Source organism: Triticum urartu, chromosome 5A, assembly GCF_056163025.1.
Source record: "Triticum urartu cultivar PI428250 chromosome 5A, HENAU_Tu73, whole genome shotgun sequence".
Taxonomy (NCBI): domain Eukaryota; kingdom Viridiplantae; phylum Streptophyta; class Magnoliopsida; order Poales; family Poaceae; genus Triticum; species Triticum urartu.
Genome location: NC_141877.1, coordinates 460171495 through 460241442, shown reverse-complemented (window position 1 = coordinate 460241442; position 69948 = coordinate 460171495). Strand labels below are relative to the sequence as shown.

General features: G+C 46.0%; 4 protein-coding genes, 3 long non-coding RNA genes and 4 pseudogenes across 25 annotated transcripts; 3 read left to right on the top strand and 8 right to left on the bottom strand.

The window, feature by feature from the left end:
* Positions 1 to 12541: 12541 nt before the first annotated feature.
* On the bottom strand, positions 12542 to 13842 carry LOC125507130 (putative L-type lectin-domain containing receptor kinase S.5 pseudogene; annotated as a pseudogene).
* Positions 13843 to 16996: 3154 nt separating this feature from the next.
* LOC147971925 (uncharacterized) lies at positions 16997 to 18647 on the bottom strand. The gene is made up of 2 exons (XR_015603353.1): positions 18570 to 18647; positions 16997 to 17271 (listed from the first exon to the last, which is right to left on the bottom strand). It is a non-coding gene; the product is annotated as an uncharacterized LOC147971925 (long non-coding RNA).
* Positions 18648 to 26577: 7930 nt separating this feature from the next.
* On the bottom strand, positions 26578 to 28228 carry LOC147971924 (uncharacterized). The gene is made up of 2 exons (XR_015603352.1): positions 28151 to 28228; positions 26578 to 26852 (listed from the first exon to the last, which is right to left on the bottom strand). It is a non-coding gene; the product is annotated as an uncharacterized LOC147971924 (long non-coding RNA).
* A 4295-nt stretch (positions 28229 to 32523) lies between these two features.
* Positions 32524 to 35706, bottom strand: LOC125509744 (uncharacterized). Its single transcript, XM_048674765.2, has 4 exons — positions 35406 to 35706; positions 34947 to 35318; positions 34539 to 34762; positions 32524 to 33290 (listed from the first exon to the last, which is right to left on the bottom strand). The coding sequence occupies exons 1-4, from the start codon at positions 35701 to 35703 to the stop codon at positions 32637 to 32639; spliced, it is 1548 nt and encodes a 515-aa protein (XP_048530722.2). The 5' UTR covers positions 35704 to 35706; the 3' UTR covers positions 32524 to 32636.
* Positions 35707 to 38830: 3124 nt separating this feature from the next.
* On the top strand, positions 38831 to 41343 carry LOC125509745 (senescence/dehydration-associated protein At4g35985, chloroplastic-like). 3 transcript variants are annotated; one of them, XM_087526432.1, is made up of 3 exons: positions 38836 to 39860; positions 40615 to 40784; positions 41025 to 41343. In XM_087526432.1, exons 1-3 carry the CDS (start codon positions 39124 to 39126, stop codon positions 41084 to 41086), a joined length of 969 nt encoding a protein of 322 aa, XP_087382558.1. In that variant the 5' UTR covers positions 38836 to 39123; the 3' UTR covers positions 41087 to 41343. The 3 variants fall into 3 exon arrangements, with proteins under 3 accessions (XP_087382559.1, XP_087382558.1, XP_048530723.2); XM_048674766.2 differs by having other exon boundaries at positions 38874 to 39860; positions 40618 to 40784; XM_087526433.1 differs by lacking the exon at positions 41025 to 41343 and having other exon boundaries at positions 38831 to 39828; positions 40618 to 40736.
* A 262-nt stretch (positions 41344 to 41605) lies between these two features.
* LOC125509746 (uncharacterized) lies at positions 41606 to 46574 on the bottom strand. Of its 17 annotated transcripts, none has more exons than XR_015604914.1 (10): positions 46052 to 46574; positions 45795 to 45848; positions 45524 to 45691; positions 45191 to 45422; positions 44329 to 44408; positions 43934 to 44188; positions 43671 to 43802; positions 42780 to 42792; positions 42302 to 42339; positions 41606 to 41930 (listed from the first exon to the last, which is right to left on the bottom strand). XR_015604914.1 is itself a non-coding variant. In XM_087526440.1 (10 exons), the coding sequence occupies exons 4-7, from the start codon at positions 45675 to 45677 to the stop codon at positions 43763 to 43765; spliced, it is 390 nt and encodes a 129-aa protein (XP_087382566.1). In that variant the 5' UTR covers positions 45678 to 45691; positions 45795 to 45848; positions 46052 to 46103; positions 46322 to 46574; the 3' UTR covers positions 41606 to 41930; positions 42302 to 42339; positions 42780 to 42792; positions 43671 to 43762. The 17 variants fall into 17 exon arrangements, 7 of the variants coding, with proteins under 7 accessions (XP_087382566.1, XP_087382567.1, XP_087382563.1 ...); XR_015604915.1 differs by having other exon boundaries at positions 43934 to 44184; XR_015604918.1 differs by having other exon boundaries at positions 43934 to 44049.
* Positions 42807 to 43646, top strand: LOC147971923 (uncharacterized). The gene is made up of 3 exons (XR_015604921.1): positions 42807 to 42894; positions 43098 to 43151; positions 43255 to 43646. It is a non-coding gene; the product is annotated as an uncharacterized LOC147971923 (long non-coding RNA).
* A 1120-nt stretch (positions 46575 to 47694) lies between the features above and the next one.
* Positions 47695 to 52546, bottom strand: LOC147971921 (uncharacterized; annotated as a pseudogene).
* LOC147971922 (pentatricopeptide repeat-containing protein At3g26782, mitochondrial-like) lies at positions 48544 to 49465 on the top strand. The gene is made up of 2 exons (XM_087522411.1): positions 48544 to 49276; positions 49392 to 49465. Exons 1-2 carry the CDS (start codon positions 48544 to 48546, stop codon positions 49463 to 49465), a joined length of 807 nt encoding a protein of 268 aa, XP_087378537.1.
* On the bottom strand, positions 51251 to 51715 carry LOC125556239 (uncharacterized; annotated as a pseudogene).
* Positions 52547 to 52550: 4 nt separating the features above from the next.
* Positions 52551 to 53154, bottom strand: LOC125509733 (auxin-responsive protein SAUR36 pseudogene; annotated as a pseudogene).
* Positions 53155 to 69948: the final 16794 nt, after the last annotated feature.

Here is a 69948-nt window from a genome sequence, read left to right as displayed (position 1 = left end):
CTTGATGCTTGCGAACCATGCCTTATGGGCAAGATGACTAAAATGTCGTTCTCCGGAACAATGAAGCAAGCAACAGATTTGTTGGAAATCATACATACTGATGTATGTGGTCCGATGAATATTAAGGCTTGCAGCAGGTATCATTATTTTCTGACCTTCACAGATGATTTGAGCAGATATGGGGATATCTACTTGATGAAACATAAGTCTGAAACATTTGAACAAGTTCAAAGAATTTCAGGGTGAAGTGGAAAATCATCGTGACAAGAAAATAAAAGTTTCTACGATATGATCGCAGAGGTAAAATATTTGAGTTACGAGTTTGGCCTTCAATTAAAACAATGTGAAATAGTTTCATTACTCACGCCACCTGGAACACCATAGTGTAATGGTGTGTCCGAACGTCATAACCGTACTTTATTAGATATAGTGCGATCTATGATGTCTCTTACCGATCTACTACTATCATTTTTGGGGTTATGCATTAGAGACAGCTGCATTCACGTTAAATAGGGCACCATCTAAATCCGTTGAGATGACACCGTGTGAACTATGGTTTGGCAAGAAACCTAAGCTGTCGTTTCTTAAAGTTTGAGGTTGCAATGCTTATGTGAAAAAGTTTCAACCTGATAAGCTCAAACCCAAATCGGAGAAGTGCGTCTTCATAGGATACCCAAAAAGGAGACTGTTGGGTACACCTTCTGTCACAAATCCGAAGGCAAGAATTTTGTTGCTAAATTCGGAGTTTTTCTAGAGAAGGAGTTTCTCTCGAAAGAAGTGAGTGGGAGGAAAGTAGAACTTGATGAGGTAACTGTACCTGCTCCCTTATTAGAAAGTAGTTCATCACAGAAATCTGTTCCTGTGACTACTACACCAATTAGTGAGGAAGCTAATGATGATGATCATGTAACTTCAGATCAAGTTACTACCAAATCTCGTAGGTAAAACAGAGTGAGATCCGCACCAGAGTGGTACGGTAATCCTGTTCTGGAAGTCATGTTACTAGACCATGACGAACTTGCGAACTATGAGGAAGCGATGATGAGCCCAGATTCCGTGAAATGGTTTGAGGCCATGAAATCTGAGATATGATCCATGTATGAGAACAAAGTTTGGACTTTGGTTGACTTGCCCGATGATCGGCAAGCCATAGAAAATAAATGGATCTTCAAGAGGAAGACGGACGCTGATAGTAGTGTTACTATCTACAAAGCTAGAATTGTCGCAAAAAGGGTTTTCGACAAGTTCAAGGTGTTGACTACGATGAGAGTTTCTCACTCGTATCTATGCTAGAGTCTGTCAGAATCATGTTAGTAATTGCCGCATTTTATGAAATCTGGCAAATGGATAAACAAAACTGCATTCCTTAATGGATTTATTAAAGAAGAGTTGTATATGATGCAATCAGAAGGTTTTGTCAATCCGAAAGGTGCTAACAAAATGTGCAAGCTCCAGCGATCCATCTATGGACTGGTGCAAGAATCTCAGAGTTGGAATATACGCTTTGATAAGTTGATCAAAGCATATAGTTTTATACAGACTTGCGGTGAAGCCTGTATTTACAAGAAAGTGAGTGGGAGCACTACATCATTTCTGATAAGTATATGTGTATGACATATTGTTGATCGGAAATAATGTAGAATTATTCTGCAAAGCATAAAGGAGTGTTTGAAAGGAGTTTTTCAAAGAAAGACCTCGGTAAAGCTGCTTACATATTGAGTATCAAGATCTATAGAGATAGATCAAGACGCTTGATAAGTTTTTCAATGAGTACATACCTTGACAAGATTTTGAAGTAGTTCAAAATGGAACAGTCAAAGAAAAAGTTTCTTGCCTGTGTTACAAGGTGTGAAGTTGAGTAAGACTCAAAGCCCGACCACGGCAGAAGATAGAAAGAGAATGAAAGTCATTCCCTATGCCTCAGTCATAGGTTCTATAAAGTATGTCATGTTGTGTACCAGATCTATTGTATACCCTACACTTTGTTAAGCAAGGGAATACAATAGTGATCTAAGAGTAGATCACTGGACAGCGGTCAAAATTATCCTTAGTGGAATAAGGAAATATTTCTCAATTATGGAGGTGACAAAAAGGTTTGTCGTAAAAAGTTACGTCGATGCAAGTTTTGACACAGATCTGGATGACTCTAAGTCTCGATCTAGATACATATTGAAAGTGGGAGCAATAAGCTAGAGTAGCTCCGTGCAGAGCATTGTTGACATAGAAATTCGCAAAATACTTACGGATCTGAATGTGACAGACCCGTTGACTAAAATTATCTCACAAGCAAAACATGATCACACCTTAGTACTCTTTGGGTGTTAATCACATAGCGATGTGAACTAGATTACTGACTCTAGTAAACCCTTTGGGTGTTGATCACATATCGATGTGAACTATGGGTGTTAATCACATGGTGATGTGAACTATTGCTGTTAAATCACATGGCGATGTGAACTAGATTATTGACTCTAGTGCAAGTGGGAGACTGAAGGAAATATGCCCTAGAGGCAATAATAAAGTTATTATTTATTTCCTTATATCATGATAAATGTTTATTATTCATGCTAGAATTGTATTAACCGGAAACATAATACATGTGTGAATACATAGACAAACAAAGTGTCACTAGTATGCCTCTACTTGACTAGCTCGTTAATCAAAGATGGTTATGTTTCCTAACCATGAACAATGAGTTGTTATTTGATTAACAAGGTCACATCATTAGTTGAATGATCTGATTGACATGACCCATTCCATTAGCTTAGCACCCGATCGTTTAGTATGTTGCTATTGCTTTCTTCATGACTTATACATGTTCCTATAACTATGAGATTATGCAACTCCCGTTTACCGGAGGAACACTTTGGGTACTACCAAACGTCACAACGTAACTGGGTGATTATAAAGGAGTACTACAGGTGTCTCCAATGGTACATGTTGGGTTGGCGTATTTCGAGATTAGGTTTTGTCACTCCGATTGTCGGAGAGGTATCTCTGGGCCCTCTCGGTAATGCACATCACATAAGCCTTGCAAGCATTACAACTAATATGTTAGTTGTGAGATGATGTATTACGGAACGAGTAAAGAGACTTGCCGGTAACGAGATTGAACTAGGTATTGGATACCGACGATCGAATCTCGGGCAAGTAACATACCGATGACAAAGGGAACAACGTATGTTGTTATGCGGTCTGACCGATAAAGATCTTCGTAGAATATGTAGGAGCCAATATGGGCATCCAGGTCCCGCTATTGGTTATTGACCGGAGACGTGTCTCGGTCATGTCTACATTGTTCTCGAACCCATAGGGTCCGCACGCTTAAGGTTACGATGACAGTTATATTATGAGTTTATACATTTTGATGTACCGAAGGTTGTTCGGAGTCCCGGATGTGATCATGGACATGACGAGGAGTCTCGAAATGGTCGAGACGTAAAGATTGATATATTGGAAGCCTATGTTTGGATATCGGAAGTGTTCCGGGTGAAATCGGGATTTTACCGGAATACCGGGAGGGTTACCGGAACCCCCCGGGAGCTATATGGGCCATAATGGGCCTTAGTGGAAAAGAGAAGGGGCTGCCCTAGATGGGCTGCGCTCCTCCCCCTTCCCCTAGTCCTATTAGGACTAGGAGAGGTGGCCGGCCCCCTCCTCCTCTTTTCCCCCTCCGAGGAATCCTAGTTGGACTAGGATTGGGGGGGGGGGGGGGAATCCTACTCCCAGAGGGAGTAGGACTCTCCTGCGCACTCCTCCTTGGCCGGCCAGCCCTCCCCCTTGGCTCCTTTATATACGGAGGCAGGGGACACCTCTAGACACACAAGTTGATCCACGTGATCTATTCCTTAGCCGTGTGCGGTGCCCCCTGCCACCATATTCCTCGATAATACTGTAGCGGAGTTTAGGCGAAGCCCTGCTGCGGTAGTTCATCAAGATCGTCACCACGCCGTCGTGCTGGCGGAACTCTTCCCCGACACTTTGCTGGATCGGAGTCCGGGGATCGTCATCGAGCTGAACATGTGCTCGAACTCGGAGGTGCCGTAGTTTCGGTGCTTGATCGGTTGGATCGCGAAGACGTACGACTACTTCCTCTACGTCGTGTCAGCGCTTCCGCAGTCGGTCTGCGTTGGGTACGTAGACAACACTCTCCCGTCTCGTTGCTATGCATCACATGATCTTGCGTGTGCATAGGAAATTTTTGAAATTACTACGTTTCCCAACACAAATGCGTAGTACTGTGTCTTTTGATAGTGTAGAAATCTAGACTTAATAGAAATATATTTGCAAGAGTATGTGCGAGGCTATTTATTAATTGATATGTTTTTCTTATTCAGAAATTGCCAAAGAACCTATCTGTGAGTTGTGGTATCGAGCCTGATGAAGAAGGCTCAGCTGGACTACGCCTTACCGCAAGGGGCTCCGTCACCACCTGTACTTACCGCATGGACACAGACGATCGCACACACTTAAACTCGGTTGGGTGAAAGAGATTCCTCGTTGGCAAGAATCTTCGTGTTGGACACTCCATCATAATTACTATCAGGAACATCCACCGCCCAGACTTGAGGATGATGATCGTCGTCGATATCATCTAGAACTACATATGTGTGTGTGGCTATATCATCTAGAACTACATATGATGATCGTCGTCAATATCATGTAGAACTACATATGATGATCGTCGTCGATATTATCTAGAACTACATATAATGATCGTCGTCGATATCACCTCGTACTGCTTGAGGATGCATGTTGAGTATATATGAAATTATTATCTAGTAGTCCCTCCGTTTCAAATTACTCGTCATGGTTTTAGTTCAAATTTGAACTAAAACCACGACGAGTAATTTGGAACCGAGGGAGTACTACCTAGTACCTATAATGCTTTATGAAATTGATAGCTAGTAGTACCTAGTATCTGGAAATTGTTGTTTATTGAAGCTGAAACGGGGTAGGAAGCCGGGGGGAATGATGAAAGATATAGCAGTAGCGCGGGGCCAGAAAATCACTACAGCTAATTAATATTAGTGCGTTCCGGAAACGCGCTGCTGATACAGTCCATAGTAGTAGCGCGGGTACAGACCGCGCTACTACTAACAGTTAGCCGTAGCGCCTTATTGGTAGCGCGGCTGCCCGCGCTGCTGATAGCCTCAAAACTCCCTAATAGTGCATGCACCACATGCTAGAACAAATCTCTGCTCATCCGGAATCATGTTGGAAATAACCTTCATGGTATGTTGGGTCCATTTTGAAATAGTCCTTAGAGATGTCGTATGTCAGTGATCATGTCCCGGAGGACAACTCTGCTGCTCTCTATCGAACCCTTTAAGTTCATAACATGCTTTTGTAGTCGCCTTCTTTATTTTGTGAATCAAATATGATAAGTCTTTCTATGTATAGGGTTGACTTTTTTTATTGAATATGTTGCAAGTGAAATGGATTTTAATTGTTTTTTCGTCTATGTTACTAGCTATCTTTTCTATCCAGATAAAATTTGACATGCAACTAGCACAAAATTTTAAAATCCTGTGGCAACGCACGGGCAGTCTACTAGTTTAGATTTTTTTTGAGCAATTTTTTTAGGGAGTTTGGACTGTGCAACAAATGAGAGATGCCCTGTTGGGCTGGGTATTTTTTTTGGAAAAGCTTACCTTCAGCCGACCGATCGCGTGCGAGCGTCTGCCGCCTCGGTGTCCGTCGGATTGACTCTTCATCATACAGTGGGGAGCAAGCCCCTTTGTGTCCACGTTTTCTGCAACTGGGCCTTTGTTTCAGAAAAGAGAGTTTGTAGTGGCGGAGACTCATGCGGCTAGGAGGGAGACGACGGCGAGGATTCCAGTCGGATCTCGTTGGATCCGACGAGGATGGCGTGCAGGGACGTCCGGAAGCGGCGGAGGCCGAGACCCATGACGCTGGGAGGGTGATGGCGACGAGAAACCAAGTCGTATCTTGCCGGATCCAACGAGGATGGCGCGCGAGCAGGAGTCGAGGATGCCCGTGAGCGGCGGGGGCTCGCCTTAGTGAGGTCCGGCGGAGTTGGAGGCGAGCTTCATAGTAAGGACCGCGATGGCAACGGCGCACGATGCTCGTGCGGCGAGAGACGGAGGAAGACCGAAAAACAGAATGAACAGGAGGATGGCAGCAAGGCGGCCTGGTCGGAGGTATGGAGCTCGCCGGCGGAAGCATGAAGGTGGGGACGGGCGCCGATCATCCTCCGTCACCACCGTCTAGCAGAGCTCACGGCGAACACAGTGGCGCTCTTTTTTTGCAACTTACTCTGTTGCAAGATTTTTTATAACATCAATCATACTCCAAAACATTTCTTCCAGAACATCATACGAGGGTGAAGACAAAAAACTGCAACATTATCATTATTGCAAAGTTTTTCTGCAACAAGACCTTCATTGCAAAAGTTTTCTACAACAAGATATGAGTTGCAAAGATTTCTGCAACGAGACTGTTGCAGTGATGAAAGAAGCCGCTCTGCCGCAAGATTGCGTCACACCAGATGGCTCGCGAGGCGGCAAATTTTTTAAAAGATCCATTTGCCGACGCGTAGCACGGCCCTATTTTTTTTTTGTCAAAGAGTCACGTCGGCCAGGGAAGAGCGGACATGGGCTGGACGCTTATCTTTATTTGTTTGGTCACCTAATAAACGGACAAAACAAAAACTAAACGGACAAAAAAAAAACCCGGATAAGTCTTCTCTCCGTTTGGGTCACGAGTTGGAGTTGCCCTCATCGCGTTTCAGGAGGTGTCGTGCAGCCTAGCACGCCTCTTCCCACCACTCAACTCAACCATGCTCCCCACGATCGTTCATGCTTGATACTGCAGTTGTCCTTGGAAAGCTCGACAATAACACCAAGGCCACATTCCGCTCGGATGCGGGTTTGAACTTCTCCCTTTCCCTGAAGGTCACCAGTCCACCGGCCTGCTCTCATGTATACCTCGACTGCCCAGGGGCCGTGAAGAGCCCGGCTTCTACGGGGATTCCTCCATCGTCGCTGCCGATGGAGAGCTCCTGCTTGTTTGCATTGTGGTGCCTGTGAAAGAGGAGTACGGCGGCTACAGCTACCCTGACGAGTATTTCATTTACCATGCCAACCCGTCAGGCCCCTCAATTAGGCGCCTACCTTTTTTTGACTGGGCGCGACGGCCTGGGGTTGTTCTTGGTATCATCCATGGCCGGGGACAGTTCTTTACTGTCGTGACCTTCAGAAAACTGTTAGTTTTCGGGGATACGTCTGAAGACACTGACAAGGAGCTGGTTGAACTCGGTAGGTTCTCCGAAAAGGACTCGCTGTGGCGCGTGCAGGAAGTAGAGTTGCCGTACCTTGAGAACGGGCTGGAGCCATTCCAGTGGCACACCGCCTTCTCCTTCTCCTATGAAAACAAAGTGTGCTTTGTTGATTAAACTGGACTTATGTTCTATGATATTTGTGAATGTTCTCGTGAGCTCCAGTTCGTCAAATTCCCTGTACCGGTGATAAAAGTTAACTTGAGTTATGATAATGCGGAAGAAGTCGGCGCGCCGATTGAATCACACAGGACTGTTGGTGTCTGTGATGGAAAAATCAAGTTCGTTAAAGTTGATAGTTTCTGCATCAAGACATGGACGCTGTGCATCCCGGATATGAGGTGGGTGGAAGAAGACAGCCTCATTGTAAGCGAACTATTGGTTGCCTTGGAAGCTTCCCACCTACCTCTGTGTGTTCCGCGGCTCCCTGTTGTGGATGCACAAGACCCAGGTATACTACACTTCCGATTGTGGGGGGCGGATTATCATGATGATAGTGTATGGTTAGTCAGTATCGAAATGAAGGCGCGGATGCTGATATCCTGGAAAAAGTACAGTAAAGCCGAGCAGCATGACGATTACAAAGGGGTGTTTATGTACAAACCCTTCATATGCGGTGTACTATCCAAAGACCATGCATCAGGTGATTAAAGAGTTTTATGCTTTATCATGTTCCATATTTGTTGATTCTTGTAGTACATACTAACTTCTGCTTCATTTCAGGATATATTAAATTGTGGAAACTACAGGCCAATTTTCTTATATTGTCTTTGTTATATGTGTTATTGGTCATGTCTATAAGTCTGTCTTTCTTAGAGCATCTACAGCCGGGCTTGTCAAATCCGGCCCGTCAAACGTCCGCGGACGCGTCCGGGCGCGTCCGCGGGCACTGACCCGGCACTCCTCAAAAAATACAATCCACATCCGGACACCTCAATTACAATATCTCAAATCCATACAACTCATGCAATTACGTCGACGGACACGCATCGTCCGGCTACTCCATCACACTACACTAAACATGCCACTGGACTACCAAAATTTGACATGTGTGGCTACGGTGGAGTTCATCCACGACTGCCCTTGCCCTTTCCGGCGCCCTTGCCATCCTTCTCACGGAAGTACCGGTTAAAGATTGTCCTCGATGTCGTTGTCTTGCTTCTTCTCCTTCAGTGGCAGTCCGGCCATAGCACGGACCGCCTGATTCCGCTCTCGGGTGAGGACGCGCGTGTTCCTCCGCTGCCGTTCCTTCACAATGCGGGCGCGGATGGCTTCCGCCTCTGTGGCCGCCGCATCAGCCGCCTCCGCCGCTGCCATTTCCGCCTCGATACGGGCCTCGGTGGCCCTTATCCTCTCCTTCCCACGGCGGGCCGCCCGTTCCCGGTGGGACTCATACTCTGCCCAACAGGTGACGGGGAAGGAGAGGTGTTCCAGCCGGGACCACGAGGATCCAGCACCAGAGGACCCGAGCGCCCGGTGAGCCGACGCTATGGCGGCGTGGCGGACGGATCCGTCTGTCGGCCGGGCGTTGTCCTCCCGGGAGCGGCGGAGTGCAATGCGGACTGCCATTGCCTCCTCCAACCCGCACAGGATGACACCCCAGTCGATGGATCCGGACTGGTCGAAGTCTGATCCGCTGCCTGCCATGGCGAAGAAGGCCGGAAACCGCCGGAGGTGAGCTCGGGTGGCGAAGGGGAGTGGAGTGAAGTGGCTAGGGTTTGCTCTGATGAGTGGATGGGGACGAATATAAGTGGAGTCGGGTGGGCCAGCATGGTCCGGGTCCGACGTGGCGGGCGTGTCCGGACGCCCCCATATCTGCCCCATACTTGGGCTGGATATGGGAGATGCCAGTCAACCCCGATGTTTGAGGCCCATTTGAGACGTCCGTCTGAGTCGAAAAAACTTGACTGGTCTGTGAGCGGACGGCTCGCCCGAACGTATGAAACGAGTTTGAGAGGTCCGTGTTTGGATGCTCTTAGAAACCAGACTCTGTTGGATGCACAATTGCACCATCTTTTTAGATCTTCTAGGGCATCCCAAGTCTTATTGGCTGACGTATGGCCAGGCGATGACATCAGACAATGCCTTCGGTGGTTGAATGATCTTGAAGCTGAGCCAAATTCCTGTTAGAGCTGTTAATACGTCCAGCCTAGGATAAGTAGCATCGCAGTGGACAAGTCTATGCCGATGTGGCATCATAATCAGTATGGCGTTTCCAATCCCACATGTCATACGTAGTACGTATTTACTAATTCTCATTAACTACTTGTCACATAAGTAAAAAAAAATTAGAATATGCTATATTACTAGCTAAGTTATTCCCACTATGACTAGCCTTATCGGCAACAGGAGCTATCGGGCAACACACAGCCAATGCAATTCTGCCACATGGTGTGTATCCCGATACAGTTGCACGTATTTGATATCTTTCCCTGGCTTTAAGCGTTAGTATTACTCTCTTGTGGGTTCCACCATTAGCAGATAAAGGTAGCATGCATTCGAAAGTGCCTTTCTGCTCCCGAGCTCATTTGAGCTTAGTGAACAGTAAAATCGAAAAAAATTCAAACAAAATTCAAAAAATTCTAATTTTTTTTGGAAGAAACATTGACAAAAGTTCTAAGTGCTTGCAAAAATTCATCACGGAATCACATTCCTGTAAAGCGTGGGAAAAAAACAAATTCAGTGCTCCAAAATGCTTTTGAAAGTAGCTTTTTCAGAGTACTGATTTTGTTTTTTTTTGCCACGCCTTCTAGAAATGTGATTTCATGGCAAATTTTTGCAAGCACTTAGAACTTTTGTCAGTGTTTCTCCCAAAAAAAAATTGGATTTTTTTTAAAAAAATTGATTTAGTTTTGATTTTACTGTTCACCCGAGCTCAGCTCGGGTGCAGAAACTCCGCGTCCGCATGCATTGTCCTATACTTCTTTTTTTCTGACATGGGTACAGGTTATGACACATTCACTCTCTCCTCTCCCACCAACAAACCCATCATTTTATTCACCCCATGAAATTTTTAATCATTCACATCTTTTAACTTATAATTTTCTTTATGAAATAATTTATATATTTGAATTAATTGCGCCAAGACCTTTAGAACAAGAGCAATCTTGGATATATTTGAAACAAGTTTAATTTTCAACGTTTCAATTAACATATTTCACTCAATATATTTTGTGTGGAACTGCGTATTTTAATGTTTGATACTGATATTTGTGATCAGTGAAATACGTTTCCATTTGTGATCATTATAGAATTTTTTTTATAGATTCAAATTCCTTGCAACGTGATCTTCAGAACAAGATCAATCTTGAATATTTTTAAATTAGATTTCGAAATAACATGTTTCATAGTCTTCAAAAAATATCTCGTTTCATAGATTTCACTTAGTTCAAAAAATAAATTTAACTAAGTTCATAGATATAAATTATTCCAAAGAATTGAAACATACATTCTGTAACGAGTGAAATCACTTTTTACAAACAAGTGAAATATAGTATTTCAATTGAATGAGTGTAATATATTTTCTGGAACTAGTGAGATGAGTGAAATCTATCTTTTGTAACAAGTGAAATCACTTTTTTGAAACAAGTGAAATGTAGTATTTCAATTGAATGAGTGTAATATGTTTTCTGAAACTAGTGAAATGAGTGAAATCTATCTTTTGTAATGAGCGAAAGCACTTGTAAAGAGATTGTTTTTGTAAAGAGTGAATCAGTTTTCCAAATCATAGAATTGTGTTTTTTCAAACTTGTGAAATACTCATTTCGGAATGAGTGGGACTATATTCTTTCAAATGAGTGAAATAGTAAAAGTACTTTTTGAGATATATTTTGTAATGAGTGAAAACAGATCTCCAATTCAGCGAAATGCTTTTCTTCAAATATTCTTTGAGATATATCTTGTAATGAGATATATTTTGTAATCGGTTTTCTGAAACAAGTGAAATATAGTTTTTCAGTTGAGCTAGGCTAATGCGTTTTCTGAAATAAGTGAAATAAGTTGTTTGAAATAAGTGAAATATATCTTTTTGGTGTGAAACGGCCTTTTTTTCATTTTTGTCATTTCACTCAATTTTAAGCTCGTTTAAATTATAGCATTGCAGTCCGCGTAGTTCACTCAATTTTTTTAGTATGTTTGCCAAGATGGTTATTCCACTCTGGCAACATGAGTGGAAGCAGTTTTATAAAATGAGTGAAAATTATTTTTTAATTGAGTGAAATATGTTTTATGAAATCGGTAAAAATAAAACTAGTTCAAATGCATCCATAATTGATCTTGTTCTGACGATCTTCTCGCTACGAATTCAAATATAAAAAAAGTTTCAAAAACGGAGATTTAGTTCAAAATATATCGATCATTCAAAATATAACTACAAAATAAAATACCCACCTTTTGCATGGAGAGAGAGAATGCATGCAATTGTCCTTCTAGCCACTCTCTGGCTCTCTCTAACTACAATTGCATGCAAAAGGGAGGGAGCGCTCGTCGTCGGTCAGGGAGGCGCGCGCGACCTCGACCTCCTCGACGAAGTACGTTGGCTTCGCCGCGGCGTCGGGTAACGGGGGAACGGGCACTCTCCCGTCGCTGAGCCGCCACCCCGTCGGCCCGGTGCGCATGTCCGGTGGCGCCGGGATGTTCGCTTGGAACAGGAGCCAGGACTCCTGTTCGCGGAGCGAACGCCGGCCGAAGCCGTTCGCCGCCGCCTCGTCTCCGGGGAAGCGCTCTGCCATGGCGACGGGCTCGGCGGTGGTAGAGAGGGAGAGAGAGGGGCTGCCGGTGGCGCTCGGGAGAGGAAGACGGAGACGGAGAGAGAGGGGCTGGGTGGCGGCGAGGGGCGAGTCTGGTCTGGGCACCAGCGAGAACCGTCGGCTTTTATAGCCGCTCCGCGCCGTGTGTACGCGCGTGAGGGAGGGGAGGCGTCAGCGCGCCGTCCCGAGACGCACCGCCCGTGAGGAATCAATGGCAAGGCTAACCGGCGGCAGCCTTGTCATTGATTCCCCGCGGGAACAGAGGCAGTTGGGGGGAAGACGAGCTGCCGTGTCCCTGACGCGGCTGGCCCACGGCTTTTTCGCGCCAAAACAGTTCGCCCCGGCGCCCCCCAGCGCGTCGGGTTCGGCCTGGATCCGCCGGCGCTGTTTTCGGCTCAGGCCGGCGAAAATCAAGCTCCTGGGGGGGCGACTGGGCCGTTTTTTCGGCGCCGATGCAAAAAGAACGTCTAAGGAAGCCTTCGTGGGGCGCGGCTGGAGATGCCCTTCCGTATAACATTAGAAAAGATATCTCATGTTATACATGCAAAGCAAGCACAAATCCCAATATAAGCAGTGGACGGCGGATGCTTCACCGCTGGCTCCCGACACCGGTAAAAATTTTACTTAGTCGTCTCTCACATGACCATCGAATTGCACCTAACTCGCCGGGCGGGTTCTGATATTGTGACCATCCATCAATCCACCATTATATTATCTCAACAGCGACGAGGTCATCACCGTGCTGCAGGTGGCCGAGCTGCCGGAGGTACACATCTCCTCGTCGCCCTTCACGAGCACAGCCGGCCACATGAACGCGGGCCTCGACGGCGGCACGTCCGGCGGCGGAGCGGAGTGCGTCAGGATCTGCAGGATGGCCTGCGCCGTGGGCCGCTCCCCAGGGTTGGGGTGGCTGCACGCGAGGCCCAGCAGCAGAAGTCTCTCCGCCTCGGCCTCGTCGAACGCGCCGGCGAGCCTGGGGTCGACGGCCTCGAGGACGCTCCCCGCGCCATGGAGCTCCCACGCCTCCTCCAGCAGCTGGCTGCACCCGGCGGGGTGGCAGCAGGAGTTCCGGCGGCCGCAGACGATCTCCAGCACGACGGCGCCGAAGCCGAAGACGTCCGACTCCCGGGTGGCCCGGCCGGTGTGGAAGCACTCAGGCGCGATGTAGCCCAGCGTGCCCGGCAGGCCGGCCCGGTCGGTGTAGGAGGTCTTGTCGGCGTCGAGCGCGCGGGCGAGGCCGAAGTCGCCGAGGCGGGCGTTGAAGGCGGCGTCCAGCATGATGTTGGACGGCTTCATGTCCCGGTGGATCACCACGTGGTCGTAGTCGTGGTGAAGGTAGTTGAGCGCCGACGCGACGCCGGCCGCCACCTTGTAGCGCTGCTCCCATGTGAGGGCCGGAGCGTCGCCGGGGCGGCCGAAGAGGTGCCGGTCCAGGCTGCCGTTGGGCATCAGGTCGTACACCAGCAGCAACACGCCGTTCTGGTGGCACCAGCCTGCAGACAAACAAACAAACAAGCGCGTCCATGTTCGTTAGCTGTTAATTAATCTACCTTTGTTCGTTCAAGATCACATGGGAACAGTCACGTCTTCATCACCCAAAAGTTTTATACTAATGCAATTGGGGTGCTAGTGTGTGATGATGACTGCTGAGTGTGAATTGCTGCTGCCAATTGGGAATTAGTTAAGTCAGAGATGACTCATTTTCCGGCGGCCTACCCTTCTGATATTTTTTACTCAGAAAAATAAGGAATCAGGTCAAATTTTGCAACATCGGAATGTGACGCATTGCTCACGTTCGATGTACAATGCATAGCCTCAAGGTGATGTATTATATGTCATATAGGATCGGATATGATGTAAAATAGGTTCGGATAGGGAAGCGGGTTTCTTTTCAGGAGGCGAGTGCTTGAAGAGAAAAAAATATGGTCCGGTGACAAAAACTGAAAAGGTTGAAGTGAAAAGTAGAGATGCGTGTGTACTAGAGTCTTTATTTTCTATTTCTTAATGAAGCCCACTAATGATAGCTTGCATTGAAGAGAAAAATTAATGTAGTTATTTCAAATTACTTTTTGTCATGGGGCATATGTATCCATATGCCATCATTGTACATGCACTAAGTTAGAGTTAGTTTTTGTTAGTTGGGGCTCAAATAACCTAAAAATATCCAAACATGATGGATTAGTTTGGGTTAGTTGGATCTAACCCATCCAAAAAAAACTAGCCCACAATAGAAAAGTTTATTTGGGTTAGTTCTCATGGGCCCATTAGAAAAAATAGTAAAAAATTGTTACACCTCCCATCTAAACAGGGTCCAAAGTAGTCAAAGATTGAGAAATAATATTTATTATCAATCTAACTTCTACCATCCAAACAGCTCTTTGATTAGACTTACTTTAAAATTAGTTCAGGGTTAAAATCTAACTCTAATCTCTAACTAAATTAGAGTATTCAAACGGGCCCATGTTGCTTTATTTTATGCAGCTCCTCCAATTGCCGGCCCGTGAAATCATTTTTTATTTCCAACGCCTAGCTAGTTGCCTACGTCGTGTAGCATATTACTATACTGGTTCCAAGTTTGACGGACACAGATCAGGTGACATGCACCTTTGCATGTCACCGTGTGTCTTGCGGTCCGAATTTAAATTTAAATATTATGAAAAAATCTGAAAAAAATCATGTATGTTCACAACACATATTAAGATAACCCCTCAAAAATTTAAATCAAAATTCAAAACATACATCAGAAGAAAAAAAAAGAAATCTGTCATGAATAATGATAGACAAAATACGTGAGCATAGTTTGATCTGTCAACTTCCATGTTCTGGATCATGTTCACTGCATTGACTGAATCCAGTTCAATAATGATAGACAAATCACTTCTCTGTAGGGTAAAGGCTAAACCCTCCTTACATGCGCAAAGCTCCGCTTCTAATGCCTCCCTACAAGAGTACAACTTCCTACATGCTGAGAAGATGATTGCTCATATATCATCTCTGAGAATCATGCCTACGCCAATTTCTCCATACGATACATATGAACCGTTAGAATTCAACTTAACCCACCCTTGTGCTGGAGGTCGCCAAATGGAAGTAGCACGCGGAGCTGGAGCGTTGTTATTTTTAGCAGTCTGGTCAAGGGCTATGACCATCTTCCCTTTACGAGAATCAACTTTCATATTCAATTTAATTTCGATGATTGAAGCCAGATAACTTTGAAGAAAACAAACAGAGACCTCCACTGGTGGTGTTGATTTATTGTGAACCACTTCATTGCGAACATACCTGTTTCTCTACGAGGTCATTAATAACATGCATCTAATAGCTTAATCTAAAGGCGCCAGAACTTGGAGCAACCATTCCTTCCATGAGTTGTTAATGAATTCCATAGCCGGTAGCCATCGAACATTTACATACACTCATCCCTATAAACGCACGCATGCATGCTTCATAGTCGACGGAAATGTCTTCATCCATTAAACGTATATACCTGGAAAGTTTGAAATAAATTCAGAAAAATGGAAGCACCAATATCAAGTATAGGACTTCAGTCTTGATGGGTTAATAATTTTTTTAAGTATTCCTTTATAATGCGTCTAATTATTCAATCAATATATGCCAAATATATATGTGGCTATGCAGTTTATTTTTTATCTATGTGATGCTAACCAATCTTGTAAGAGCATCTACCGCCGGATTTGGCAAATTCGGCCCCTTAAACGCCCGCGGACGCGCGTCCGCGGACACTGATCGGTCAAGCCCCAAATTACCTTTTTCACAACTGGACACCTCAATTAGCATATCTCAAATCCATACAAATTCATGCAATTACGTAAACAAGGCATTACACACATCGTCCGACTACTACATCAGTAACATGCCACCGGACTACCAAAATTTGGCATGTTTGGCTATGGTGGAGAAGATCACCCACGGTTGTCCTTGCCTTTCCCGGCTCCCTTGTCGTCCTTCTCGCGGAAGTATGGTCGAAGACGCGGTAGGGATCGAGCCGGATCTGCTCGTCGCCGGAGCTGTCTGACCCGGGGATGTCCTCCTTGGGTGGTAGTCCGGCCATGGCACGGACTGCCCGATTTTGCTCTCGGGCGAGGGCTCGGGTATTCCTCCGCTGTTGCTTCTTTACAATGCAGGCGCATATAGAATGCAGGCGCATATAGCTTCCTCCTCCGCGGACGCCCGCACCGCCGCATCAGCCGCCTCCACCGCCGCCATGTCGGCAACGAGGTGGGCCCTTATCCTCTCCTTCCCACGACGGGCACGCATCTCCCGGTGGAACTCATACTCCGCCGGAGCGGTGATGGGGAAGGGGAGATTTGAAGGCTCCACGGATCGCGATGAACCAACTCCGTAGGATCCAGGCGCCCAATGCGTCGTCGCTATGGAGTTGCGTCAGACAGATCCTACTGTCGGCCGGATGTTGTCCTTCCGGAAGCGGCGGAGTGCAATGCCGACAACCATTGCCTCCTCCAACCCGCACGGGATGACACCCGGTCGACAGATCCAGACTTGTCAGAGTCAGATCCTCTATCCGCCATTGCCGGAGAAGGCCGGAGATCGCCGGACGGGAGCTTTTGGATGATGGAGTGAAGTGGCTAGGGTTTAGTCCGGCCAACGGATGGGAAGGAATATATATCGAGTCGGATGGGCCAGCGTGGGCCAGGTCCGATCAGACCGGACGTTTGAGGCCCACTTAAAGCGTCTGTCTGTGTGAATTTTTATTACTGGTCGATGACCTGTACGTCCGTCTGACATTTAGACGGATTTAAGACGTCCACTTGTAGATGCTCTGACCGTGCAAGCTAGCTGTGCTGTGACGCCCCCGATTCAATCGTACACTAATCATACACGCAAACGTGTACGATCAAGATCAGGGACTCACGGGAAGATATCACAACACAACTCTACAAATAAAATAAGTCATACAAGCATCATATTACAAGCCAGGGGCCTCGAGGGCTCGAATACAAGAGCTCGATCATAGACGAGTCAGCGGAAGCAACAATATCTGAGTACAGACATAAGTTAAACAAGTTTGCCTTAAGAAGGCTAGCACAAACTGGGATACAGATCGAAAGAGGTGCAGGCCTCCTGCCTGGGATCCTCCTAACTACTCCTGGTCGTCGTCAGCGGGCATCACGTAGTAGTAGGCACCTCCGGTGCAGTAGGGGTCGTCGTCGACGGTGGCGTCTGGCTCCTGGACTCCAGCATCTGGTTGCGACAACCAGAATGAAAGGAAAGGGGGAAAAGGGGGAGAAAGCAACCGTGAGTACTCATCCAAAGTACTCGCAAGCAAGGAGCTACACTACATATGCATGGGTATCAAATGGAGTAAGGGTATCATATGTGGACTGATCTGCAGAATGCCGGAATAAGAGGGGGATAGCTAGTCCTATCGAAGACTACGCTTCTGGCAGCCTCCGCCTTGCAGCATGTAGAAGAGAGTAGACTGAAGACCTCCAAGTAACATCGCATAGCATAACCCTAACCGATGATCCTCCCCTCGTCGCCCTGTGAGAGAGCGACCACCGGTTGTATCTGGCACTTGGAAGGGTGTGTTTTATTAAGTATCCGGTTCTAGTTGTCATAAGGTCAAGGTACAACTCCAAGTCGTCCTGTTACCGAAGATCACGGCTATTCGAATAGATTAACTTCCCTGCAGGGGTGCACCACATACCCCAACACGCTCGATCCCATTTGGCCGGACACACTTTCCTGGGTCATGCCCGGCCTCGGGAGATCAACACGTCGCAGCCCCACCTAGACCAACAGAGAGGTCAGCACGCCGGTCTAAACCTAAGCGCCCAGGGGTCTGGGCCCATCGCCCTTAGCACACCTGCACGTTGCGAACGCGGCCGAAAGCAGACCTAGCCTAGTGGCCTTCCAGTCCAATCCGGCGCGCGCCACTCAGTCGCTGACGTCACGAAGGCTTCGGCTGATACCACGACGCCGGGATACCCATAACTACTCCCGCGTAGATGGTTAGTGCGTATAGACCAAATGGCCAGACTCAGATCAAATACCCAGATCTCGTTAAGCGTGTTAAGTATCCGCGAACGCCGACCAGGGCCAGGCCCACCTCTCTCCTAGGTGGTCGGAACCTGCCCTGTCGCTCCGCCTCAAAGATCCACACAGAGGGCCGTTGGGACAAAGGTCCTTTCAGCCCCCAATCCGTGAATCACTCGCGGGTGCTCCACAAGCCGACCCGTCTTTAGTCACCACATGTATCATGTATAAAGCATATAGTATATACCCGTGATCAACTCCCGAGTGATCACGGCCCGATAGTATAGCATGGCAGACGGACAAGGATGTAGGGCCACTGATGAAAATACTAGCATCCTATGCTAAGCATTAGGATTGCAGGTAAAGGTAACAACAGTAGTAGCAAGGACAGGCTATGCATCAGTATAGGAATTAACGGGAAGCAGTAACATGCTACACTACTCTAATGCAAGCAGTATAGAGAAGAGTAGGCGATATCTGGTGATCAAAGGGGGGGGGCTTGCCTGGTTGCTCTGGCAAGAGAGAGGGGTCGTCAACACCGTAGTCGTACGGGGTAGCAGCGGCGTCGGTCTCGGTGTCTAGAGAGAGAAGAGGGGGAAGAAACAATAAATATAATGCAAGCATATGCATAGTGAAGCATGACATGACAAGTAACGATGCTAGGCGTGCCCTAACGTGGTATGAGGTGGTACCGGTTAGGGGGGAAAACATCCGGGAAAGTATTCCCGGTGTTTCGTGATTTCGGGCAGAGGAGCCGGAGGGGGAAAGTTGTGGGTTCGATAGGTTAGGGGTGTGTGGCGGACGAACGGACTGCGAAACCGGATTCGTCTCGTCGTTCTGAGCAACTTTCATGTTGAAAATATTTTAATCCGAGTTACGGATTAAAAGATATGATTTTCTAAAGATTTTATTAATTTCTGGAATTTAATTAATTAATTATTTAATTAATTCGAAAATGATTTAAGGACATCAGCATGATGTCATGCTGACATCAGCAGTCAACAGAGTTGACTTGGTCAACCTGACATGTGGGTCCAGGGGGACCCACCTGTCATCCTCTAATTAGGTTAATTAGGGTTTAGGTTAATCTAATTATAGTTTAATTAAACTTAACTAGTTAATTAAATTAATTAAACCGGATTAATTAACTTAATTAATTTCTTAATTAATTAATTAATTAATACTTAACTTAATTAAATCATTTTTTATTTTTATTAATTATATTAATTTTATTTTAATTTTTTTTTAATAAAACGTTCTGGGGCTGGGGCCCCCATGTCAGTGGCCCCAGGGGGCCTAGCGGGTTCAGGCGCTAGCGGGCGCGGTTGCTGGGGCGAAGCCCCCGTGAGCGTGCGGGCACCCGTATGGGAACCCGGGGCGCAGGCGGAGGCCACCGGGTCGCCCGTATGGGAAGGGCCGGCCAGCTCCGGCGAGCGGCGGGGCCGCGCCGACCACGCGATAGGGGAAGAGGCCACGGGCGCGGCCATGGCCAGCCGGCGCGAGGGGGGGGGCAAGCGGGCACGGCCTGGGCGTCACGGGGAGGCCGGAGATGGCGATGCGGGGCGAGGGGGCGAGGCCATGCGAGCGGTGGCCGGCGCGGGCGGGTGCAAGAGAGCGCGGGGCCGCGGCGGGCACTAGCCGGTCGGGAACGTGGCGCGGGCGCGGCCAGAGGTTGCCGGGCGTGCGGTCGGGCGCGCGCACACGGGGGGGAGCTCGACCGCGTCGACGGGGACGAGGGGGAGGAAGAGGCCGGGGGCCTCACCGGGAGCCTGTAGGGAAGTGGCAGCGGGGGTTTGAGGAGGAAGACGGCGACGACGAGCGTGGCGGGGTGCGGTGATGAAGAGGACGACAGCGGCGGCGGGGTGGCTCCGGGCGGCGAGCAACGAGGTCGGGGGCGCGGCGCTGGAACGGCGGCCTCGGCACGGGGCGAGGAGGAGGCCGAGGCAGCGAGTGGGGCGAGCGGGGACGACGTCGACGTGGGGGAGCAGGCCGGTGGGGAAGGGCGCCGGCGAGGTCCAGGCGGGGAAGGGGAGGCGACGGCGTTCGGCGGCGATGAGGGCGAGGCGGCGGCGTCTAGCCCGATCCGATCTGGATCGGGGGAGAAGGGGGGGCGCGTCGTGGGGGGGGGGAATGGGTGGTGGCCGATTAGGGTTTCCCCCCCTGGTGGGGGGTTATGGAGGGGGGGTAGCGGGCCGGCCGGCTGGGCCTGGGGGTTGGCCCAGTTGGGCCACGGCCCAGGGGGTTTTCTCTCTTTTTTTTGTTTTGTTTCCTGTTTTCCTTTTCTTTATTTCCTCTTCTGTTTTAAATCATTTTAAATTATTTAGGCATTTTATAAAAATGTGTTTGTTTCATTATAATTATCTTTGTAATATTTGGCAACCACCGAACATTTTTGTTTTAATTTTTGAAAACTTTTATTGTTTTCTTTTATTTAAATTTTGAACTTGTTTCGGTTCTGAACTATCGAGAGTTTACCACAGTAAGAGTGGTGACGAGGCATCATTAGCAGAGGTTACTGTAGCTTAGTTATCCGGGCGTTACAAAACTCCTCCACTACAAGAAATCTCGTCCCGAGATTTAGGAGGTAGAAGGAAACAACGCGGGGTATTCATCACGCAGGCGATCCTCGCGTTCCCAAGTGGCTTCGTCTTCAGAGTGATTCGACCACTGGACTTTGAGGAATTTGATCGCCTTCTGACGTGTGCGGCGTTCAGCTTGGTCGAGAATGCGGACCGGATGCTCTTTATAGGAGAGGTCCTGCTGCAATTCGAGCACTTCATGATCCACCGCTCGGATTGGATCCTTGAAGCAACGGCGGAGTTGTGACACATGGAACACATCGTGAACCTGAGAAAGGTTCGGCGGAAGCTCCAGTTGATATGCCACTTTGCCACGCCTTTCGAGAATAGTGAAAGGACCAATATAGCGGGGAGCTAACTTTCCCTTGATCCCGAAGCGGTGAGCACCCTTCATTGGTGTAACTCGAAGATAAGCCTTTTCGCCAGGTTGATAGACCATGTCTTGGTGATGACGGTCATACTGACTTTTCTGACGTGACTGAGCAGTCTTGAGATTCTCGCGAATAATGCGAACTTGTTCTTCGGCCTGTTGGATAATATCCGGACCAAAGAGTGGACGTTCCCCAGTTTCTGACCAGTTCAGAGGGGTTCGACACTTTCGTCCATATAGCACTTCGAAGGGGGACATCTTCAGACTAGCTTGATAGCTATTATTATAAGAGAACTCGGCATATGGAAGAGATTCCTCCCATTTCTTGCCGAATGAGATTACACAAGCTCGAAGCATGTCTTCGAGAACTTGGTTGACACGTTCAACTTGCCCTTGCGATTGAGGATGGAACGCAGTACTGAACGATAGATGAGTCCCCATAGCTTCTTGGAAACTCGCCCAAAACCTTGAAGTGAATAAGCTGCCACGGTCTGAACTGATAACCAGTGGGATACCGTGAAGTGAAACAATTCTGGCCATGTAGAGAGTAGCAAGCTGACTAGCAGTGATTGTCTCTTTGACCGCCAGAAAATGGGCAACTTTGGAAAGCCGGTCAATGACGACAAGAATAGCATCATTACCTTTCTGAGATTTGGGAAATCCAGTGACGAAGTCCATTTCAACATGGTCCCATTTCCATTCAGGAATAGAGATAGGTTGCAGAGTTCCAGCAGGCCTTTGATGCTCTGCTTTGATTCGGCGACAAACGTCACACTCAGCAACATAACGAGCAATGTCCTGCTTCATATTAGACCACCAGAATCTTTGACGAATATCCTGGTACATCTTTGTACTACCAGGATGGATGGACAGAGGCGTATCATGGGCTTCTTGCATAACCCTTTTAGTCTTATCCAGGTTTTTCTTCGAACATGGTACCACTAGGCGGCCTTTGAAATACAAGGCGCCATCGTCGGCGATCGTGAAGAATGAGGGCTTTCCTCTTTTGAGGTCGCGCTTAATCTTGAGGACTTCATCGTCACATTTCTGTATCCATTTGATGGTGTCCACAAGATCTGGTTTCGCAACCAGGGTATTGAGAGAACCCTTGGAAACAACATGGAGGTTCTGTTTGGGGAAACCTTCGGGAGGGGGAGCGAGTGATCCCGGAGGAACAATATGGAGGTTCAGCCTTCTAAATTCTTCGGTAAGCGAGGGCTGAACTTTGTGGACCTGGAGGTGGTTGCAGTAAGACTTGCGGCTCAGGGCATCAGCCATTACATTAGCCTTGCCGGGGGTATATGATATATCCACGTCAAAGTCTGCAACAGTCTCCATCCATCTTTGCTGACGTAGATTCAAATCTGGCTGAGTAAACAGATACTTCAGACTTTGATGGTCGGTGAAGATCTCGCAACGATTACCGAGAAGGTAATGTCGCCACTGCTTCAGTGCATGAATGACAGCAGCAAGCTCGAGGTCATGAACCGGGTAGTTTTCTTCGTGAGGGCGCAGTTGACAAGAGGCATAAGCAATCACTCTGCGCTCTTGCATTAGGACACAGCCTAATCCTTGGCGGGAAGCGTCGCAGTAAATGACGAAGTCCTTCTTAGTATCAGGTGGTGCAAGCACGGGGGCAGAAGTCAACTTGTCTTTGAGCGCCTGGAAACTTTCCTGACACTTGTCTGTCCAGTCAAACTTGACACCCTTATGCAACAGATTAGTCAGGGGCCTGGCAATCTTGGAGAAGTTCTCGACGAATCGACGGCAGTAGCTGGCGAGACCGAGGAAACTTCGGACTTGCTTGACGTTCTTCGGAGGAGTCCAATCGAGAATATCTTGAACTCGTTCAGGGTTGACGGCAATACCATCCTTGGAGATGACATGCCCAAGATAGGTTACTTTGGGGAGCCAGAATTCACACTTGGAATACTTAGCATACAGTTGATGTTCTCGAAGCTTCTCTAGCACAAGACGCAGATGTCCAGCATGTTCTTCCTCGTTCTTGGAAAATACAAGGATATCGTCCAGATAAACCACGACGAACTTGTCGAGGTAATCCATGAATATATAATTCATCAGACGAGAGAAGGTGGCGGGAGCATTCGTTAAGCCGAATGACATGACTGTGTACTCATATGATCCATACCGAGTCACGAAGGCGGTTTTTGGGATGTCCTCTTCACGAACACGGATCTGGTGGTAACCCAACCTCAAGTCGAGTTTGGAGAACACTGATGAACCAGCCAGTTGATCATAAAGATCATTGATCCGAGGAAGAGGGTATTTATTCTGAATGGTAGCTTGGTTTATAGGACGGTAGTCTTGGACCAATCGGTTTGTTCCATCCTTCTTCCTAACAAAGAGAGAAGGTGCTCCCCAAGGAGAGCAACTTGGGCGAATGAAACCTTTGACAAGAGATTTGTCGATTTCCTCCTTAAGCTCAAGGAGTTCATGCGGCGGCATCTTGTAGGGTCGCTTAGCTATAGGGGTAGTGCCGGGTTTCAAGTCGATGATGAATTCGACAGCTCTAGCAGGGGGAATCCCTGGAAGTTCTTCAGGGAATACATCTTGGAATTCACGAACGACGGGAACGTTTTCAATGCCCTCGAGTGGTGCAGCGTTCAACGCGTTCAAGGCATAAAGACGTGCCTCGGCGTTCTGAACTAGATGAGCTTGGTAAGCTATTATTTCGTCAGAAGGGTGTAGCAGATGGACGACCTTAGTGGCGCAAACTATAGAAGCAGTATGCGCTTTCAACCAATCCATTCCCAGAATGAGGTCGATGCTACAGGACTTTAGTACGATGGGGGAGGCAAGGAACTCCAGTCCTTCAATTTCAACGGAAACGTTGTGACTAACCATAGAGGTTTGACACTGGCCCGCAGGGGTGTGTACCACAATCGCAGTGTTCATCTCTTCGTATTTGATGCCATGCATGAATGCAAACTCAGCTGATATGAAAGAATGTGATGCTCCTGTATCAAATAAAACGGATGCTGGTACTGAATTTACGAGGAGGGTACCCATCACAGTAGCAGGCTGGTCTTGAGCTTCGCTCAGATCAACGTGGTTGGCATGAACACGACCATAAGACTTGGCACTGTTGCTGCGGGGCTGGTTGCTTCCACGGCCAGTTGCTGGAAGGGCCAGTTGATTCGGGTTCTGGTTGCATTCCCTAGCACGATGCCCTGGTTGTCCACACCTGAACCACAATCCATTATTGGGAGTGGGAACAGGAGCTTGTGGTGGTGGAGCTGGGAGTCTTGGCCGCCTAGTCGGAGGAGTAGGCAGACGAGGTGCAACATAGGTCTGCCTTGGGGTAGGTGCATCCGGCTGGTACAAGCTATTGGGAATCCATATCTTGCGCTTCTGCGAGGACGGGCCCGAAGATGAGCCCGTGTCACGGTTGCGCCTGTGAGAGCTCTGGTATTCCTGCAGACCAGTTTCGACATTGATGGCTTTGTTCACCAGAGTGGCGAAATCAGCAAAATCATGCACTAGAAGTGCGAGTTTGATGTCAGCTTGAAGGCCATCCCGAAACTTCTCCTGTCTGCGTGCATCAGTTGCAATGTCCTCTTCAGCATAGCGGGACAAGTCCAGAAACTCCCGCTGATAAGCTTCCACAGTTTTGTTGCCTTGGGTGAGGTTGCGGAACTCACGCTTCTTCCGGTCCATAACTCCCTGAGGAATGAAGCGAGCACGGAAGGCAGCTTGGAAGTCTGGCCAGGTGATGATTGTTCCAGCTGGCAGTGTACGCCTGTGGCTGTCCCACCATTGAGCTGCGGGTCCCTTCAGGAAGAAGGAAGCAAAGGTGACATAGCTGGCAGGGGCTACATCAGCAGACTCCATCTCATAGGTGATGTCACGGAGCCAGTCATCAGCATCCAGAGGCTGAGTTGAGCTGCGGTACACTGTTGGGTTCAGGCGCATGAAATCCTGCAGAGTTACTGGGGTTGGCTGCTGGTTCATATTGGGGCGAGGAAACTGAGCCATCATATTCTCCATGAACTGGCGATTCATCTCAAGCTGTTGGATCATACCAGCCATGTACTCAGGCGGTGGTGGGGCGTTGCCACCACGACCACGACCACCTGGTCTAACCATCCTGCTAATATTTAACAGGGGTAGTTCAGCATTGAGAAATGTGCAAAGACGAGAATCATTCATGATGAAACATGCACAACGAAAGCAGCACGATAGATACTACATAGTAGTCGGCATATCTTACAAAAGAGATCATGCATGGAGTTCGTTACACAGAGTCTGGTACATAGACTAAGACATCATAGGCGGCACACAGGCTCGCGGCGAATGCAGCTAACACTAACAAGCAAGTCTACGTCAGTCCCATGCGGTACTGCGGAGGTAGGTGTAGCCCGACAGCTGGTAGTGACGCGAAGGGAAGACCTCCACGCGAGTAGCCTGGGGCCCACGGATACTCTGGTGCGGAACCCGATGCGCAGGTGGCAGGAGAGGACCCAATGCAGGAGAGTAGCCTCCCACATCTGGCCAGCCGACGCCCTGGGGCATCACGGTCCGGGCAGGGTAGATCGCAGAACGCGACAGCTCCCCAGATCCGACGAAGGGGTGCAACATCGTCAGAGCACGGTAGAGGTGCTGACGAGTGGTGTACAACTCGTGGCGAAGAGTTCGGTTAGCTCGATCCAGCCCATCAGCATGCAGAACCAGGTTCTGATGGTAGAAGGGCTCTCGGGTGGCAGTGGAGTAGGCAGCAGTGTAGTAACCCTCCACACCAACATCGGATGCGATAGCAACGTGCCTGAAGGGGGAGGTGTCCAACTCCTGATACTCGCCACGGAGACGTGTCAGGGCAGCATAAGCAGCATCGTGGACCGCCATATCGATAGTCACTCCAACACCATGAGCAGTGTGCAGCACGGTAGTGGAGTCATACTCTCGAGAGTAGAGGTGGACGATGGCACGGTACTGCTCCTGGTTGAAGTCCTGATACTCCTCATAGACGGTGTACTCAGGGTGCCAGCGATAACCCAGATAGGTCATCATCTCAGCCAACACAGCAGGTGATCCTGAGGCACCAATGGCCGTCGTGTGGCGCACGACCTGCCTCGTGGGTTCCATCTGAAAACAAAGATGTTTTCACAGGAGTCAAATGACAATGAGGATAATGTTCAAATACTACTCTAAAGAATAACTAGGGCTTATCCAACTTTGGGGTGAATGTCGTAACGGGATCCTAGTGTCAGAGTTAGTAAATTCGTTTAACCCGAGTAGAAGAGGTTTTAGAGTCCCAGAGTAAAGGTCGAGGAGTAAAAGATCCTAGTACCACCCGATGGCGACGTGGGCCCATAAGGCACACAGCCAAGTTAGCAAAAGTTTTTGCAATGTCTAGACTCGACTTCGGCCAAGGAGTGTGGAAGGGGGGTTCCTACAGGCAGTCGGCTCTGATACCAACTTGTGACGCCCCCGATTCAATCGTACACTAATCATACACGCAAACGTGTACGATCAAGATCAGGGACTCACGGGAAGATATCACAACACAACTCTACAAATAAAATAAGTCATACAAGCATCATATTACAAGCCAGGGGCCTCGAGGGCTCGAATACAAGAGCTCGATCATAGACGAGTCAGCGGAAGCAACAATATCTGAGTACAGACATAAGTTAAACAAGTTTGCCTTAAGAAGGCTAGCACAAACTGGGATACAGATCGAAAGAGGTGCAGGCCTCCTGCCTGGGATCCTCCTAACTACTCCTGGTCGTCGTCAGCGGGCATCACGTAGTAGTAGGCACCTCCGGTGCAGTAGGGGTCGTCGTCGACGGTGGCGTCTGGCTCCTGGACTCCAGCATCTGGTTGCGACAACCAGAATGAAAGGAAAGGGGGAAAAGGGGGAGAAAGCAACCGTGAGTACTCATCCAAAGTACTCGCAAGCAAGGAGCTACACTACATATGCATGGGTATCAAATGGAGTAAGGGTATCATATGTGGACTGATCTGCAGAATGCCGGAATAAGAGGGGGATAGCTAGTCCTATCGAAGACTACGCTTCTGGCAGCCTCCGCCTTGCAGCATGTAGAAGAGAGTAGACTGAAGACCTCCAAGTAACATCGCATAGCATAACCCTAACCGATGATCCTCCCCTCGTCGCCCTGTGAGAGAGCGACCACCGGTTGTATCTGGCACTTGGAAGGGTGTGTTTTATTAAGTATCCGGTTCTAGTTGTCATAAGGTCAAGGTACAACTCCAAGTCGTCCTGTTACCGAAGATCACGGCTATTCGAATAGATTAACTTCCCTGCAGGGGTGCACCACATACCCCAACACGCTCGATCCCATTTGGCCGGACACACTTTCCTGGGTCATGCCCGGCCTCGGGAGATCAACACGTCGCAGCCCCACCTAGACCAACAGAGAGGTCAGCACGCCGGTCTAAACCTAAGCGCCCAGGGGTCTGGGCCCATCGCCCTTAGCACACCTGCACGTTGCGAACGCGGCCGAAAGCAGACCTAGCCTAGTGGCCTTCCAGTCCAATCCGGCGCGCGCCACTCAGTCGCTGACGTCACGAAGGCTTCGGCTGATACCACGACGCCGGGATACCCATAACTACTCCCGCGTAGATGGTTAGTGCGTATAGACCAAATGGCCAGACTCAGATCAAATACCCAGATCTCGTTAAGCGTGTTAAGTATCCGCGAACGCCGACCAGGGCCAGGCCCACCTCTCTCCTAGGTGGTCGGAACCTGCCCTGTCGCTCCGCCTCAAAGATCCACACAGAGGGCCGTTGGGACAAAGGTCCTTTCAGCCCCCAATCCGTGAATCACTCGCGGGTGCTCCACAAGCCGACCCGTCTTTAGTCACCACATGTATCATGTATAAAGCATATAGTATATACCCGTGATCAACTCCCGAGTGATCACGGCCCGATAGTATAGCATGGCAGACGGACAAGGATGTAGGGCCACTGATGAAAATACTAGCATCCTATGCTAAGCATTAGGATTGCAGGTAAAGGTAACAACAGTAGTAGCAAGGACAGGCTATGCATCAGTATAGGAATTAACGGGAAGCAGTAACATGCTACACTACTCTAATGCAAGCAGTATAGAGAAGAGTAGGCGATATCTGGTGATCAAAGGGGGGGGGCTTGCCTGGTTGCTCTGGCAAGAGAGAGGGGTCGTCAACACCGTAGTCGTACGGGGTAGCAGCGGCGTCGGTCTCGGTGTCTAGAGAGAGAAGAGGGGGAAGAAACAATAAATATAATGCAAGCATATGCATAGTGAAGCATGACATGACAAGTAACGATGCTAGGCGTGCCCTAACGTGGTATGAGGTGGTACCGGTTAGGGGGGAAAACATCCGGGAAAGTATTCCCGGTGTTTCGTGATTTCGGGCAAAGGAGCCGGAGGGGGAAAGTTGCGGGTTCGATAGGTTAGGGGTGTGTGGCGGACGAACGGACTGCGAAACCGGATTCGTCTCGTCGTTCTGAGCAACTTTCATGTTGAAAATATTTTAATCCGAGTTACGGATTAAAAGATATGATTTTCTAAAGATTTTATTAATTTCTGGAATTTAATTAATTAATTATTTAATTAATTCGAAAATGATTTAAGGACATCAGCATGATGTCATGCTGACATCAGCAGTCAACAGAGTTGACTTGGTCAACCTGACATGTGGGTCCAGGGGGACCCACCTGTCATCCTCTAATTAGGTTAATTAGGGTTTAGGTTAATCTAATTACAGTTTAATTAAACTTAACTAGTTAATTAAATTAATTAAACCGGATTAATTAACTTAATTAATTTCTTAATTAATTAATTAATTAATAATTAACTTAATTAAATCATTTTTTATTTTTATTAATTATATTAATTTTATTTTAATTTTTTTTTTAATAAAACGTTCTGGGGCTGGGGCCCCCATGTCAGTGGCCCCAGGGGGCCTAGCGGGTTCGGGCGCTAGCGGGCGCGGTTGCTGGGGCGAAGCCCCCGTGAGCGTGCGGGCACCCGTATGGGAACCCAGGGCGCAGGCGGAGGCCACCGGGTCGCCCGTATGGGAAGGGCCGGCCAGCTCCGGCGAGCGGCGGGGCCGCGCCGACCACGCGATAGGGGAAGAGGCCACGGGCGCGGCCATGGCCAGCCGGCGCGAGGGGGGGGCAAGCGGGCACGGCCTGGGCGTCACGGGGAGGCCGGAGATGGCGATGCGGGGCGAGGGGGCGAGGCCATGCGAGCGGTGGCCGGCGCGGGCGGGTGCAAGAGAGCGCGGGGCCGCGGCGGGCACTAGCCGGTCGGGAACGTGGCGCGGGCGCGGCCAGAGGTCGCCGGGCGTGCGGTCGGGCGCGCGCACGCGGGGGGGAGCTCGACCGCGTCGACGGGGACGAGGGGGAGGAAGAGGCCGGGGGCCTCACCGGGAGCCTGTAGGGAAGTGGCAGCGGGGGTTTGAGGAGGAAGACGGCGACGACGAGCGTGGCGGGGTGCGGTGATGAAGAGGACGGCAGCGGCGGCGGGGTGGCTCCGGGCGGCGAGCAACGAGGTCGGGGGCGTGGCGCTGGAACGGCGGCCTCGGCACGGGGCGAGGAGGAGGCCGAGGCAGCGAGTGGGGCGAGCGGGGACGACGTCGACGTGGGGGAGCAGGCCGGTGGGGAAGGGCGCCGGCGAGGTCCAGGCGGGGAAGGGGAGGCGACGGCGTTCGGCGGCGATGAGGGCGAGGCGGCGGCGTCTAGCCCGATCCGATCTGGATCGGGGGAGAAGGGGGGGCGCGTCGGGGGGGGGGGGAATGGGTGGTGGCCGATTAGGGTTTCCCCCCCTGGTGGGGGGTTATGGAGGGGGGGTAGCGGGCCGGCCGGCTGGGCCTGGGGGTTGGCCCAGTTGGGCCACGGCCCAGGGGGTTTTCTCTCTTTTTTTTTGTTTTGTTTCCTGTTTTCCTTTTCTTTATTTCCTCTTCTGTTTTAATCATTTTAAATTATTTAGGCATTTTATAAAAATGTGTTTGTTTCATTATAATTATCTTTGTAATATTTGGCAACCACCGAACATTTTTGTTTTAATTTTTGAAAACTTTTATTGTTTTCTTTTATTTAAATTTTGAACTTGTTTCGGTTCTGAACTATCGAGAGTTTACCACAGTAAGAGTGGTGACGAGGCATCATTAGCAGAGGTTACTGTAGCTTAGTTATCCGGGCGTTACATGTGCACACGATGCATTCACGCACTACTCACACACACCGTTGGGTTGCTTTCGTTTGTTTAATCTGTATGGCTTGTACTCGTGTCGTCCGCTAATCGTGCATGATCACATCGTGTGCACATCACTTTCGAGCTAAAAAGTCAGGCCACGTTTGAGGTGAGCTGCCCGAGAAACTCTCGTCTAACAAATTTTCCTTGCTCGCCGGAAAAGGTGACAAAATTTTCCTTGCGCGGGGGCAACGTGTTCTCTGGTTCAGAAACCTCTCCTTGCTCGCCGGAATATGCCCGTGGTACCGGCGGTAATCGTTGGGGCTCCTTTTCTCCACCTTCAAGGTTCACTCCCTTTCCGGACGTCAAAAAAGGTTCACTCCCTTTCTTCTGCTGTCTACCGCCACTCCGATCCAGGTCTCTTCAGGAGGAGGAAAAACGAAAAAGACGACCTGGTTGTGGCCGCGCGCGGTCCATACGGTAAGATGAGGCTAGATCCATTGGAGAAGAACGGCGTTGCGCATGGTTCGTGGTACAGGATACCGATGTGTGGCGTTTATGGTGTCGGTCATTAGAGCTTGCACGGCTAGCGACCAACTCAGCCACAGGTGGATTAAGTCCATGTGTGTACGTGCAGGCAACCATCTCCAGTGCTACATTGACAACAGTGGGGTTTAGGAGGAAGAGTACGACGGTGTAGCCAGGGAGAATTTCTGGTGCTCTCCCGCACCTCCCGTGATACGGTGATACGAGAGCTCGTGATCCGTCGGATCAAAGATCCCGTGGTCACACAAAGAGCTTGTGCAAACTTGCAAAAAAAAAAACCAAGAAGCCCTGTAATTTTGCGCAGGTGTATAGACTGAAACGCTAACCGTTCGATATTTGATCTAACGAATCACAAACTCTCGTATCAGTGTATAACGGGAGGTGCGGGAGCACCTGAAATTCTCCCTGCGCGAGGGAGCGTAGGAGTGGAGAGCAGTGAAGGAGGAGCTGGACGTGGGGCTCGAGGTGCGTGGGGATTGGTTTTAGGATTTCACAGCTAACGCACGCGAAATCCACCCCACGTTTCTGTGTATCTCACTCCGGTAAAACTTCTTACGTACGCAAACTCGAAATGAAACCAGTAGTTTTGTCAGCCCCATGGCTAATAAGCCCCACCCGTCATCCACTCTTGAATTAGCTATGAATGTAAAAATGAACTAACGCCCGACCAAGCGCCAGTGGTCAAAACAAAGCGATAGTAAAAGACTCGTGCGGTCCAACAGGCTTGGCACACGCGGTTGCCTCAGAATGGCGGGTAGCCTAGCGTCATTTATAGTAGAAATTGCAGGTAGTGTTCTAGTTGAAAAGTATTTAAGTTGCAGATTTCATGGCAGTTTTAAGATTTAGAGCCAAAACAATATGTGTTGCTTTTGGTATGAGTGCACCTGCTGCTTTTTTTTTTGCAAGGTTTTTTTGTGAGAAAACAACATTGAAGAAGGTCCCCTTTCTCCCTCCACGCGGGAGGGAGTGGGGTGGGGGCAAATCCGCCGCCGCCAGCCCTCTTCCCACCTTATCCCACATCTCCTGCTGCCGCCCCGAGGCTTGACCGGGCAAAGCCCAACCAGAGCCGGCAGTGGCGGGGCCTTCTCATTCCCATGGTGGTCGGGGGTTGGCGCGGCGCGACGCGGCCCCTTTATCGCCATGGTGGGCGCCGGTGCTTCTGCCAGGCTTTAGGCGGAGCTATTGGTGGTGGGGCATGCGGTGGCGACTGCGGCGGCGAGCCAGACCTGAGCGGCGGTGGCTTCTCGCGGCGCGGGTCGAGGACAACACGCCAGGTGGTGTGCACCTGGCCACAGCGACTGTCGTGGCCGAATGGTGGCGCGTGCCTAGGTGGCGCTGGCTGGCTGCCTGGGCTCGCTCTTCACGGGCGGTGCCGTGCTGCTGGGGTCTTGGTTGGGGCAGGGAAGCAAGGCGTGCCTTGATGTGTTGCAGCGACGTGGCTGTTGTGGTTCTTCAAGCGGCACCAAGGGGTGCCGGTGGTGACCTTTTTTTCTTGGATGTATGCCGACGACAGGTTCAAAGCCAGGGTTCGTGCTCGGGCGGCCAGGTCAAGGCCCGGGGCGGACCGAAGGTTGTGCTTCGGGTAGGAGAGGTCAGGCTTGGCCCGAGATGTGCTAGTGCTCTACTCATGGGTATGGTGCTCGGTGGCAGTGGTCATGTTAGCGTTTCATCAGTGCATGGATGGGCCTTGGTGACGACGGACATGGCGTTATGTGAGCTTGCCTGGAAATGGCTCGGGGCTGGCTCGCCCGCGGCCCTCGACAATCTCAGAGTTGTGTTCCCCTAGTCAAGGGACGCAGGTGTGGATGCCTCCTATGATGAAGGCGCCTACCCAGACTCAGGACTGATGTCGTGCATGCTTCTTACATGTACAAGGACGGGAACAGAAATTCTGAACAAGTTACTTAGAGACCAATCAGAAGAGAGGCTCACACTGAGGGCAAGTAAAAGCTCTGGGCGTACTCCTCCCTCTTCTCATGATATATTTTGCCCTCGGCTTGGACAGGATGGCAGTCCAGGCAACGTTCACTTGCAGCTCCCAGGCGCCGTGACTGCAGACTTGCTCTTCAGCAGGGTATGCTACGCTGACCAAGGTGCCTGCATCCTCGTCATCGACATCATCGCCATCATTAAGGAAGCGAACATGGACAATAATTTCATCGTCTTCTTCATCCGGGTCAGGGACAGCTACCAAGTTGCGACTTAACACAACAGAGGAACCGCTCTTCATATCTCTACTATCATACACAATCATCTGAGTCTCAGGATTTTCACTAGTCCCAGCACATATTTTGCCAGTCAAAGGTGGTGCTCCTTTCAAAATCTTGACTTCAAGGCTAGCTGCCACTGGACCATCAACAGGTGCGAGCACCAACTCCACTCTGCTCAGCCAACTACTAAGCACCCTTGTGATTGGTTCATTGTCATAGGGAACGACATGGAGCTGTATTACACCTTTGCTAAAATCTTCGTCGCCGGCATCACCCTTCACCCTCAGATTGAACTCAAAGTAAATATTATCCAGCGGAACTAATGCCCGTCGTGGACCTGTCAATGTTAGCATATCATCCTGCACAGTAATTTAGGAAATGTCAAAATATGTTTCTGCGTAGTAAGTAGAGCAAGCTGTGTAGCTGGACATGCTAACCAAACCAAACTGACTAGTCACATAAACTGAAACCAATTTTAAAAATTATCTTGTATAACTAGCCTGCAGAGCATCCATCACCTCTGATACAAATTGCTACCAATACCCATGCATTTGTGGCTTGCATGTTAAACAGAAGGTAACACTTATTTTTTTTGCGGAACAAACATGTCAGCATTAAAAAAGGCACTTTTTACAACCTGGCATGTTAAACAAGTAATCAGACCACAGTGTACAAAATAAGCAACCAAACCTCACATGAAGTTAAAAGGCAACAAGTTTTGAACAAGTGACCAGAACTAAATGGAGAAATCTGATAGATAGATGTATATGAAAAGGCACAACACTTGATGAAATAGTAGTGTATGACAATAACAATCAAGTTGCTAGGGAACTATATTGACAAATAATAGCGGAGGTCACAACAGAACAGTACGCTAAGATAGCTACATCATGAGAAAACAATATGCTACGATAGCTACATCATAACATAACAGTAAGCTCAGATAGCTACATCGTGAACAAACAGTAAGCTCAGATAGCTACAACGTGAACCAACAGTAAGCTGCAACAGCTATCAATGTTTTCAGTCAAAATGTTAACTCGGTAACTCGCAAACTATTTTTACTAAAATTCGTGTATCTGGCACTCCCTCCACCCGCAAATACTTGTCCTAGGAATGGTTGTATCTAGACTTATTTTAGTTATAGATACATTCATTTTATCCATTTTTAGGAGAAGTATTTCCGGACGGAGGGAGTATGACGCTAAGCTTCTGAATACTGGTAATTGCAACCACGAATGACAAGAGACATTTTCCAGTTAACATTGCAGAGCAGGACCTGTTCTGATAGGGAAACAAGTACATATAGAAGAAATGCCGAAGAGTACATGGCATAAACCTAGCAAATTTTAGCAGACCATATTGAAGAATGGAGCTGCTTGCATTTCAGTTTGTATTGAGTCTAAAAAGTTCGGCTCAGATACCAGACCTGTGAAACTACTTACTAGGGCACCAGCGATTATATAATATAATATTATGGTGAAGTTCAGCATACACACCTTGTATACACAATAGAATTATTATCAAGAGGATAAAAATATTAGGATTTGGTTAGTATATACGAGTAAGTAAAAGCTAACGAAGCAAAGGGATGGACTAGTGCACACCTTGGAGCTGATCATCTGGGGGTCTTCCCTTCCACGTCTGAACAGGTAGATACATCTGTAGTCAATCCTATCCCTTGCAAGAACAGTACCATATATGCTGATTGGATAACCCCGGTCAGATTCAATTACTTTGACGGAAATGACGTTGACGGCTGACGTCACCATGTACTTCTCCAACTCAGGAGTTATATTGCTATCAAGCGGCGGCCCAAGGCCAAACTTAGCTGTAAATCAAAGGCAAGAGACACAAGTCAGAACCAGCCAACAAAAGATGCCTAGTTTATTGTTCATATAGATACACCAAGGGAAGAGGCCGAAGCGAAATCTACACTCATCAGTCTCTGCATGTTCAATCAATCAATCAATCAATACCCAGACTGCTAACGAAACAATTGCAAGCATACTCACACTCTTTATCGAGGTCGAAGCCGGCTATATTGAAGCTGCAGAAGCGGGTAGGGACCAAGAGTTTCGACTTAGGATCCAATTCGGTGATGCTTTTGACACAGGCAATGCGAAGCTCCTCGAGCTCTGCCTTTGCCTTGAGCATAAACTCACCATCATCATCATCGCTGTCCCACATTGGAATCTCAAGCTCCTCGGTCACTTCCTTCTCCTCCACAATCGAGACGATCGAACTTCCAATTTCCGTAAGGGGTTGCTCACCCATCTTGCAGGCCGGAAGACCCATATCCTCGTCCTCCTGCTTCTCCTCGTCGCGGGTTGTTGGGCTGGCCGCGATCTCCATAGGGGCTTGCTCCTTCGGGGTACCATCGCTGGCTGTACAACAATCAAGAAATCCATGGTGAACAGAAGAAGGTAACTAGAAAAGAGAAAGGGGGTGGAGTGGAGGAAGGAGACGGGAACCTTCTTCGTAGCTGGCGGCGGCGTCGTCCTTGTCCCAGCGCCGCTTCCGACCGATCAGCGCCGTCACGGGCAGCTGGGTCTCGCCCAACATCTTGCCACCAGGAAGAAGAAGAAGGCGTGAGATGATCAACGGCGATCGACGTCGCCGGCGGCAGAAGCTAAGATAGGGTTTGAGGGGGGCGGCGATTCGATTGGGGAATCGAATCAATAAGCCGGGACAGGAGTCGGAAATGTGTTCATGCCCATTAGGCGGCGTTGGTACTACAGCCCAGTAATCTTCCGCTTTTCTTTTTGACATCACTTGGCCCGGCCCAACTTGGTCCTTTTTCCGGTTTTAGGAAGCTACGGACTGATTTTTCTACCCCTCAAAAAAAAATACAGGCTGATTTTTCTTTGTTTCGTTTTTTTATTTTTTATTTTTTATTTTTCTTTTCTTTCTTTTTAGGATCAGCTCTATGTTCAACGAGGCGTGGTTCACGCAACGGCCATCTGTCATGAGCAAGAAAATATACAAGCCAATGAGAGTTTTATTTTAAACAGTGTACAGATAGATAATATTAACATGTGTAAGAAAGAATACTTGTTCCCATCAACCGCTGCAAAATAGCATCAGTATTCTGTGTGCCCCTCCAACCCTAGCTTAGCGAGAATACCTGTTTTCACACCCTCGACAATAGTATCATCTGCGCTAGTCCTGCAAGTACACCTAAAATCAATTTATCACGGGAAAACAAGTTAGTTTAAACCAATGGCATACCAGCCTTAATGCATTGAAAATAGACAAGGGGGATAAGAGCATCAGGAGACAGGAGAGGGTGCGGATAAGGTATCAAGTACTATGCCAAATTTAATGTGTGTACACCTCACTGTAGGCAAGTCACCTTCTTTTATTAAAACGCGTTAAATTCGTTACCATATATACTCGCCCACAACAAATAAATCAACTGAATCATGATTTTTTTTAATGTGCACATGGATTCAACGCCATTATCCATTAAGTAAACCAATAGGGAGCACCTGGAACTCAGCTAGCTGAGATTTATCTATGGTCTCATTCACATGACATCATCATATATATTGGCTAGACTTTTTTCTTCTCCCCATGATTTGCACGCGTCATGTTGTTTTTCGGGGCTTGGCCTTTTGTTTCTCTGTAGCTCGTGCTAGAGCATAAATACGAGTCCATAAGAGAAGCACATACGTCTTAGTGGGCTAGCCTGTACAACTTATTTTAGTTTTCATAACACAGTTTGTGAGTGTTTTCTTCGCTGTCTTAAAAAAATAGTGTTTTCTTCGTTGATTTTCAGTTTTTACTTAGTTAAGCACCAGCATGATGTCTAGCATAGGATCTATCCTGCTTTTGTCCCATGCATTATTTATTTATGTATTAAAAATCCATCAAATTGTTTTAAAAATGATGGAGTTTGCAGTTTGTCTGTATGGAATTGATTGCTACTTCTTTGCCTCGGCTGGCAGTCTCCTTTTGTTGCTGTGTTGGGATAGATTTTCATTAGCTATGTACACATAAAAATATTATCTAGTTGGGCTTGTCATCACATGAAAAAGAAGACGCATTTAGAAGACTGGCAGTTGCGACCTGACTTCAAATACTTACAGTTGTGATCCAATCTTGAAAACTTACAATTACGACCCGGTCATGAAAACTTGCAGTTGCGGTCCGACTTTGAAAAGTAGCAGCCGTGACTCGACTATGAAAACTTGCAGTTGCGACCCGCTTTGAGAACTTACAGTTGCGACTCGACTATTAAAACTTGCAGTTGCGCCCCGACTTTGAAAACTTACAGTTGCGACCCGACTTTGAGTACTTTCAGTTGCAACGCGACCTTGAAAGCTTGAAGTTACAGCCCGGCCATGAAAACTTGCAGTTGCAACCCGACTTTGAAAGCGTGCACTTGCGACCCGACTTTAAATACTTGCAGTTGCGACCCGACCTTGAAAACTTGCAGTTGCGACCCGACCTTGAAAATGTGCAGTTACGACCCGACCTTGAAAACTTGCGGTTGCGACTCGACCTTGAAAACATGCGGTTGCCACCCGACCTTGAATACTTGCGGTTGAGACCCGATTTTGAAAACTTGTTGTTGCAACCTGACTTTGAAAACTTGAAGTTGCGACCCGAGTTTGAATACTTGCAATTGCGACTACATCTAAAACCTTGTAGTTGCAACCCAACATGAAAGCTTATAGTTGCAACCCAGCTTGAAATCATTCAGTCGCGACCTAACTTGAAAACTTGCAGTTGCGACTAGTCTTGAAAACTTGCATTTACAACCCCGACTTAAAAGCCTGCAGTTGCGTCCACATTTGAAAAACGGTTGTCTGCGATCAGTTTTTGGAAACCTCGAGGTTGCGACTCCATCTAAAAACTAACACTTCCAACCTACTTGATGGATTGCAATTACCACCCAATTTGAAAAATTTGTAGTTGTGACCAGACTTAAAAACTTAGGTCACACAAATTTGTTGACTGAAAAACTCATGGAAAAAGCATTTCTACCGAAAAGGAGGCGTGGGCTTTGATATCAATATAATGAAAAAACAAAAAATATTAAATAAAAATGAGGAATAAAAAGAAAGACGAAAATGGGAAACAAAAAATATAGAAAATGGAAAAATGGAAGAGAACAATGAAAAAGTAGTGAAATCCCTAAAAAAATCAATTTTTCAAACTATGGTAACAAATGAATATTAAGCTAAAGAAAATGAATACACGAAATTAGGAAAAGGGAGAAGAGCAGAATAATGTTCTACTGCATGAGCAGTAAGAGGGAGCATATTAAACTTTGCCCTACTACATTTAGTGAAATAAAAAAACAAAAATAAAAAAACAATTAATCATGCGGAAAAAAAAGAAAAGAAAGTCGCTACAAAGAGCTGACCCCTGGAAGCGACGGTCAACAAATGACAATAACATGATTCAAAAATGAAAACATGTGACAATAGCATTCTAAGGAAGAATGCAAACAGCTAGCAACTATTCGCATCATTCGATCATATCCTCTTTCTCTTATTCAGCTGGGTAAAAAATAGATGAAGAAAAACCCATATAGCCCAGCTCCGTAAACGAAAAACAAAAAAGCTAGTACTCGTGCACATTGGCTACGCCCTGTACGAGACTAGAAAGGCCGAATCGACTACAATCTGATGTTATGCTAAAAAAAAAGACTACAATCTGATGTGTTTGACAGATCAGCAACACCGAAACCAATAATAGAGGCGAGTCAAAAGGAGGTAGGGGTGGGAACTGGATCCTCTAATATTGAAAAGAAAAGTTAGAGAAGCTACGATGCCCTAACTTTTCTCATTTTTATTCATATGATTAAGGCTAAAATGACTTAAATTAATTTCAAAATTGATGATCTACTATGTACATTTATAATAATTACATACAAATAAATTGATGATGAAATAAAATTAATTTTAAATTATTTATATCTATAGTGAATACCAACAGTAAACAACCCGCTAACTACCTAATACTAACAGTTTCTAGCTTTCATTCCTCATTTTACACTAGGCTAACTGTAGTATCGTGATTTTCTTTGTCTGTGTTAGAGGATCCGGTTCCGTCACGGTGGGCCGTTAGAGCTGTCTGCCAAAGTCATACTTCGCACTCACGACACAACTCGATCCCCACTTCGTCCACCAGCAGAAGGAGCGGCATCGCTGGCCTGCCGCCTCGAGGAGCCCCGCCGTCATGGGCCCCAAGGACCCTTCGCCGGCGCCGAGCGCACGAACGGTCGCCGTTGCTGAGAACCACGGGCGGAGCGCCGTACGGGATGGTGCGGCTGAACCACGGGTCGAGATCCCGTCTTTGCCCGGCGCGCCGGCGCCCTCGGAGGACGTGCTCCTCCGCCTCCCCGGCGCGCAGCTCCACCTCATCGATCGCCGACGCAGCCTCCCGCTCGCCGCCGGCGACCTCTATCTGCTCCGCATCCGCGCCGGCGACACGTCCCTCGCCGCCATCGCGCGGCTCGGCCCCATCCAGTGGCCGCTCGCCCGCGACGTCGCCGCCGTCAAGCTCGACCCCCGCCACTACTCCTTCTCCCTCGCCGTCCCCGCCTCCCCCGACGACCCGCTCCACTACGGCCTCACGCTCTCCAACCCCGACCCGCGCCTCGACGGCGTCCTCGCCACCTACACCAGGTTCTCGGCCCATTCTGTTGCCGGCAGCGAGGGGCTCGCCCACAGGGTGCGCGGCGAGGTGGAGGCGGCCGCGTACTGGACGACCGTGGCGCCGAACGTCAAGGAGTACGGTGGCACCGTGGCGAAGGCGATCGCGATGGGCGCCGACAACCTGGCCAAGGGGATACTGTGGTGCGGCGAGATGACGGTGGAGAGGCTCCGGTGGGGGAACGAGGTGCTCAGGAAGAGGATCCAGCCCGGTGATGCTGAGACCGAGGTCAGCCCGGAGATGCTCAAACGGATCAAAATGTATTACTTTGCTTCTCACTTGTTCATATCAAATGTGTTCTTAATTTGGAGCCATGCAAGCTTATCCAGTAAGATCTGTGATGCATATAATGAGTAAATGTTTCAGGTTTTGGGCACATCACAGTTCGTAGAGGGTGTTTGGATACATTTTAGTCTCATGACTAAAAGTAATGGGACTAAAACTTGCTATCCTCATCCATACTTGGATCCAAATACTAAAGAGACTAAAATCAAGTTAATAAGCATTTATTATCCTCGAAACTCTCCAATCCAGAACTCGCCTGTGTTAAAGGAAAAGAGTTAAATAAGGAGAGAGATGGCTAATCCACATTTTAGTAGGAGTATCCATGACTAAAAAAAATTAGTCTCAATACTAGTTTTAGCCCCTCTTAGTTAGGGGTGCTTAAAACTTTAGCCTCTTAAAGAGACTATTTTTAGTCAGACTAAGATAAGTCTCTTGGATCCAAGCACCCTCGTAGTCAGAGTAGATTAGTACTCCCTTCGATCCAAATTAAATGACGCAACTCTAGTAGTACAACTTTAGATCGTGATACAATGTGCCATCTTGGGCATCTCATTTGCATTCGATGTTATTCAGGTTGTATTAAAAAGAAACTCTATGATTGGCAAGCATAATCTATGCAAATTAGTCAAGTAATCCTTTGGGCTTAATTACACAATTTGGACACAGATAATTTCAGTCAAATATTTCTGTTACTGTCAGCCATAAAGAATCAGTACATGTCGTTTCTAGCAGGGTTAAGAAGGTGACAAAAATGTCTGAGAAAGTGGCTGCTGGAATACTGTCTGGAGTCGTGAAGGTTACTGGCTATTTTACAGGTTCATTAGCTAACTCAGAAGCTGGCAAGAAGTTTTTCAACCTATTGCCTGGAGAGATTGTTCTTGCTTCGCTTGATGGATTTGGTATGTCATCTTTTTTCTTGAAAGAGAATGTGACCTATGTTAATATTTGCGTGGTGTGAACCATGAAAATGATGCCAAACTTAAGCATACCATGAAACAAGATCAATATACCACACAGACACATGATATATGTGTCTCACAAGTATGTGTTGTTCTGCCGTACATCCTTGTTCCTACTCTCTCTTGGTCTTGGACCAGGATTCGGAGCATTTTCCCTCATACGGTGCTTCTTCTGTTCAGGTACGGAGAGAAAGCCGCTGCTGCGACGAATGAAGGGCTCGATGCAGCCGGCCACGCCCTAGGCACGGCGTGGGCTGTGTTCAAGATCGGCCAGGCCATGAACCCAAAGAGACTCCTGAAACCCAGGTCGCTCGCCATATCCACCGTCCGGTCTCTGCTGTCGAAACTGTAGCCACCACACCCCCTGGCCCCTTGAATGGATTGAATCGCCGGTCCATCGTACCCTCTTTTCGGGGTTCGCCTAGTTTCTACCGCCGCCACGATCAGCCCAGCCGGCCTTGCTCCACCATTACAATCTACTAGTGGTTGGGGCGTGCCAATGACACGCCTCCTGAGCGGTGATGCGCGCACTTATCTAGCTTACATACATCCTTAGACTTAGGTTGAGCCTTGATTATATACAACAAAAGTGATTTGGCCACAGGTAAATATAGCTATCGGACATGACGAGGGTGCTCTTAAGCGTTATTGTATGCACAATCATACTGCAACGTTCTAACAGCACAGACAAACAACAATGGTTAAAAATATAACACTACCGATAGCAACAAAAAATAGCAGCCCCTAGAAAACCTCTGGCATGGTTCTTTTAAATCACATTCTCTATAATCAGCTCGTCTCCGGTGTATCCCTTCTCTTTTAAAAATATGACACTACAGATAGGCATGGAGGTCACTAACTTACAGAGTGGGTAAGCACCGCAAAGATGACATTCATGACCTGGGCACCCGTGTATCCCTTCTCTATAATCAGCTTGGCCATATACCATGCCCCCAGAGAATAGTCGCATAACAGAAGTATCATGACGGTGCCCATGCTCGATGGCCAGTGGGGAGTCGGCGGCGCCGAGCCGCCTCCCTTTTCAATTCAGCAACTCTCTGCTTGTGAAGCTTCTCAAACCAAGCACTGCAATGAAGCAAATATAATTGTAAGTACTAATACATCAATCTAAAAGTTACTTCACTGGAGGACACAAACAATCTATGTTAAGCTAAAGTTAATAATGACAGTTGAAATGTCCTACATAAGGTACTAAAAATGCATACGAGAATGTTAATAATCATCATTTGAATAAATTTCTTCTTCTATCACCTCTCTACTTGATCCCCGGTCCCAGTGCCCATGCTGAATTAAAACTGAAAATTCGTCTACCAAACATCCAAACATTGTCCTTGGAATACATCATGGTATGTAGTATACGCAAGCACAAACTAAATGGGAAGATCATTAATGTCGACAAGTTAGTAGAGAACATCACAGGGATAGGCAACACTTACTCGCATGCTTGAATCTCTGAAAATTTTGCTTCACATTGCTGCAAAAAAACCCTAACCAATCAATACCGTAACTTCTTCCAAACATGAGATGGGAAGGCCTTAAGGGATTCAGGTTCCATGCTCCCCACATAATTTCAAAATTACAATTATTTTGATTTGTAAAACCAACTGTGTGAGTGTTCAAAATGTTTCTGCGAATGGGCACAAAGCTCCCGCATATCCAAACTTTTTGGACAAACTATCCATGGTAATTGGTACCAAAGCGAGCAAAAATTGTGTAACATGTGTAATTATATACAGGACCAACTGAAATTATACCACATTCTTCCTCAAAAGAAAAAAGAAAATATGCAACATTTTACCCGTGGATGGTGGTTGGGTGTTGATTTGTCTTGAAATACGGAAGTGGTCGCTAATATCACAAAGATTTAGTTCAGCTAAGATCAGGCATGATTTGCAGGATGAGGAGTTAATTGACCTGCTGGTGCATCCTCCATTATTCACATGTGCTTTATTCTCATATGTGTTTCCCATCTCGCAGATCATGGGGAAGTGAGTGGGCGGATCATCCTTGTTTGCTAACCCTGCACGTGGTAATCCTCTTCGTTTCATTGAAACTCGTCTTTGTCCGGCATTCAGTTGCGGTTCTTGTCGCCTTATTCAGGTGTAATATGACTGATTTGTTTCTTTTGATTTGGTGACGTTTCTGTGTTTGTCGGTTGCTGCTCACCACTTGTTTGTGTTTATGCATCGCCAGAATATTCGTCTGTTCTAATAGTGTTGCTTTGTTGGTTAGGCATCCTGCTCGTTGGTGATTGGGTTCTCGGGTTAGCTCGTGTTTCTCATCCAGGTATGCCTACGCACAATTTTCACGCCTTTCCCTTCACATGATGATCCTGATGCTGTTCATATTGTTACTGGATCCCACGATTAAATTCCTTTAGTACTATTAGTAGGTGCGCACGATATGAGCTCAAATGATCATGCCCACGATATGAGCTTAAATGATCCTGTCCATGATATGAGCTCAACTGATCCTGCCGCGGATCGTGCTGCTGCACGTGACCGTTCTGTGGCTCGGAGGCGCAACGGAGTCTCAGCGCGAATCGCACTGTTTCAGGGTTCGTGCTTATTTGGTTTCATGATCTGTCTTCCTTGCTTGCTCGCCTGCCTTTACACTATGTTTGACCTTTCTGATTGTCGTTGATTTGTATTCGTTTAGATGCGTTTAGTGTCGGGAATGCTACTTCCTCTGTCCCTGCAAACACGCTGTTTGTAGGTGCGTGTACCACACTTTGACACAACCAGGCTTCGCCTTCCACAATTTAAGAACGATCTTAACATGAGTGGCACAGTAGGTGGCGGTTACTTCCATTATTCATAGGGTAGCTTTCAACTGTACTCACTTTCACCTCATTTTCTTGTAAGTATTGATGGTAATCCGCAGAGAGGTGTCTCAAGTCACAATTTATGAAGTTGTTGCAGCAGCATGAGAAGATAGCTGAAACCAGGCAGATTACTGTTAGAACCAAAGCTTGTAAAATTGCCACCCTTATCAAAACAGGATTGTTCTTGGTTCTTCAAGACAAAAACCGAATGCACCTACAGAGAAATATGGGTATTATACCATACCAGTCCGGGAAGGCTGGCCTCACCGGCATCCACTCGTGGTGACAAGGAGGAACTTTAGGAGGAGCATGTGGACGACGGCTGCCTCGAGCAGAAGAAACTCTCAATGTGCACATAACCTGCATAAGTTACAAAATGATCCACCGGTTCTCGAACGCGGATAATCATGACATCAAAAAATGGGGCACCCTGCAGAGGTAATTAGCAATCCAGGTTGCCGGCTTCCTCATAGTGATATGCCACAAAAATCTAACCTATCTTGTGAACAATAAAAAAAGAATATGAGCCTCAAAGAAAGTCCAGACATCGCAGATAAAAAAGTAATGAAACAGAATATGAGTCTTCTAGAATCACTTGACCAGCTCAAAAAATAAAGAGCCACACGAAGCTATTCTCACCTGATAGTTTGGTTGCTCACATTCACATCCATCCAGCGAGTCCTGCAGTTCAGAGCGGCGAGAGGAAGCCGACCTGCTGTCTGCACAAGAGGGTTGAATTCATTAAGCATTTCCATTAGACCATCAGCTATCGCTCTATCCATACCACTCTCTTTTTCACCATCTTCAGACATCACAACCTTAATTCTATTGCTCACCTCATTATGCGTGTCATGAATATACAATTCAGCAAATTTTGGAGTAGCACCTCTGTTGGGCAATAGTGATCCTATACGATGATATACCAGACCATGGATTTTAAAAACATAAGGACCACCCCCCCGGTTAATGTGTTTGTCGATATCGGCTCCCATGGAAGTAAAAGTGAAAAGAGAATTATACTGCCTTATTCTATCCAAGAAGTGCTTGCACTGTGAGTCACCATTGAATCTAAGAAGCTCTGATAGGAGAGGAGGGGGGGTTTAAAAGCTGGTATTTTGACCTTACCACCCTTACAGCACAAGCTGTATAGGATACGGCGCTCAATCTCAGAGGATTCAGCCTTGCATCTCTCCTGGAACCAAAACACGGCACCATAGAATTGGCAACGGTATTTAAGTGCATCGTGATATGATCTCTTCCTATGTGTGGCTGCAAAGACGAGACACCAGAGGTGCACACAGATCATTTAACATGTTTTAGTCTGAATTGTTTCTATACCTTTTAAGAATTCAGTGTATTCTGGACAGAACAAAGATCGAGATGTCAATGTAGTTGGGTATGGGCATCCTTCAAATCAACAGAAAGCTTTTATTCACTGCAGTTTGACTAAGGTATTCTATATTTTTTAAGCGGGCACAAAAACAAGGAAATGAAAACACACCTGAAGAAACCCATTTACGGAACTTTCTCTTTCACATTCGCTGTTGACGCCTAACGCTGCTATAAGCAGCTGAGACAACCGGGAAGTAACCGCCACCTACTGTGCCACTCATGTTAAGATCGTTCTTAAATTGTGGAAGGCGAAGCCTGGTTGTGTCAAAGTGTGGTACACGCACCTACAAACAGCGTGTTTGCTGGGACAGAGGAAGTAGCATGCCCGGCACTAAACGCATCTAAACGAATACAAATCAACGACAATTAGAAAGGTCAAACATAGTGTAAAGGCAGGCGAGCAAGCAAGGAAGACAGATCATGAAACCAAATAAGCACGAACCCTGAAACAGTGCGATTCGCGCTGAGACTCCGTTGCGCCACCGAGCCACAGAACGGTCACGTGCAACAGCACGATCCGCGGCAGGATCAGTTGAGCTCATATCATGGACAGGATCATTTAAGCTCATATCGTGGGCATGATCATTTGAGCTCATATCATGCGCACCTACTAATAGTACTAAAGGAATTTAATCGTGGGATCTAGTAACAATATGAACAGCATCAGGATCATCATGTGAAGGGAAAGGCGTGAAAATTGTGCGTAGGCATACCTGGATGAGAAACACGAGCTAACCTGAGAACCCAATCACCAACGAGCAGGATGCCTAACCAACAAAGCAACACTATTAGAACAGACGAATATTCTGGCGATGCATAAACACAAACAAGTGGTGAGCAGCAACCGACGAACACAGAAACGTCACCAAATCAAAAGAAACAAATCAGTCATATTACACCTGAATAAGGCGACAAGAACCGCAACTGAATGCCGGACAAAGACAAGTTTCGATGAAACGAAGAGGATTACCACGTGCAGGGTTAGCAAACAAGGATGATCCGCCCACTCACTTCCCCATGACCTGCGAGATGGGAAACACATATGAGAATAAAGCACAAGATGAAAGGAATATGCAAGCAGTGAACAATAGAGAGAAGGAGGGCAGTGGCTGCCCGAGCCCGGGCCTCCATGCCGGCGGTGCTGCGGTGCGGACGGGAGGCCCCCGATCCAGGAGCGGATCGAGCCACCACCGACCGGGAGACCACGCTCGACCTCGCCGGCGCCGGCCAGTGAACCTACCCCGTCCGCCATCGTACCTCCATCTTCTCTCTCCTCTCTCTTTCTCCCTCCTCTCCTTCCTTCTCTCTCTCCCTCTCCCTTTCCCTCCTCTCTTATCTTCTATCTCCTGCGCTGCTCGTCGGGGGAGAGGAGAGAACGAGAAGCTCGAGATGGAGCAAAGTCGGTCGCCTCCATCGGACGAAGAGGAGGGATTGAGCCATGGAGGAGCGGTAGCGGCGGCCGGTGGTGAAGGGAGGATCGAGGAAGAGGGCTTGCTTCCCTACGAAGGCATTGTGTCCAATCACAATGACGAACCCCGATTGCTCCTACCTGGGGAGGTGCTATCTAGCGGCATTTTTTCTATCGCTTTTTTCTTCTTATGCACGGTAACGTAATTGGCCAGGCGCTCTCTCCCGATTCCCGATTGGCCTCCCAGAACAGTTCGCGTGTGATGACGTGGCTCACTCCATGGATCGCCATTTACGCGACTGTTAATGGGTTTTATACCTACTATGTACAGAAAAAATGATTTGGAGCCCGGGCTCCATGTAGCTTTTTTAAAAGAAAAAAACATTATTCTCTGAAACCCTGAGATTTATTTTAGAAAGTTACATATCTTTACTACTACCTCTCTCTTAGTTTACAGGCGTGCGTGTGCTTCTAGATCGTCAATTTGACCAACCTAATACAAGTCATATATTAAAAAATATATACCAATATAAACTTCAGATGTTTTATTTTCAAACCGTATAATTTTTGTGTTATATAGTTTATATTAAGATGATAAAATTGACAACCTAGGTATACACGTAAGACTTGTAAATTGAAACGGAGGTAGTATATTAAGTGGGAGTTGGTAAGTTCAATGCAACTTTGAAAAAATTGCATGGTACAAGGATTGGAGATAAAACTTTCATTTTTCGCTGACCGAAGAATTCCAGAAATGGTTTCATACGTCAGTTCTTAGTGGGAAACGAATCTGGCTTATTGTTACATACATTTGTTTTTGCGGGAGGTTATTTCATACCTAAAGTATTTAAATACTGTATAGGTTGACCGCTTAAGTAAGAAGTTGAGGCCGTATGCATCCCTTGGATGCAGAGGCCGGGGGTCAATCTCCTTTTCGAAAAAAAAACTTAAGTAAGAAGTTGAAGAAAAACCAAAAGAAAATGTTAAACTCGAATAAATGACTTGCAAACTGAGCTCTTGGAAGAATTTTGATTAAAGTTTAGGTATGTAGCGAGTCTTCTGGTACTTGTTTCCCCTATGTTGATTTAACATGTATAGTACTCCCTCCGTCCCATAATATAAGAGCGTTTACTAGTGTAAAAAATGTTCTTATATTATGAGACGGAGGGAGTAGTTCGCAAGATATGACAAAATAGTACAGTACATCAATCGCCTGCAAAAGAAATTACATCAACCAGCATAAGTTTTGTTCTCTTCAAAGTTCCCATAGCACTATTACCGAAGTAATATTCCTTTTCTTCACTAAGTGCTGATTTGAATGAAATTGGCATACTCCACTCCATAAAATTAAATAACAGTGTGTCATCCATCTGCACAGCTGCTACAAAATATTGTGAATATTTCCCAGCTGAAGAGACGAACCTATTGCACTCGCATTGTTCATCGTCTATATATGAATGCATACAAGCTCTTCCAAATGGCACATCTTTATATCAAACTCATCTCCAGACACTTCCAAAAAGTTCATATGTATGGTCGCCTCTACACTTTGTTGCAAACTCGCAATATGATAAGATTAAAAACAAGGGCCCCATGTTCACCTTCCATTTTTGTTCTAGAAAGCATGTTGAAAGTAGACCGGCCCTCGATTAGGTCGAAGCATCCATCAACAAGTGTTTTATCATCTCTATCACCTGACAATGCCTTTGTTCTAATATCCACTTCAGCTAGGCAATTGAATTTCATCGGCATGCCTTTTTTGGGGCTCAACAATGGCAGATAGTCGCTAGCCTGAAATTTAATGAGGTAATAGCACCCCAGGTACCCTAACTTGCACAGAATGTGATGCTTTAGTCCCAAACTTACAAAACTTGACTCCATCGTACCCCAACTTGCACCTCATGTGATGATTTAGTCCCAGGCCAATCACAGGTCGACAATTGGCAGCTAGATGGCTGGACCAATCAGCGCACACACTTTTGCACAAACCCCCCTGATGTTTCCTTTTATCAACCCGCAGTATAGCACACTTGAATTAAATCTGTCGGAATCTGATGGAGACGGCGAGGGAGATCTTCGACTTGATGACTGAAAGAAGCGTTCCGTCCTGGAACTCGATGATCATCGGTTACGGGCTGCACAAGCAGAGCGAGAAGGCGCTCGAGCTGTTCCTGGAGATGGAGAGGAGCGGGCCTAGGCCGAACGAGACGACCTTTGTCTGCGTCCTGAGTTCCTGCGCCTATGGCGGCCTGGTGCTCGAGGGCTGGTGGTGCTTCGACAGGATGGTCAGGCTCTACGACATCGAGCCCAAGGCCGAGCACTTCGGGTGCATGATGGACCTCCTCGACCGTGCCGGGCTGCTCACAGGCTCGGAGAACCTCATCCAGAATTTACAAGGCAAGGCGTCCCCCGCGTTGTGGGGTGCCATGGTCTCGGCCTCTCAGATGCATAATGGCTCCAAGCTCGGGGAGTTTGTCGGGAAGAAGCTGATCGAGATGAAGCCGGCGGAGGTCGGCCCGTACGTGCTCCTCTCGAACATCTACGCGGCGGAAGGAAGGTGGGACGACGTGGAGAAAGTGAGGGAGGCGATGAAGGAGAACGGCGTTGAGAAGGACGTGGGGCTGAGCCTTGTAGGGGGATCAAGTGAACCAGAGACCCGCCTTGGCACTGAAGATGGCACGGTGGTGATGTCGATGCTGGGCGAGATGGGCGCGCACATGAAGAAGCCGCCGACTGAACCCAACGAGTCCAAGTGCAGGGAGGGAAGGGAGGCTACGAGGATCTGTTGTGCGTGACACACCAGCAATGCAGAGCATGTTGGAATATTACTACGCCTCGCCGTTGCTGATCACGGAGCATCAGGATTCCTGCTGGTATGTGTGGTCCTCTGTTGTCGTGCCAGGGCCAGCATTGCAGCAGCAGCAAAGCAAGCCGAGGGGTAGCCTACTGCTGGCTGATGAGCAAGCGATGGAATAAGCCAGAGAACATGTTTTGAGGTGGATTAGTGGCAGCGGAGGTTCTTCTATTCTTCTATTCCATCTCTTGCCCATGGATGGACGATGGAGAAAGCTGCTCTTGCCCGGCTGGCTGCTCTGCCCCGCTCTACTCAACTGATCTGGCCGGTGATTTGATGTGACAAGTGAAGACGATGACGACGATTGTGTCAGTCAGCTGACCATGGTGTCCGCATGGTTCGGAGAGGCGAGAGCGATGGACGGACGGCGTCTGCTGCAGGTATTTGTCCCTTGCATTGCCTAATTTTTGGATGGCAAACCATGACAGATTTCATTCAGGTGTGCTATACTGCGGGTTGATAAAACCATAAAAGGAAACGGCAGGGGGTTTTGTGCAAAAGTGTGTGCGCTGACCGGTCCAGCCACCTGGCTGCCAATTGTCGAGCTGTGATTGGCCTGGGACTAAATCATCACATGAGGTGCAAGTTGGGGTATGGTGGAGTCAAGTTTTGCAAGTTTGGGACTAAATTGCCACATTCTGTGTAAGTTAGGGTACCTCGGGTGCTATTACCTCAAATTTAATTGAGTAGCAGAGTGAGCATACCAGCATGACAAGAGGTAAAAGCACCTCAGGTACCCTAACTTGCATGAGATGTGATGATTTAGTCCCAAACTTGTAAAATGCAACTTCACCATACCCCAACTTGCACCGGATGTGACGATTTGATCTCCGGCCTATCACAGCGTGACAAATGGCAGCCAAGTGGCTGGAACGGTCATCGCCTGCACTTTTGCAGAAAACACTCTGCCGTTTTATCTAATCAACCCACGGTACATGGCACTTGAATTAATTCTGTCTCAAAACCCCCTTTGCACTACACCAATTCGGTTAACTATTTACACTACACTGCAGTACATGGCATCATGTGAAAGGCAGGATTCCAACGGAAGCTTGCTACTGATTTATTTCAGAGTTTTCCTTTGTCCGCGCCCTTATTATGTATTGTGTGTTCATCGCTCCATTCGCTCATCTGAAAAAGTGCACCGATGTTTCTCGTCCATCAAGAAAAAATGAACACTGCACGCAATACTACAATGGGGACAAGAGCCAAACTGACAGACATAGCGCGCGGCGACTACTTTCTGGCGAAGAAACAGTACCGACCAAAGAAGCTATCCAGCTGTCCATCATCTTCTTGCGCAAGTTGAAGAGCCGGGGGAGGGGGGGGGGTGAGCCGCTCCGCCATGAAACTTTACAGAAACTTCGTCAGAATCGGGGATTTCTCCCGTCCTGCAAGTTGGGATGTGTTTGGTTCGTCAGAATCATCATCTTTTTGATTGAGCATCAATGCACGCGCACCACACATCAAGCATGCCTCAACAGCAGGCACCACAACCGTGCATACAGCAGCAGAAAGTACAGTAGCAGGAAAACTACACAAAGCGCAAAACACACGATGGCAAACTGAAGAGAGAAATACTGATTCATTGTCTCACGCATCCACCAGCGGACCAGCCCCATGCACGTGGCCGCCGCCCCACCCTCAATCACCGGCGCCGCGTCTCCTCAGCCCGAGCCGCCTGGCTCCTTGAGATCTAGCCGCCGCGCCGCCTGCCTCCTTGAGATCCAGCCGCCGGCCATCTCGAGATCCAACCGCGCCGCCGCCTCAAACCCCGTCCTTCATCTCCAGTGTGCACGAGCGAGAGAGACGAGCCCGAATAGTAATGGGAAAGTGAGGTTTCACATGTTCGGGAGGGGGTATGTACTAGTAGTATCTTCGCTATGGCATGTCGACGCTGTTGTTTTTCACTGCAGGCGGCCGCCAGCCATGGACGTGGACATGGCGGAGAGCAGGCTGGCCCCGGCGCGGAACCCGTCGGCGCGGTTGCTGCACCGAGGGGTACGGAGCCAGCGCCCTGCGTGCCCAGTGTCCGCTCCCCATGCGCTACGCTAGCACGTTTAGCATGCGCCTAGAGCAGCCGCTGCCGACGGGCGGCTGGGAGGCGGGCTTGGTGCTGCCGGTCGGGGCCTCCGCTCCTTGTGCTGGCTGCAACGGAACGAGCCCGGGTGGTTCCTCGGGAAGCACATGCAGGACCGGCGGATCTTGGCAGCGCCGCCTGAGGGGGAGAAGGGGGGAGACGTGACGCTGGCCGACTTGACCGGTGAGCCGCCGGTGGAGAGCTTGACGCGGGAGAGGGAGGCGGAGTGGTAGCTGGGAATAGGGCTCAAAAGGACAGGGCCGCTGGGCCGGGATGCAGCCGCCGTCGCCATGATGAGAGATTGGCAAGGTGGAGCAGTTGGGAATCAGAGAGGAGTGACTTTGGTATCTCAGTTGAGCTCCGGTGATTCGCTGCCGGTTTCGGTTACCAGAGATGCGAGTTGAGACAGAATTAATTCAAGTGCCATGTACTACAGGTTGATTTAGATAAAACGGTAGGGTGTTATGCGATGAGAGATTGGCGAGGTGGAGCAGTTGGGAATCAGAGAGGAGTGACTTTGGTATCTCAGTTGAGCTCCGGCAATTCGCTGCCGGTTTCGGTTACCAGAGATGCGAGTTGAGACATAATTAATTCAAGTGCCATGTACTACATGTTGATTTGGATAAAACGGTAGGGTGTTTTGTGCAAAAGTGCGGGCAACGACCAGCACAGCCACCTGGCTGCCACTTGCCGCGCTGTGATAGGCCGGGGACCAAATCATCACATTCGGTGCAAGTTGGAGTATGGTGAAGTTGCATTTTGCAAGTTTGGGACTAAATCATCACATTCCATACAAGTTAGGGTATCTGGTGTGCTTTTACCTCACATGACAACATATACTGTATTTAGAAGTTAGAACACATCTACACAGTTAATATTGAATATGTCACGATTACTGAATTTATAGCTCGGGATCGGTTGAAAAGATAATTGCGGCCATATTCCTTGTCATCTTGGACTGCGATGTAACCGTACACCTCTAGTGGTCTGGTGCAATCTGCCAGAAAGGTATGCACCATAGTAGAAAAGATTTGGACATAGGGCGCGGCTTGTGAAAACACCTTTGCTGCCCAGCTGAAGCTTCGTCGCTATTCATTCAAAGGCAGGGAGCAACCTATCAGCATAATAGTGACACGGTAAAAAAATTATAGACAGAAGTGTGTATTGTAAGTTTGTAACACATACTGAGCTTACTCTTAGAGACTTTTTTCATCTAGTACATTGAAAGGATGATGTCTATCCCTTTGCCTGTTTCCTAGTATATCTCTGGAGAGGGTAATCAGGAGGTGCAGACACCAAAATACTGCCTAACTTCCAGATTTGCTGCCGCATGATAGTGGCATGGCATCATCATGGAATGGAGGAAGGCGGCCTCCATCTCCGCGGAGGTGCTTCTCCTGAGAAAGCACATGGCGTACTCCATCACCGGTGCGTCACAGGGCAGCAGCATGATTCTGCCACTGTCAATGCCTGCAAATCCAAACTCCTCCTGGGACATCCTCAAGAGCTCGCCGAAGACCGTCGTGCCAAGGAACCCAAGCGGCACTTCGAACCTCGCACCGTCAGCAGTGTACACGACGAAGCGGCCCTTGCTGGCCACCGATGAGCACGACGTACCGCACGACCCTCCAGTTTCTCCGACCAGCATCGACGGCGATGAGGTCAGCCTCTTCCTCCCAAGGGCCGTTACCACTTCTTGGCCAGCCGAGCGAGTATTTTGGCACTTATCATGGTGGCTTCTTGTGTTTCTTGAAACGAGAGAAATTCTCCTGTTAGTTGGAGGTTGGAATGCCTTTGTCTGTGGATGAAGTGGTGGTGTTTGCAGGGCACTTAGCCATGGATTTATAGCTCAAGGGTAAAGCGAGCGCCCACACGGTGGAGTGAATGGTTAGGGAGGAAACAATGCCATGTGCAGGGTCCATGTGGTGCTACGGTTTTGGAGGTCCATGATGTGATCTGTATCAGGTTCTGCCGGGGCCAAGTGTTTGGCACTTGCCGGAGCTTGGGCTGGACATCTTGCCTGCACAACAGTGGTGATCGATTTGCTGGGGAAATGGCACAAGGACCACATTTTGGACATGAATGGTGTCTCATCAAAACCATTCATCACGCTGTCTGAAGCTAGCTGCAACGACACCACACTCAGAGCACTCGTGGCCTTGTCTCCTGCCCACCGATCTTGTTGATAGTTACACACAGACACAACCCACACACATAAGCACTTCCCTAGGCCCTCTCTTCCTTTCACTATAAATCCATGGCCTCCTCAACACAAATTTCTTCATGTCATCTGCAAGCAACATCACAATCTACACCACACCTTCAGACTTTTAGAGCCAAAGTGCATCCATCCAAAGAAGCTTGCTCAGCTGGCCAAGAAGTGTCAGCGGATGCTTGTGGCCAGAGCCGATGCCGGCCGCCAGCATGCCTCAGACATGGCTGACGACGAATCCTGCAGCACAACGTCATCTGTGGTTGCCGATGAGGGCCACTGTGTGATGTATGCTGCCGACGGAGCACGATTCGAGGTCCCTCTGGTGTACCTGATGATGACATGACTATTTTGGAAGTTTGGATACAACCAAAAATATTGTATACATGCATATTTGTCAGGTGATTTCTAGTGCAAACTATTCAATAATCTATTTATATTATTCAGAACAAAAATACTTCACACACTTTTGTATTTTGTCTAATTGTAGGTGTATGAGACATTTGTACAATCTACATATGAAGATAAGGGAAAATGAGAAGTTTAGGTTCTATTTAAAAAATCCTCTCACGTCACTTTTGGACCAAGAGAAGATAAAGTCCAAGTCTCTCATGTTCTGGATTCAGATTCGGACTGCACAGACATACCTGACTCAAAACGTGAACAACTTTTTCATACGGACTCCAAATTGAGTGATTCTTTTTTTTGGAAAGTAGATTCCGTGCTCTTTTCAACCCAATTGGAATCACCTTCAAATTCGTTCGGAGCTTTGAGATATCGATGAAACAATCTGACGCTGCAGCAGAATCCGAGTCAAACAACAAGTCCAAAGGTGTTGCACCACCTCCACTTGGGCCCATGAGCCTTGTACGACCTAGGGTTAGTTTTAGACTGCCTTGGGATGTTCTCCCACCTCATTGGATGCCACCCCTTGCTCCTATATAAGTAGATCCATCTAGTAGCTTTTTTGCTTGGGATTTGTTTAGTTAAAAGTTAGCCATTGCAACTTCGCGTACTTTGTTTGTGTCCAACGACCAGACCAAGACCGCTTACGGATCCCCACCTTTATCAATACTTCATATATATTCGCGATATTCTTATTGCTTTATCATATTCTTTCTTGTTCTTCGATTACTTGCAGGAATAGACCTTCGTGGTCAGGTTGACCGTGCTTCCGGCATCGTCAGTAACCTCAGGAGATTGGTTTAGCGATTGCTAAGGCACGACGTCGTGCACGTTTGTAGTCGGATCGTCAAAGTCGTCTCCACCAAATCGATAGTTATCATCTAATCGAAAGATCGGGACCCTCGCCTCTATCAAGTGGTATCAGTTTTCAGATTGCTCGGTGAGAATTTCCAGTTTTCCGTAGATTAGATTTTTTTCTTACCTATTGTCCAAAAAAGCCACAAAAAAGTTAGATATATTCATTCTTTGTCCAAGCTAGTCTGAGTCTTTGCAATTTTCTTTTCATTGCTTGCATAGTTGAATTATCGGTTACATTGTCGTGTCGAGTTGCTGGTCTTAGTGTCTAGATCATTTAGAGTTTTGAGTTCTGTTCACATTACTCACGCCGCCGCTGCATCGTTATCCCTTCCGCTGTCCACCACCCATCCATCAATTTCCACCACGTGCTACCCACCGTTCATTGTCATAATCATAGTTGAGATCGTTCACATCTTCGCTTGATCCAATCTGCATCTTATCTAGTTTCTTTTGGAAAGAGGGAGAGAGAGAAAAAAAGACAGAGAAAAGGTAAAAAAAAAGCCAAAGAAAAAAAGAGAAAGAAAAAGGTGTGAGAAAAAAAAAAGAGAAGAAAAAAAAACAAAATTCGGATCTATCTAGACTCAATCTCGTAGTTGAATTCGGATTGGAATCTGTTTTGTGCACTGTTCAGTAAAACAGGCATAACTTCCTCATACAAAGTCCGTTTTGGCTCCGCGAGTACTTAAATAAAAGCTAGCGACGAGCCGCTTCTAAATAGTTGCAGAAGCTAATTCCATATTTGGCACCTCAAAATCGGCTTCTAAATAGGTCTTTTTGCCCTCCGAAATTCACGAACACAACTTATTCCAGTTTTTCAGACCAGTTTTAGAATTTTTTGACTCCTCATATCAACTCGGAATTGAGTGATTCTTTTTGCTTTGAAAGCTTGAGTCAATACCATTCTTGAAAAAAATTATCAAAAAATTGGCACAAACTTTTCCAGAGGAAAGTTGGAGAGAAAGTTGTTGATATACCCTGCTTGGCTGTTGTTTCACATCATTATCTTTACGGCTAGTTGTGCTATGGCGTGACCTCATTATTGTTCTAGACTCGCGTCTCTAGTTCAGTCTAGCCTAGGACCAGCACAGTACCGTCGTTGAGCGTTTATTCAACATTGCATCTCTGAATTGATTATTGCTAATCTTTTGCTACCAAATATAGCCAATCCAGCTCCACATATTTCTACACTGTGTATACGTATGTTTCCCTGGCAATTGCTTTACACAATCTTCGGAGTTATTTGACACCGCTGGTTGCCTGTCACCACCTGCCAATGGTAAGAACTTGTAAGATATTGATATTTGCTTTACTGTGAGCACTTTACAACCACATCCTAGTAGTTCATAGGAACACTATTCTCGAATTTTGTTTATTGTTTCTACTAATCATGACAGGTTCCGGAGATAGAAGTTGTTGGACGACGGACACATCTTCACCATCATGAGAGTAGGGACAACACACACATGCACATGGTCAGGTTATCTCTTTACCGTCATTTGTTGGTAGATTTAATCCTGCTATTTATCTAGCTTGGGAGCTTGAAGTAGAACAAGTTTTTACTCACCATGATTTTTCTGAACTTGAGAGAGTACGAGCTACCACTAGAGCATTTACTGGTTTTGCTTCTATTTGGTGGAGTGTACATTGTAAGAAAAACATTGATAACCAACCCACAACTTGGAAAGTTTTGAAAGCTGTAATGAGGCAACAATTTTTTCCTCCTTACTATCGTCGTGAATTGCTTCGCAAATTGGAACAATTAAAACAAGGCAGTAACACTGTTCATGCTTACTACCAAGAGTTCAAATCTTATATGCATCATTGTGACATGGAAGAATCTGAGGATGATACAATGAATAGATTTTTTGGTGGTTTGAACCATGATATTCGTGCAAGATTTCAGTATATTCCTCGTTGTATTACTGGTATGTATGTTCGTGCTTGTACCTTTGAGAGACAGATACAGGAGGATGCATTGGGTGACAACAACTACTACTATTCCAGTTCATGCTCACCACCGCTGGTTGGTTCCTCCACCTTTGCACCTACTAGAGCAGCCTCACCTCGGATTGTGAGCGTGACATCATCTCAAGAGTATGGTACATTGTCAATGTCCGTACCTACATCAGTTACGTCTTTGCGACATGGTAACAATAAAGGTATTGATGATATAACTTCACATGAGAATGATGCATGCCTAGTTAATTTGAATGCATCATGTGTTGAGTTACCTATTGATTTGAGCACACCACCTATTTTAGAGAATCTTGTTACTGTCATGAATGAGTCATGTGATCAAATAAATGAAATACCAACAATTTTGAGTGCACCCATTGAATTAACTGTTGATACAAAAAAAGCAATGTTTAATCATTTTGATATGACCTCTAATCTTGGTGATGATTCTATGTCCAATGACTTATTGCATGTTTGCTTATTTAAGCATGTTGTACCATGTAAATTTGATGCAAGTAAGGTTTATTCACCAATGTTGGGATGGTTTAATGATGAACATTGTCAATCTTTTGAAATGAATAAGAGCTTTACTTATATGTGCAAACTGAGTTGCAATATTTTCATGCCTTCTACTTCTTGTGATAATTTTTTGGCTATATATTTTATGAACTATGAAAGTTACTCATGTATACATGTGTCATATGTGCAAAAATCAAGGGAAGTAAAAATGGATGACATATACATACACAACATGTACACCTTGTCTCTTTTGTTAGCCACATTTCAGATTAAGCAACGCCGAGGATGGCTTTGTTTTCAAGAAGGGGAGGATGATGAGGACATTACTACCTTGGATACGACCAAAAATATTGCATACATTCATATTTGTCAGGTGATTTCTAGTGCAAACTATTCAATGATCTATTTATGTTATTCAGAACAAAAATACTTCACACACTTTTGTGTTTGTCTAATTGTAGGTATATGAGACATTTGTACAATCCACATATGAAGATAAGGGAAAATGAGAATTTTAGGTTCTATTCAAAAAGTCCTCTCACGTCACTTTTGGGCCAAGAGAAGATAGAGTTCAAGTCTCTCACATTTTGGATTCAGATTCGGACTGCACAAACATAACTGAATCAAAACGTCAACAACGTTTTCATACGGACTCCAAATTGGGTGATTCTTTTTTTGTTGGAAAGTAGATTTCGTGCTCTTTCCAACCCAATTGGAATCACCTTCAAATTCGTTCGTAGTTTTGAGATATCGACGAAACAATCTGACGCTGCAGCAGAATCCGAGTCAAATAACAAGTCCAAAGGTGTTGCACCACCTCCACTTGGGCCCATGAGCCTTGTACGACCTAGGGTTAGTTTTACACTGCCTTGGGACGTCCTCCCACCTCCTTGGACGCCACCCCTTGCTCCAATATAAGTAGATCCATCTAGTAGCTTTTTTGCTTGGGATTTGTTTAGTTAAAAGTTAGCCATTGCAACTTCGCGTACTTTGTTTGTGTCCAACGACCAGACCAAGACCGCTTACGTATCCCCACCTTTATCAATACTTCATATATATTCGTGATATTCAGATTGCTTTATCATATTCTCGCTCATTCTTCGATTGCTTGCAGGAATAGACCTTCGTGGTAAGGCTGACCGTGCTTCCGGCATCGTCAGTTGCTACCTCTTGAGCACTGCGTTGGTTTTCCCCGAAGAGGAAGGGATGATGCAACAAAGTAGCGTAAGTATTTCCCTCAGTTTTTGAGAACCAAGGTATCAATCCAGTAGGAGGCTACGCGCGAGTCCCTCGTACCCGCACAAAACAAATAAATCCTCGCAACCAACGCAAATAGGGGTTGTCAATCCCTATAAGGCCACTTACGAGAGTGAGATCTGATAGATATGATAAGATAATTTTTTTGGTATTTTTGTGATAAAGATGCAAAGTAAAATAAAAGCAAAGTAAAAGAAAAAGGAAATAACTAAGTAGTAGGAGATTAATATGATAAAGATAGACCCGAGGGCCATAGGTTTCACTAGTGGCTTCTCTCGAGAGCATAAATATTCTACTGTGGGTGAACAAATTACTGTTGAGCAATTGACAGAATTGAGCATAGTTATGAGAATATCTAGGCATGATCATGTATATAGACATCACGTCCGAGACAAGTAGACCAACTCATGCCTGCATCTACTACTATTACTCCTGAGAATATCTATCCAGCATGCATCTAGAGTATTAAGTTAAAAACAGAGTAATGCCTTAAGCAAGATGACATGATGTAGAGGGATAGACTCATGCAATATGAAGAAAACCCCATCTTGTTATCCTCGATGGAAACAATACAATACGTGCCTTGCTGCCCCTATTGTCACTGGGAAAGGACACCGCAAGATTGAACCCAAAGCTAAGCACTTCTCCCATTGCAAGAAAGATCAATCTAGTAGGCCAAACCAAACTGATAATTCGAAGAGACTTGCAAAGATAACCAATCATACATAAAAGAATTCAGAGAAGATTCAAATATTATTCATATATAGACTTGATCATAAACCCACAATTCATCTATCTCAACAAACACACCGCAAAAAGAAGATTACATCGAATATTTCTCCACAAGAGAGGGGGAGAACATTGTATTGAGATCCAAAAAGAGAGAATAAGCCACCTAGATACTAACTATGGACCCGTAGGTCTGAAGTAAACTACTCACACTTCATCGGAGGGGCTATGGTGTTGATGTAGAAGCCCTCCGTGATCGATGCCCCCTCCGGCGGAGCTCCGGAACAGGCCCCAAGATGGGATCTCGTGGATACAGAAAGTTACAGCGGTGGAATTAGGGTTTTGGCTCCGTAACTGATCGTTTGGGGGTACGTAGGTATATATAGGAGGAATGAGTACGTCGGTGGAGCAACAGGGGGCCGACGAGGGTGGAGGGCGCACCTGGGGGGGGGGGGGGTAGGCGCACCCCCTACCTCGTGGCCTCCTCTTTTCTTTCTTGACGTAGGGTCCAAGTCTCCCAGGTCTTGTTCGTTGAGAAAATCACGTTCCCGAAGGTTTCATTCCGTTTGGACTCCGTTTGATATTCATTTTCTTCGAAACCCTAAAACAGGCAAAAAACAGCAATTCTGGGCTGGGCCTCCGGTTAATAGGTTAGTCCCAAAAATAATATAAAAGTGGATAATAAAGCCCAATAATGTCCAAAACAGTAGATAATATAGCATCGAGCAATAAAAAATTATAGATATGCTGGAGACGTATCAAGCATCCCCAAGCTTAATTCCTGCCCATCCTCGAGTAGGTAAATGATAAAAACAGAATTTTTGATGTGGAGTGCTACTTGGCATAATTTTAATGTAATTCTTCTTAAGGGTTTTTATCATTTATGCCATCGGTTGTGTCCCACTACTCAGTTTTGCCACTAGGAATTTCAACTGCTCAAAAATGCCATCGCTGTGTTTGACACATGTTCAAAAATGCCACTGGGCACCATTATTGTGATCTCAAATCTCTTTTGCCATGTTATAATGACATAAATACCTATGAACTAGCATGCCAGCTCTCCTTCTATCTTACTACAATAAAGTGTGGGGCCCACTTGATCCCAACGATGTTCTTATTTTTTTATAAAATTATTCGCTTGGTTACTCCTGACAAGTGGGGCCACACTTATCATTGTGAGATAGAGAGAACTGACATGTGGGTCTAGGCTTATTTTTGTCATATAACATGGTCAATGAGTTTGATGTGAAAATAACGATGTCTAATGGCATTTTTGAGGAAACATCTAACGGGACGATGACATTTTTGAGCAAACATCTCACAGATCGATGGCATTTTTGAGTAGTTGTAACTTCTAATGGCAAAACTAAGTAGTGGGACACAACTAGTGGCAAAAATGATAAAAACCCTTCTTCTTAATTGTGGTATGAATATTCAGATCCGAAAGATTCAAGACAAAAGTTCATATTGACATAAAAATAATAATACTTCGAGCATACTAACTAAGCAATTATGTCTTCTCAAAATAACATGGCCAAAGAATGTTCATCCCTACAAAATCATATGGTTTAGTCATGTTTCATTTTCGTCACACAAGAATGCTCTCATCATGCACAACCCCGATGACAAGCCAAGCAATTGTTTCATACTTTAGTAATCTCAAACCTATAAACTTTCACGCAATATATGAGCGCGAGCCATGGACATAGCACTATGGGTGGAATAGAATATAATGAGGGGGGGTTATGTGGAGAAGACAAAAAAGGAGAAAGTCTCACATCAACGAGGCTAATCAATGGGCTATGGAGATGCCCACCGATTGATGTTAATGCAAGGAGTAGGGATTGCCATGCAACGGATGCACTAGAGCTATAAATGTATGAAAGCTCAACAAAAGAAACTAGTGGGTGTACATCCAGCTTGCTTGCTCACGAAGACCTACGGCACTTAAGGAGGCCCATTGTTGGAATATACAAGCCAAGTTCTATAATGAAAAATTCCCACTAGTATATGAAAGTGACAAAACAAGAGACTCTAACACGAAGATTAAGGTGCTACTTTGAAGCACAAGTGTGGCAAAGAATAGTAACATTGTCCATTCTCTCTTTTTCTCTCATTTTATGGCCTTTTTATGGCCTTTTTTCCTCACTTGGGACAATGCTCTAGAAAATGATGATCATCACACTTCTATTTATTTACAACTCAATGATTACAACTCGATACTAGAACAAAAGATGACTCTATATGAATGCCTCCGGCGGTGTACCGGGATATGCAATGGACCAAGAGTGACATGTATGAAAGAATTATGAACGGTGGCTTTGCCACAAATACTATGTCAACTACATGATCATGCTAAGCAATATGACAATAATAAATGTCTCATGATGAACGGAATGATGGAAAGTTGCATGGCAATATATCTCGGAATGGCTATGGAAATGCCATAATAGGTAGGTATGGTGACTGTTTTGAGGAAGATATAAGGAGGTTTATGTGTGAAAGAGCGTATCATATCACGGGGTTTGGATGTACCGGCGAAGTTTGCGCCAACTCTCAATGTGAGAAAGGGCAATGCACGGTACCGAAGAGGCTAGCAAGGATGGAAGGGTGAGAGTGCGTATAATCCATGGACTCAACATTAGTCATAAAGAACTCATATACTTATTGCAAAAAACTACAAGTCATCAAAAACCTCGGTACTACGCGCATGCTCCTAGGGGGATAGATTGGTAGGAAAAGACCATCGCTCGTCCCCGACCGCCACTCATAAGAAAGACAATCAAATAACATCTCATGTTTCAAATTTGTTACATAACGTCTACCATACGTGCATGATACGGGACTTGCAAACTTCAACACATGTATTTCTCAATTTCACAACTACTCAACTAGCACGACTTTGATATTATTACCTCCATATCTCAAAACAATCATCAAGCATCAAACTTCTCTTAGTATTCAAAACACTCTTAAGAAAATTTTACTAACTTTGAATACCTAGCATATTAGGATTTTAAGCAAATTACCATGCTATTAAGACTCTCAAAATAATCTAAGTGAAGCATGAGAGATCAATATTTTCTATAAAATAAATCCACCACTGTGCTCTAAAAGATATAAGTGAAGTACTAAAGCAAAAATTATATAACTCAAAAGATATAAGCGGAGCACATAGAGTATTCTAACAAATTCCAAATCATGTATGGCTCTCTCAAAAGATGTGTAAAGCAAGGATGATTGTTGTAAACTAACAAGCAAAGACTCAAATCATACAAGACACTCCAAGAAAAACACATATCATGTGGCGAATAAAAATATAGCTCCAAGTAAAGTTACCGATAGAAGTAGACGAAAGAGGGGATGCGTTCCGGGGCATCCCCAAGCTTTGGCTTTTAGGTGTCCTTAGATTATCTTGGGGGTGCCATGGGCATCCCCAAGCTTAGGCTCTTGCCACTCCTTGTTCCATAATCCATCAAATCTTTACCCAAAACTTGAAAAACTTCACAACACAAAACTCAAAGTATAAAATCTCGTGAGCTCCGTTAGCGAAAGAAAATAAAAGACCACTTCAAGGTACTGTAATGAACTCATTCTTTATTTATATTGGTGTTATACCTACTGTATTCCAACTTTTCTATGGTTTATAAACTATTTTACTAGCCATAGATTCCTCAAAATAAGCAAACAACACACGAAAAACAGAATCTGTCAAAAACAGAACAGTCTGTAGTAATATGTAGCTAGCGCAAGATCTGGAACCCCAAAAATTCTAAAATAAATTTGTGGACGTGAGGAATTTATCTATTAATCATCTTCAAAAAGAATTAACTAAATAACACTTTTCAAATAAAAATGACAGCAGTTCTCGTGAGCGCTAAAGTTTCTGTTTTTACAGCAAGTTCAACAAGACTTTTCCCAAGTCTTCCCAACGGTTCTACTTGGCACAAACACTAACTAAACACAAAAAACACAATGAAAACAGAGGCTAGATAAATTATTTATTTAATAACAGTAAGGAAAAATATTGGGTTGTCTCCCAACAAGCGCTTTTCTTTAAAGCCTTATAGCTAGGCATAATATTTCAATGATGCTCACATGAAAGACAAGAATTGAAGCACAAAGAGAGCATCATAAAACACGTGACAAATGCATCTAAGTCTAACATACTTCCTATGCATAGGCATCTTATAGGCAAACAAATTATCAAGGCAAGAAAAAACTAGCATATGCAAGGAAGCGGAAAGAAACTAGCAATCTCAACATAACGAGAGGTAATTTAGTAACATGAAAATTTCTACCATCATAATTTCCTTTCTCATAATAATTACATGTAGGATCATAAGCAAATTCAACAAAATAGCTATCACATAAAATATTTTCAACATGATCCACATGCATGCAAAGTTGACACTCTTCCAAAATAGTGAGATTAACATTAACTAAAGTCATGATCTCTCCAGACCCACTTTTATCAAAAATTTCATAAGATTGACCATTCTCCAAATATGTGGGATCTAAAGTTGACACTCTTCAGACCCACTTTCAATAATATTGCAAACACTATTATCAATCTCATATTCATCATCATGGGGTTTAAATAAATTTTCAATATCATAAGAAGGATCACCCCAATCATGATCATTGCAACAAGTAGAGTAGAGGGCATAGCAAAACTAGCATCCCCAAGCTTAGGGTTTTGCATCTTATTAGCACAATTTACATGAATAAAATTTATAATAAAATCATTGCAATCATGCTTTTTATTCAAAGATCTATCGTGAATCGCTTCATAAAGTAATTCATCACACTTTTAAGATTCACGAATTTCAAGCAAAACCTCATAAAGATAATCTAGTGCACAAAAACTCACTAGCAATTGGTTCATCATAATTGGATCACTTAAAAATATTAGCAAGCGGATGAGGATCCATAGATCTTAGGTTCTCTATTTAGTAATAAATAAACAACTATTCCAACCATACGAGCAAACAAAAAGCAAGCGAAAAGGAGGCGAACGGAGAAGAGAGGGCGATAAAACGGCAAGGGTAAAGTGGAGGAGAGAAAAACGAGAGGCAAATGGCAAATAATGTAATGCGGGAGATAAGGGTTTGTGATGGATACTTGGTATGTTGACTTTTGTGTAGACCTCCCCGGCAACGGCGCTAGAAATCCTTCTTGCTACCTCTTGAGCACTGCGTTGGTTTTCACCGAAGAGGAAGGGATGATGCAGCAAAGTAGCGTAAGTATTTCCCTCAGTTTTTGAGAACCAAGGTATCAATTCAGTAGGAGGCTACGCGTGAGTCCCTCGTACCTGCACAAAACAAATAAATCCTCGCAACCAACGCAAATAGGGGTTGTCAATCTCTATAAGACCACTTACGAGAGTGAGATCTGATAGAAATGATAAGATAATATTTTTTGGTATTTTTGTGATAAAGATGCAAAGTAAAATAAAAGCAAAGTAAAAGAAAAAGGAAATAACTAAGTAGTAGGAGATTAATATGATAAAGATAGACCCGGGGGCCATAGGTTTCACTAGTGGCTTCTCTCGAGAGCATAAGTATTCTACGGTGGGTGAACAAATTGCTGTTGAGCAATTGACAGAATTGAGCATAGTTGTGAGAATATCTAGGCATGATCATGTATATAGACATCACATCCGAGACAAGTAGACCGACTCCTGCCTGCATCTACTACTATTACTCCACTCATCGACCGCTATCCAGCATGCATCTAGAGTATTAAGTTAAAAACAAAGTAATGCCTTAAGCAAGATGACATGATATAGAGGGATAGACTCATGCAATATGAACAAAACCCCATCTTGTTATCCTCGATGGCAACAATACAATACGTGCCTTGCTGGCCCTACTGTCACTGGGAAAGGACATCGCAAGATTGAACCCAAAGCTAAGCACTTCTCCCATTGCAAGAAAGATCAATCTAGTAGGCCAAACCAAACTGATAATTCGAAGAGACTTGCAAAGATAACCAATCATACATAAAAGAATTCAGAGAAGATTCAAATATTATTCATATATAGACTTGATCATAAACCCACAATTCATCGATCTCAACAAACACACCGCAAAAAGAAGATTACATCGAATAGTTCTCCACAAGAGAGGGGAGAACATTGTATTGAGATCCAAAAAGAGAGAAGAAGCCATCTAGCTACTAACTATGAACCCGTAGGTCTGAAATAAACTACTCACACTTCATTGGAGGGGCTATGGTGTTGATGTAGAAGCCCTCCGTGATCGATGCCCCCTTCGGCGGAGCTCCGGAACAGGCCCCAAGATGGGATCTCGTGGATACATAAAGTTATGGCGGTGAAATTAGGGTTTTGGGTCTGTATATGATCGTTTGGGGGTACGTAGGTATATATAGGAGGAAGGAGTACGTCGGTGGAGCAACAGGGGGCCCACAAGGGTGGAGGGCGCGCCTGGGGGGGGGGTAGTCGCGCCCCCTACCTCGTGGCCTTCTCTTTTCTTTCTTGATGTAGGGTCCAAGTCTTCCGGGTCTTGTTCGTTGAGAAAATCACGTTTCCGAAGGTTTTATTCCTTTTCTTCGAAACCCTAAAACAGACAAAAACGTGAATTCTGGGCTGGGCCTCCGGTTAATAGGTTAGTCTCAAAAATAATATAAAAGTGGATAATAAAGCCTAATAATGTCCAAAACAGTAGATAATATAGCATGGAGCAATCAAAAATTATAGATACGTTGGAGACGTATCATCAGTAACCTTAGGAGATTGGTTTAGCGATTGCTAAGGCGCGACGTCGTGCAAGTTTGTAATCGGATCGTCAAAGTCGTCTCCACCAAATCAATAGTTATAATCTCATCGAAAGATCGGGACCCTCGCCTCTATCAGTACCTCGGGACGACGGTCTTCACTGAGCTCCTAAGGATGTCCGAGGAGGAGTTTGGCTTCTCGAGCGGTGGCCATGTAGGCAGGATCATGCTGCCCTGCGACGTCACGGTCAGGAGAGAGGCCTTTGAGGAGGTCGTGATGGCGTTCTCGAGCTCCATTGTTGGGCACTGCCACAGCTACAATTCTAGCTGCGTGGCGCCATCAATGGGACTCAGCCATCAATTTGCTCTTTGTACTTAGCTACTAACTTAGCTTGTGAAACAATTTTTTGGTTAGGACTGAGATGAACTCTGTAGAGTCCGATGTAAGATTCGCTTATCACAGGAAATTATACTTCCTCCGTTCGAAAATACTTGTCATCAAAATGAACAAAAAAGAATGTATCTAGAACTAGAATATATTTAGATACATCCTTTTTTATTCATTTTAATGATAAGTATTTCCGAACGGAGGGAGTACAAAAGAGATACAACAATTTTTTTGAAAAAAATGTATTATTTGACACCTCCTTTAACATAGTTCGTATATACTCCCTCCGTCTCATAATATAAGAGCGTTTTATACACTAATGTAGTGTAAAAAATACTCTTATATTATGGAACGGAGGGAGTAGCACTGAAGAAAGTGGAAAGAGACCATGTGCTTATAGTTCGTACTCGACTGCTCATGATTTGCGGGGGCAGGAAGCAGCAGCTAAAAGGAGAGGATGGAGATGGATGAAGTCGGTGACGGCACGACGAATGGGGTGGAGATGGGGAGGATTAGATGAACAATCAACAAACTGTTGTTCCTACCTTCTACCTAGAACCATCTGATTGAGATTGTGTGTCCCATCTAGAGGTGGACTGAGCACTTCATAGGTTCTAGTTAGAGGTAGGTTCTAGATTGAGATTGTGCTGTATCTGCCTTGGAAATGGATGCTTCCATTGTATCGGGCCAATTCTGGACCTCCATTCCTCGGGCGTTGTAGACTGCAATGCGTAGGCTGGGCGGCTTCTCGCCGGCTCGCCACACTCCGGTGAGAATTCTAGACCAGAATAAGCACTCTGATTGGTAGCAGTAGGTAGTAAAGCAAGCGAATTTCTGAACATATTGGGGTATGAGTATGATACATCTCTCGGATACTTGCCTTTCATCTTCTGTTCTGTAGACGAGACATTGCCCAGAAATTAACCGAGCCTTCCAAGTTAACATATTGCACAGTGATTTCCTTTTTTATTATTGTTTTCTTCTAGAAAGGGCAGCTATTCGTTATTGTTGTATATGCAAATTCAATGCTAGACTGAAAAGGCTTTCATAGCAATTTCTCAAGTGGAAGCAGAAAGAATGCTGAAGATTTTTTTAGGGGAGCGCTCTGAAGATCATCGTGCCGTGGTATGCTAATGGCACCTCGAACCGCCTACCATCTGTTGTGTACAGGACACGGTGGCCATGTCCTTCCACTACCGTTGAGAACGTTCGGCTTCTTTTTGTTGCCTTCATGGTAAGCTGCTTCCTCGTGAGGGATTCTGCCCTTTGCCACTTCTAATGATTCATTCTTATTGGCTTAAATTCTTCCAACTTTCCTCTATTAAACAACATTGAAAATTTCACAGAACTAACCATCTTCATAATCAAAGACACCCATGAAGATGCAAAACCCATCTTCATCGTAATAGCTTCCAAGTAAGCCCACTCCACACACGATCATACACTTTCATCATGTCTAGTTTCACAACACAAAATCTGGTATTCTTTGCCTTATTCCTTTTCATAAAGTGTAGGCATTCATAAGCAGTAAGGATATTATCTGTAATAAGGTGACCAGGAACAAAAGATAATTGTTCCTCAGAAATAATATCAGGCAATATTTGTTTCAACCTGTTAGAGATCACTTTGGAGACAATTTTATAAAAAACATTGCAGAGACTTATTGGCCTAAATTGGGTAAGTTGGGGTAGGATCCTTTACCTTAAGAATAAGAGCCAAATGTTGTCAAATGGGGCTAGATGTTGTCAAATGGGGCTCGTGAAGCTAAATATAGTGTGGATAAAAATGATTGTGTTACTTAAATGAGCTGCAGTCAACGCGGTCCATTTAGCACACTCACTCTTAAAAAATTGTAAAAAGTCTGTAAATCGTAAATTATAATGACAGTGACACAAATAAAGTTCAACTATTCATATTATAAATACTCCGAATAAAAGTAAAATAACTAACTTTAAAAAAATGAAATTTAAAAAATGTTTCATCTATTATTTAAATATAAGCAATGCATGTATAAAACTGTTATATTCACTAAACATTTTATTTTTTATTTAATATTTTTAAATATAATCCATGACGGTGTATTTTAAATGTTTTTATTAAGTAAAAAAATTTAAACACTCATGGATAATATTTAATATGGTATTATCTAAATAACAGGTGAATACTTCACAATATTACATAAGCATTTTTCATAAGATATTTTATTGCGTACCTTTATATATTTATTTTGTGTGCACAGGAATATTTTTGTAGCATGAGGTTATTATTTATGTGCCACAAATATTTTGTGTGCATGGGCCTTGTTTGTGGATTTTTTAGAAAAATCATATGTGCACATGAATATTTGTTTACCATGAGGTAATTATTAATTACACAAATATTTGAATCTAACTTTTTATTATTATGATTATTATTTACATACTTTTTCTTTTTCTTTAAAACGAAAGAACGTGTGCTAAATGGGCCGCACTGACTGCAGCTCATTTAAGTACCACAGTCGTGCTTCTTGTCTCTCTGCCGTGCTGGTCCTCTAGGGCGGTTGAAGACTTCTTGTCCATGTTCAATCCGTCCGCAGATTAAGGTCACGGCGGCTCAGTGTGGGAGCGATGACAGCGGCAGCAACGACGCGCCGGCAGCCCGCAGTGGTTCGAGGAGAGGGTTGGTTCGCGAGGGGTGTATTTTCTTATTTTGTTGGGATGTTTTAAATCAGAGGTCCTTTTAGCCAAAAATAAAGTACCACGGCCTTTTCCATTTCATACATTAGGTTTGGGGGCCTAGAATAGTCAACAAGACGAGTTGGTGTGATGGCCAGCACCAGGTCGATTCCTGTGTGCACAATTTTTCATCTAATTTCCCAGACTGGATCCACTAGTCAGGGGCAGGGGCATATATCGATGGGGCATATGCTACGGATCGCCCGGCGGAAAAATCCGCCGGCTTATGAGCCGTCCGATTCAATGATGTGGGCTGTTTCCTCTTCTTTATTTTTTTGCAACTAGACTCTCGTTGCAAAACATTATAATTCTGTAATAAGACTTTTGGTGCAAAATTCCTGCAATAAAACCTGTGTTGTAAAATTTGCAACAACATCTATGGTCTCTTCTATGTATTCTTGCAACAAGACCCTTGTTATAATTTTTTTTGCAACAAATATTATATTGCAGAAACATCGTCGCCACCTCGTCCACTAGCACTGCCGTGTTGATCACCACCATTCAACAACAACAGTGTTGTTGTTGAAACTGGTTAGAGGACGATGGTGAGGTTGGTGACGCTCCTCACCGGATCCATGCATCCAGTTAGTGGGGAGGCACTCGATGGCAGAGATCCGACATGGAGGTGAGTAGGCGCGTGGTGGGGCGATCTCACCGACGGTATCCACGTCAACGACAAGGTTGGCGACGCTCCTCGCCGGATCCGTTGATCCAGTCAGTGGGGAGGCATCGATGGCGGAGATCTGACA

Excerpts from the sequence above, each read along its gene's own strand:
- LOC125509744 (XM_048674765.2), bottom strand. The coding sequence starts at position 35,703 with ATGTCAAAAAGAAAAGCGGAAGATTACTGGGCTGTAGTACCAACGCCG. Across the intron at positions 35,319-35,405 it reads CGCCGCCAGCTACGAAGAAG|CCAGCGATGGTACCCCGAAG; the intron begins GTTCCCGTCTCC and ends ATTGTTGTACAG. Across the intron at positions 33,291-34,538 it reads CCCAGATGATCAGCTCCAAG|GATGATATGCTAACATTGAC; the intron begins GTGTGCACTAGT and ends ATTACTGTGCAG.
- LOC125509745 (XM_087526432.1), top strand. The coding sequence starts at position 39,124 with ATGGGCCCCAAGGACCCTTCGCCGGCGCCGAGCGCACGAACGGTCGCC. Across the intron at positions 39,861-40,614 it reads ATGCTCAAACGGATCAAAAT|CAGGGTTAAGAAGGTGACAA; the intron begins GTATTACTTTGC and ends TGTCGTTTCTAG. Across the intron at positions 40,785-41,024 it reads TGCTTCGCTTGATGGATTTG|GTACGGAGAGAAAGCCGCTG; the intron begins GTATGTCATCTT and ends TCTTCTGTTCAG.
- LOC125509746 (XM_087526437.1), bottom strand. The coding sequence starts at position 45,677 with ATGAGCTCAAATGATCATGCCCACGATATGAGCTTAAATGATCCTGTC. Across the intron at positions 44,050-44,328 it reads GTGAGCAACCAAACTATCAG|GTTATGTGCACATTGAGAGT; the intron begins GTGAGAATAGCT and ends TAACTTATGCAG. Across the intron at positions 43,803-43,933 it reads AGGCCAGCCTTCCCGGACTG|CTATCTTCTCATGCTGCTGC; the intron begins GTATGGTATAAT and ends GCCTGGTTTCAG.
- LOC147971922 (XM_087522411.1), top strand. The coding sequence starts at position 48,544 with ATGGAGACGGCGAGGGAGATCTTCGACTTGATGACTGAAAGAAGCGTT. Across the intron at positions 49,277-49,391 it reads GGAGGCTACGAGGATCTGTT|GGCCAGCATTGCAGCAGCAG; the intron begins GTGCGTGACACA and ends TTGTCGTGCCAG.